At 39.4% G+C, this 72,089-nt stretch overlaps 2 protein-coding genes and 1 non-coding gene across 3 annotated transcripts; all 3 read left to right on the top strand.

The window, feature by feature from the left end:
* Positions 1-13,746: 13,746 nt before the first annotated feature.
* LOC141901124 (Iroquois homeobox protein 6a-like) lies at positions 13,747-30,222 on the top strand (the record flags this gene model as incomplete). The annotated part of the gene is made up of 5 exons (XM_074788212.1): positions 13,747-13,809; positions 21,365-21,592; positions 26,618-26,727; positions 27,805-28,154; positions 29,837-30,222. Coding segments are annotated over exons 1-5 (1,137 nt in total), but the record flags the coding sequence as incomplete, so codon positions are not given.
* A 58-nt stretch (positions 30,223-30,280) lies between these two features.
* On the top strand, positions 30,281-31,493 carry LOC141902848 (uncharacterized). The gene is made up of 2 exons (XM_074790764.1): positions 30,281-30,538; positions 30,920-31,493. Exons 1-2 carry the CDS (start codon positions 30,289-30,291, stop codon positions 31,003-31,005), a joined length of 336 nt encoding a protein of 111 aa, XP_074646865.1. The 5' UTR covers positions 30,281-30,288; the 3' UTR covers positions 31,006-31,493.
* Positions 31,494-36,826: 5,333 nt separating this feature from the next.
* Positions 36,827-36,898, top strand: Trnap-ugg (transfer RNA proline (anticodon UGG)). Its single transcript has one exon. It is a non-coding gene; the product is annotated as a tRNA-Pro (tRNA).
* The last annotated feature ends 35,191 nt before the right edge of the window (positions 36,899-72,089 follow it).

A 72,089-nucleotide genomic window follows, 5' to 3' on the forward strand; every position in this document is an offset into this window, starting at 1 on the left:
TTGTGGGAGCTGATATTATGTATATTTGGACGTGTAGGGATTAGAGTAGGTTCCTGTATACTGCGGTGTGTCATATGCACAAACAGAATTAACTATAGAATCAATTAAACACTAAATAAAGGCATGTTTACAAGGACTCACTGATTATATTGAATCCTGACAAACCTGCCGCGGTCTGCTGAGGCAGCAGCATCTGTTACAAGGCGTCGTGTCGGCCGTGTTCCGCAACTCATGTCGAGATTGAACTGGGAAGTTTATCGTGAATACATCCATACGCTCGGGTTTGGATAAGTCAATCCTCTGTAAACCAATTCCAAGGACGAATAATGGCTATAAATCTGTCAGCTGACCCTCCCGATTATGAGAAACAAGGTATCATTTTTAGCCTAACTTTTCTATAGTCGAACATAAAGCCCTAAACAAAAACTCAGTTTAACTCCGTCGTAAATTTCCCAGAGACAAAAAAAAGAAATAGTTGGTGATACAAAAGTTTGGCACATGTACGAGCAGGAGATGTTTTTAATGTTTGATAGCGACGTGCAGCAGGTTTTACACCACGTGGCATGTGACATCATTCCGACGAGAACGTGCTCAAAAACAAAACATTAAAACGACAATTAACGGACGTTTGAGATAGAAACCGCGAGATCTTATTGTGCGAATCACGAAACTGAGGTATTGATAATTTGACCCGAACTGCGCTAAACAGGATATTAAACCTCCATTCATTGGGGTAATATTACCAACCTTTCAGTCGGCTGGTGAGGACCCTTCTCGAGTTCCACGCAGATTCTCTTCTAATACCGGGCGCGGATTAAAAACGTTTTAAATTTGTTTTCAAGACGGCGAGAAAAGTGTCCGCTTGGCCATTCATCGAATAGACCTCGAGGACACTTTCACTAAAATACGGGCACAATAGACACTCGTTCATCCGTTAACAAAAACCGACGCAATTCACGAGGACTCGATTTTGAATTGTTTTTGAGAATCTTCAAGAAGCCTTTCAACAAAAATACGATATTGTTACCCTGAGAGTGTCGGTGATGTGGCTAGAAGCATAATAAAAACGCGTTGAGATAATGACCGTTATCCATTATCCATACAATATCCGTGTATGATAATGGAGATAAAGTCGTCCTAATCGCTATTCAGGTGCATCATCGACAATCCGGAAATCCGCCATAACAACATTACCAAGCTATGAAACTCGTGGGTAAGAATCGACGAAAGAGAGAAAGGAAGAAATCACTGGAAATTAACGACATCTAATTCGCTCGCATCTTTGATATTACATAATTTTGATGGATGCATCGATTGAAACTGCCGCGCACACACGAAATATCAAATAATAGCGCGATCAATTTACGGGTATAAAGATGGGGTAATTTAACGGATATTATTTGAGAGTTCCGTTTTATTTCATTGCTTCTATTATTACTGGTTATTACATGTGCCTCGTATATAGATGTCTTTGTTGACAAGTTTCGATGCGTCGAATACAAAAGTTTCGTTGAGTATTTTTACGACTACATCGCAATAAAATCTTAGATTATCGTTATTTTGATTTACCAATTAATGATGCCACATCGACGACACGAGAAATTCAATTGATGACGTCACATTGCCATGGCGTCATTAAGATTATGTAGTCTGCCAGCTAACTTTCAAAAACTATCCTAAAATTCGACGATCATAATAAAATATCATGGTATGTTCGTCAACGTTTGAATTAAGATATCAAGAAGTAAAATATTAATTTATTTCATTTGTTTATCTATTTATCTATTTCAGAAATAGATTACAACAATGTGTTAGCTGATACATGTTGTAAGACTGGGGTTTCAGAATAAAGCAAGGCTTGTATAAACTGAAACCCAGAAGAGTAACGTAGAATAAAAAATATTTGATGATAGAATATTTGCTGAACAATTTTCTTGTATCTTATTATTTGAATATTTTTTTTTCATTTTTGATAGCGTCATAAAATGTTATTTGGTCCGGGGAAGATCCATTGGATAATTTTTGATATAAATTTTTCCTAGTAAAGAGTTTTTACGAGGGAAAAATATTTTCATTTTCTATTTGCGACTCGAAAACCTCTGAGAGCGAAAACAACTCGGATATCTCGGGCAAAGCGCCTGTTTTTTCCAATTAAGTCATGTTACCGCGCGCGCACTGCCGAAAGGCCAATATCATATTTTACATTTACAACAAAAACTTAAACTTCACCATCAGCGAACAGCTAATATCCTCTCAAACAGTATCAATATTAGCCCGCAGCCTCGTGGAAAACGATTAATACACAACGAGCTTTCAACGTAGCGCGCGAGGATTCACGGTCGTGAATTTAAATAATAACGGTTATCGTCTAAAACGAGGCTGTCGTCTGGTCATGAAAGAGTCCGCGATGCAATAAACGGTTGTCGCCCTGTGGTCAAAATACCGCCGTATTACCCCAGCAATAACAACTACTCATAAATCAAAAAAGGTTAAATCAGCTTATGTTATTGTGAGGTAATAACTGTAGCAGAGTTCGAGATTTTACGTATGTTCCTGTTACGCGAAGGAAAGTGCTGTCACTGACCCGTGATCACTCGATGATTAATGCTCGAACTAAGAAGCTTTGCGGCGATTTTCGTAGCGAGAAAAAAACGTTGATCTTGGAGTGATTTACGAGTATACGGAGCCCACTGGCAGGCAGACACGCTGTATTTAATAGAAAATGAATTTTTCAGAATTATGTCAAATTGATAAGGTGTAAATCTTCAGAGAGGTTGGTTGATGTATCGTCGACTGATTAATATTTCTGAGCCCCCGAAACAACCGTCGTCGATTCACTTCGCCGGTCGTGTTTTTATAATCTGTACCGAACACGAGAGAGCGCCGTGTCCGAAATTGATAACTTGTTCTTTCTTGTACAAGTGAACCGTCGATCTGACGAACTCACGGATTTCCTCCGTGATGTCAAACGGTGATGTATGACGCCCGTCTAAGACAAGCTGCAAGATACCATTAATCAAATTCCTCTTGACAAATTATACCTTTAGATTGTGCAAGAATATTCTATTAACATAAGATAATAAAAATATCATTCACCAGGGATTTACTCCAAAAACACCAAAAACGCATCTTTTTGAGAATCAAAGTAAAAAAGAGTCAACCATGGGCAAGGCTCGAACCCAGGACCACAGGCACGCCAGGCTACGTCCTATACCACTAGACTAAATGAACGATAAGTATTAACATTTATGATCAGCGTTGTAATGTTCTGTGCTGTGGTGAGACTAGTCAGGTGTCGGGACTGGTCATCATTGGGTAGGGTTTTACTATGAAGCAGCTTTATCGCATTTGGTTTAATTTGTCCACGCTTAATCTTTCCAAATGACAATCATGATAATTTATACGGATATTTTGACCAAAAACCTTTTTCTCGAAAAAGTTTTCTTCGACTTTTTTAAAAACTTTTTTTCAAAGTCATCAAAGGAATTGTTACAAGAGAAACATTGTTGAAGTGGTCGCGACGGTGGTCTCTACGGAAGGTTATTTTGTATATCGTTGGTTGAAACCAGTGCTTTTTTGCTTTCCCTGGAATTTCTACTTAAACAACAACAAAGTAAAAACGATCTCTTGAAGTTTTCGTGCGTGCAATTCGAAGATCCTCTCGGTTACGCTTCTTAATTTACAAAAACCCTACACACTCGACGTGCATCGCGAAGAAAAGAGTTTCCTCTACATTTTCCGTGACCCGAATTGGTCATAATGAGACTTCTATAAAAGGATTTCAAAATCGCGATTTTATCACAAGTTACAAATCGGAGAATACAATATTAAATGGTCACTATATTGCCTTTATCGTACAGTGTCAAACGGCTTTTATTCTTTTCGAAACGTTGGGTACATATTACGACTAGGTAAGTGCGTATTTGGGGAAGAATGCAGATTGGTTTTTAAGGGCCCTTCACCGCGCACAATAAGCACTCCATAGGAATTCGCAATGAGGGTACTTGGCTTTGTTCGGGAACCGGAGTCTACCGGGGGAGAGTTTAGCGCTAAACTAACACGCGAGCGAATGCAGTCGACGTTTTCTAATAGACCGTTCTGGAAGGGGGTAATATGATCGAATCGAAGCGATGTTTGTTGGCAAATTGACATTAGAATGACAGGTGACGTTAAGCCAACATTTTAGAGTCCAATTTTGCAAAATGCAAACAGACGTCGCTGGTGAATCTCCGTTAGTAAACAGTCGCGAACCAGGGGTCGTTTCGCAGACGATTTCAACATCCATTAGTATACGGGTAACCGTCAACGCTACTGTGGCAAGTGAGGATCCACCGACTCGTAACAGTCATAATCCATAAACATATCATATCACCAGTAGTAAACAGTCGCCATCGCCCAACCGTTATGCAAGAGTTTCGCGTTGAAGTTCCATTAGTATGCGGAATCTCCACTGTGGCAAGTGAGGATCCGCCAGGTTCGCCGGTAACCACTCGATCTAATTCCACGTTCAATTTCTTTTACATTTTAGTTGAAATATATTTTATCCAAAATATAGAAAGAGTGAATGCGTTTAAATGGTTTAGTTTTCCTCTTATTTCTCTCTATAGTCAGTTCCCGGTATGCGCTTCTGTTTCGGTGTCATTGCCAAAGACATGTCAACGATGATCATTAATTATACCGTGTCGCGAAAATGATATATTATACGCAGATCAAGAAGTTATTCACGATAAAATGTCACAGATGATTCGACTTGGAAACGAAATGAAAAGTAACTCGGGGAACATCTTGTAGAAAACTGCCGTAACGTGTAATTTATCATCAATATCGTCACCCGTCAAACGGAACCGCCCGTGGCAGCTGAGGTCCAGGCGCGACAGGTTGGCCGCGCGCGTGCGTGTCTGTGTCCTTGCAGACGATGAACTACAGGTCTATACTCTTTCTACGTTGACGAAAAGATTAATGAATGCCATCTCAAGATTCGTGTCAATATCGAGTTTATAGATATTTGATAAAAAATTCAGAATCTAATCAGTGTTTATAATATATAGGCTCAATGTACTTGCTGGGCCGAGTTTCACATGAAGCATTTTTAACTCCTTAATGTATTTAAGATTAACTAAATTGATAAAAACACTCGATCAAGAGTTGTTAGACAACTGAGTGAAACTGGGACCTGGGGATTTTAGTTTTTAAATCATTTTGTAATTCATCTTTTTTGGGCGATACGGGCCTGCTCTCGAATACCACTAGATCTTTCCCCGTCGGGAAAAAGAAACATCGAACCCAGGTTGAGAGTATTAAAAAAGTACAACTTCTTGGTTTGCCATTTTTGTATAAACTTCTGATGTATGTATCAAAACTCGTAACCAATCCTGGGCAATCAAAGGGGATTATTTGAGGATTTGAGTGGATTTTCTACCAATTTTTCGGTGATCGATTGAATTGTTTTTTTTAACTATGAGTTTCCATGAAGAATGATGATGTTGGCTCTTTAGGAGTAGAAGGGTAAGAGGCAAAGAGAGAGAGAGAGAACTCATGGATGATGAATTCCAGATTTCTAACTTGTAACATCTCTGTTAGATTGATTATAGGTCCGTTATTGAGCTAATACCATCAATCCATCTATATCCTACCGTTCAGTAATGAGTTTGATGAAACGACCGACCCCCCGTGAACATCGTAGTCTCATCCCTGCAGCTCAGGTGAATTGTAACTAATGCGTTAAAACCTAACCATATTTCAAGTTTCATCCACGTTTTGAACGCAGATTTTCTTGATGTTTCATCGATTTGATGAGCCATGAATTTCTTCACATATTGGTGCCAGTCTCACGCCATATTCAGTTCTAGAGTTCTAACCCATTCGATCTCCTTGTTTGTAATTTTGTACGAATTAAGATTAAGAAAGTGTAGAATAAACACTCGATGAAAATGAAAATATCATCACGTTAAATTAATTTGCACTCATTTTTAATAATTTGCGTTGAGATCCTAGTTTTATTCATTTCAACTAAATAACAGTGATATTCTGAGGGAGAGGGAGAGGGAGAGGGAGAGGGAGAGGGAGAGGGAGAGGAGAGGGAGAGGGAGAGGGAGAGGGAGAGGGAGAGGGAGAGGGAGAGGGAGAGGGAGAGGGAGAGGGAGAGGGAGAGGGAGAGGGAGAGGGAGAGGGAGAGGGAGAGGGAGAGGGAGAGGGAGAGGGAGAGGGAGAGGGAGAGGGAGAGGGAGAGGGAGAGGGAGAGGGAGAGGGAGAGGGATGATAATGCTTTGTAAATGTTGATTGATGCACTTGTTTGTATTTCGGTATCTTCGTAAAGCTACTTAATAATTTTAGTTGCCAAACTAGCGACTTTAACATGACCGGTGCTTGCAACCACCGCGGAATGCGCTATACCGCTCGACGCGGCTGGAAACTCATAAAACCCGACTTCGCGCACATGTTTTACATTAAGTCAACACGAAACGAAGTAAATAAAATATGCGCCCTTGTCGGTCGGCGAAATACAGTAACAACCAGATGAGAATTATTGCAACCGTTGAAGCGCGGTGGATCTGAGAGGTATCTCAGTTACACGGTACAGCTTGTTGTAACGATCTTGATAGACCCAGTACGCGTGGAAGTTCAAGTGATAAATTTCCACTTTCATCAAGCTCGTCTTCAGCGATAAGAAATGGCTTGTGTAGTTGAAGTCATATTTTGCGCGGAGCCGGGAACAATCTATCATTACCTCGTGACAGATGACTGTTTCAAAAATCAGAAACCCTATCGGTAACTGGAGAATTTACACGCTGTTTTCTTCGTTCGTCTCTCACTGATAGTTCGCTTTCTCGTCTGCGCTATTTGCATATTCTGTTGCCGTTCACGCGGTCGCGCGAGATAAGGCGAGACAACGCGAGAACGATACGAAAATTTCAATCAGTTTCGGGTGAAACTCGCCGAGAAGAGACTCAAATGAATAAATAGATGGATTAATGATACGGTAGCAATTAGAACGGTTCTTTTGAATGTCTTTTGGAGTGACTTCTGACCATAGTACCAACAGGAGGGCACCTTTTCACCGAGATATATATACTCCATTCATTCCCCATTCCCTTAAACTGTCATAGTCTTAGCAGATTTGTGTGGTATAAATCTTACTGACACAGTGTTATAGCCACTTTCTGGCGTTTGACACCTTTACTGACAGTCGTAGCTTCTGAGGTACTTCGAGTTATAATGTAATCTATTCTGGCGATTGCTGTGGACAAAAAGGCCCCCGAGCATGGTATACTTACTAACTACCTAAACCACGGGATAGAGTCGACCATGAAGACGTTTTTTTATTTCTTCATAAGATCTCTGGTTGTTTTTTTTCACCGGAGTAGTGAATCCGCCATTTTCTCCCCTCTGCATGCACAGGAAGTAACAGAACCTGGTAAACATGGATGCTGCATGTAAGTAAACTAGTGTTGTTGTTTGACGACTTTGTTTGATCAAGTAGGATCGCTGTTCCCGCACAGGTTCAACATCGAACAACCTTGCAATTTACTGATTTATCGATGTAAGGCTTTTTCTATACGGTATTGGTTGTAGCGAGGCCTGTTTTAGCAGGTCCCTTACAGAGATTAGCACGAAATCTCCTTGACGATTTCATGTTCTTCGTTGTGTTCGCTAACACGGATTACTGCGTTACTCAAATCTGTGTAAAACTATAGTTATTCGTGTTTTCGCTTCTTCTCATTGCTGCTGCTACTGCTGCTGCTGCTGCTGCTGCTGCTACTGCTGCTGCTGCGCCAGACTAATAGGATCGAGGATCCAGCCTTTAGGTTCCAGGCTATAGGCCCCAGGATCTAGCTGATAAGGCTCACAGGACGTGCTTAGGAATTGTTTCGCGATAGTTGGTAAAATAAGGATATAAACCAGTAAAAAAGTGTTCAAATATCGCATTAATCTTCAATAAATCATCTCTATTCAATCACATGTCAAACGCGCATTATATCTATTCGTATATATGAAAGAAAAGACGACATGGCGAAGGTTTTTTTTTTTGGCAAAAGAAATACGTCGTAAAATAGTGATTAGCAGCGCCTGCACAGTTCGCGCTGGATGTGGAACATATTGTGGACAGAAGGAAGATTTGATTGTTTCCTTGAAATCTGATACACGAACTTGCGTTCGTTTCCACATGCGCGCGATTGTCGCCGAATGAATACACACAGACTATCCCGCGTCACTCTGAAACCGACAATGTGCAATTTATATCAAAAATCTTTCTAACGACCAACTTGTTGTTACTAAAATTAAAAATGACGCAGCTTGTCCCGATGAAAAGCGTGCCGTGCACTATTTGTCCTCAATTTCTGAACTTTAAAAAACGGTCAAGGTCTTTTTTCATCTAATACGAGAAAAACATCAATACAGTAAGAGATTGACATCATAATGTTTGAAAAGACATTCGAACAAGCTGTTTCACCGATCATCGTCAATAGAGCGAAGTTAATGTAGAATTTAGACATGATTTTCGACGTGCAAAAGATCACTTTTGAACAAAGCTATACAATGCATGTATATAAATCTTACTATAGATTTCGGGTCCCTTCAAATCATAAAAACGCGTGCTTTCGATGACAATTCAAATGCACGCGCAGCAGCTTTCCATAGAAAGTCGGCCTTGATCCACAATGCGTTCACCTAATAATTTCTAACTTTAAAAAAACAATGGAATCAAATGGCTTTTCTTTATCGTAGTTTTGTCTTTTTCGAACTGATTGTCAACTGAAAATAAACTTGCTGATAATAAACCAGATTCTTCGTCTTCGTATTTTCACTACTGTTTCCTTGTGGATTGATCTCGGTTGTTTTTTGACATATCGGAATTCAGCTAAGTCTAACAACGTGATGACTGTATCTAACATCCATTCCGGTTAGACGACTAAAATCTACTAAGCTGCGTCCGCACGGCAAAAAAGGAACCCACGAGAACAGATTCGGATGAAAAGTGACGTAAAACTAATAACCGTGAAACAATGAGGTTCAGCCTCTAAAGGTTGATTCGTCAATGCAATAAAAAGATAATAATTTTTAAAGAAATAATGTGGACCTTTTGGAAAATGTGTGGCATAAGAGATATAGGTGTACATGGTGGGCGTGATGAATGAAGGAGAAGGCTTTTGAAATGAATAATAATAATAAATAATAAATTTATTTCCACAATAAAATTACAACATGCCATAAAGAGATATACAAATATGAAATGTTTTAATATAATGTGGAGGAGATTAGATGAAGCCAATGAAGGCTTATAAAATCTCTAATCCCCTAGCATACACCGATTCACTCAACTCATACACACATGCAGTCATACACCTTCACCCAACATGCACCCACACACGTAGTCACTCAGGCGGTCAATCACACTATCTTTCATTCACTCTTACAATCTGGTAATAGATGGCAGATACAGACAGATTAATTACAAATTCATGAAGGAATTCATAAAGGAACCAAAGTAAAATCTGGGTCTAGGATTTTAGAAATTCGTCCATTTTACGAGTGTCGAAAGTTTGATTAGTTTGGTATAATCATACTGATACTTCAGATTCTATCGTGGATATTGTCGGTCAGCGCCACCAGCGGTGAGTCGGGGAGTCTCGGTCGGGTTTTATGGATTATTCCAGTGAGATCGCTATCGATAACCGACGCCTTGGAAATAATGCGACAATACCGTTACATAAACTATCTCGACTACGATCTCCAGACAGGTTTCAATATCGCGTATTGTATCATCGCAAAGGCAGAAATTATCTATTGGAAATTTTGAATCTATACCATAATTTTACCCGTGTTAGAGTACAATGTGAGACACGGTTACCCGCCGTTTACACGACCTGCAGGTGATTGATTCCCTGCCGGCTCTATAGACACAACCAACATATTACTATAGTGCTCCACCATGGCTGCTGCCTTACATAGATTAAGGGACTTGAGGTCTGGGGCGCCCGCAGCCAGGGACTAGAGGTCTGGGGCGCCCGCAGCCAGGGGAGGGGTCTGGCATGTCCGTAGCTAGGGGTGGGTCTTACATTGACTGGGACTCTCGTATAACGAGGGGGTAGGCGTCTGGCATGTCCGTAGATGGGGGGTAGGTGTCTGGCATGTCCGTAGCTGGGGGGTAGAGGTCTTATAACCAAGGGCAGGGGTTTGCATAGACAGACATATTAGAATAGGCTGGAAAACAAACGGGTTAAATCATTTGTTTTTCATTTCTAAGATCACCTCCACACAAGACAACGTCATAGATTCTATTCTCAAGTGAGTAGATTATGGGTCAACTTGCGTCTAAAATGTGTTTAAAACAGTTCGTTATCAACATAAGAAATAAGAATTGATTATCTAGCTATTATATCAAATTGTACAGCATATTTTCAAATAAACCATCTGTCACAGCTTGGCCATAGTGAGATTTCTAATCGGCCAAAACCACTCTATTTTCTATGAAACCTTTCTTAGATTACCAGTTGTTTTTTTATCAGTGGATGAAAACCAGTTTATCAAAAAAGAGAACCGTCTGACAAAAAATAAAAATCAACTCCACCATCACATCGCGGTGACTATTGTGCAGTTCATTGAATTTCAGTATTGACGCAATATGTTTTTCGAGTTTGTAACACAGCACCCCGGCGCGCTGTCACGCTGCGCACAGCTACAATAGGCAGCGACGCGTCAAACAAATCGCGAACTATGCGAAACAAAAATATTACATTTTAACAAAAGACCGAATAGAGCCGTTACTCCTGCGTCAGTCAGTAGCTACACACAGCCTCACTCATTGAAAGCCGATACACTATAAAAGAACTGATCGCAATATCGCGAATTTTATTGTCCCGTCCGTTGTTGTTTCACAGTGTTTTAATTGCCCGAACGATGTTAGCAAAAAATAATAATCACAATTTTATTATTTCGCCGAGTATATCGCCCGTAGCGAAATTACCGTAATGAAGTCACTTCCGGTAAGCCAGGCGCTCAGTTTGGCGTCATGTAGAAATGTAGTTTTATTGTCTTTGATTTTGATCGATTCCGTGGCTACAAATTTAAAGGTTCACTTAATTTTTCGAGTGCGCTATGCCGCGATGTGATTATATTATCGGCGTTGTTAGAAGGTAATTAAGAAGTGATTGTATTGATGCTGGAAGCTGCTCTTGTTATTGTTCGGCGTACTGAATTCATCCGTCAAATCTACGACAATGATGTCATATGTTATTCCTAATACACGGATCAGGACTTGGACTGTTCAAGATGTTTAATGCTTATACAAGTTATCATATCATATTCATTTGTTTCCTGAATAATTTACATCAATATATTATCAATTTCAATAATGATTTTGATAATACGGACATGATGATTTTGATATACGGAGGTAAGATAACAGCAGAGCTGGAGACGGAAAAGATTAATACATTTGGAATTTCTAATATTTGTTTATTTTTTTGCTATTTCGACAGCAGGTTCTAGCCGACAAGAAAATTTTTGGTTTTAAGTAACGACTATGAATTCTACAGCCCGCATAGCTTAGACCAGTCTGACCTCATCTCGGTCCTATAGCTATTTGAGGCACGCAGATCTCAAGACTCCAGAGCATTAAGTCATAAACCGACGTTTTAGTAGTTATTAATGAATTAATAAAGTTAGTCGAGTAAAGATTCATTTCGGGTGAAATCATTATTATTATTTTTGCGTTCACAGTGTGCGGCGATTCTACCAATTTGTACCAAACACGATTATGACAAGCGATCTGGAAACATTTACAAGTGATTTAATGTAGGTGACATTGTTCACGACAAACTTAAACAATTTTAAGCCGTAGAAAATAAGCGCACAACCAGCAGTACTTCATCGGGTAACACCTGCTAATATAATATAAGTCTAACCTTCTATTCTTAAAAGTCATATAGGCCTTTAACATATTAGCCATTGTACGACGACTTAAGTTCACAGTATGTGGCCCAAACTTATCCTTTATGGACATTCCTTGTATTGCATTGATACCTGACTAACCGAGATCCGTAAAGAAACGTGGATCTAATGTGTGGATCTTTTAGATATATTCGGCATAATTAGCCGCTAAAGGGCCCGATACCTCCCGGGTGAAATCGACGAACTCAAACTGCGCGACCCATTCTAGATAGTTCACGTCGATATGTCAGTTCAACTATATCAAACCCCTTGTTTACATGTCTTCCGACTGAAGTTGTGAAAGAACTGACAATAAGGAGTCATACAGTACGACGGACCCCCTGATGCGGACTTCTTTTGACTGCGCGACACGAACCCCCGCGGCCTTGACAATGGTATTTTCGACGGGTTAACCGTAAAATAATTGGCCTCCGATGAGAGACTGTTATACAGTTTTTCTTTTCGGATTCTCGACGTTGTTTGACTATAATGAAAGACTCGTGAATCGCGAGGCGTATTAGCCGAGTTATCTCGTGTCAATCAAATCGATTGTGGGCGGGTTTATTAATGTCAATATCAATAGACGTTCAACGTTCCGTCAGTTCAAACCGTTAGATCGGTCTTAGCTAATCACATTAATGATTACAAACGCCGTTCGCGACGACGTTACAAGCTCGTTGATTGGTCGATACGGGGGAATTTGCGATGGAGATCGCTGAAATATAACTTTGGGCTAATCCTCCTTTGAATTTGGGTGTTGAACTGAGGTAACAAAAGCTGTAGGAAAGTTATTTCAACCATGGATTAATTTGACGAGTTCGTTCTATTCAATGCTTGACACATGACGATGACAGGCGAATGTAAGCATTATTTCAACTAATGACATTTACTTCGATGTCGTCACAATTTCGGACTTTTTACTAAAACTCAATATTTTCAATTGAAGACACATAATTTGCTGGACATCGGCGTCCTTTTGTTTCGTACGCGTTTCGACGAAACTGTATCATCGAAATCATCGCAGTTTTCGCGCGCGAATTTGGCATCGGTTTAATACAGCGAGGGACGAAAAAAGTCGACTATTTTTTCAAACATCTCGGCACGCGAGTGTCAGAGGCTTAGCTTTGACGTTAATTAATATTTCATCGCGCTTTCATAGACACCAACTGTCGTCATATCCTATCTGTCTATATCTTCGTTCAGTCTTTGTATCTCAGTAGTTTTTTTCTTGTTTAGAATATATATAGCTATATATATACTTATATATATACTGACGTATATAGCGACAGATACTGACACAATATTGTCAACCGGCTGACTACAAATTATATAATACCAAAACAGGAAAACACGGACGTGGCTTCAGTCGATTTCAGATTAGATACGATTATACGGATTTGTGTAGAATAAATAAACTGGTACACGCACGCGCGTTTATGTGCTGGATTCGGGAGGATTAATTTCAACACTGTTGTGAATCGTAACTGTGCTCCGCAAATCGCTGCAATCCGAGTGGATTTTCACTTGACCCGTCGTTATAATTCTCGGACGTTCATTCTTACGCAAGAGACACAGGTTTAAGAAAGACAACAACAACAACAACAGCAGACCCGTAGGGATCAAGTCACGATCGCGACGGATTAACGCTTTACTGGACGGGATAATCACCTGATAATCCGGCGTGATAATCCACGTGTTTGTATGCGTGTTGTGCTAACGGTCTTGTCGTTAAATCGCGAAAATAGAAGACGAACAAAAATTCGAGGCTTTTTAAAAACACAGATTCGTGAATTTTTTTAGTCTTATTTATTATCTATGTCGTTGCCGACTGTTGCGAGCGACTTCATGACGACGGCTACCACGATACCGACCACACAGGTTAGTTTTTACAGTTCTTGAAAATTTTGATAAAACGTATATAAGAAGTATAGACCTCAATTCGAAACATTCTGAACCCATGTTACGTAACGATATTTCAAAGATATACACGGAATATATATTTTTCCAAGAGCTTTTGGGTTCATGCTCATATAACTGCAGGGTATTTATATTTGTAAAAGGTAAGGTATTAAAATCACGAGACAAGGAATTAAATCTAGAAGTTATTCAAATTCTACACAGGAGAAGATTCGAAATCTGACGGAAAACCTTCATATTCTGTTTATGAATTCACTGTTAAATCAAAGATAGATTAAGAAACTGAATTTTGTTGAAGCAATAACTAGATTTTTATCTGAACAAATATCAATGAAAATATCAACACATTTTGGGGCTTTTCGAACTATCGTATATCAAATTTTCTAATGTTCATTTTCTAGTTTTTGAGTTGAAATTTGAAACATGTTGAACTTGTTTCGAGTTTATCTATTTCTTATTAGGCACAATGTAGCAGAATTTGGGCCATTTATTCGATGTTTATAAGCTTCGACAATCTTTAAGAGAAAGTTGACACAACGCCGGCAACTATTTCCCGATCAATCTGGTCGGAGTTTGTGAATTTTGGCAGCCGATCCGCTGACGCAGGCAGTAACCGGAGACAATAACCGGATATCTGAGAGATTCGCTGATAATCCCCGACCGTTTGAGCTTCTTTTCTTCCCGCGGCGGCGATGAGAGAGTTCACAATCAACGACATAATCATTATCAAATGAGACTCGATTGAATCACTATTAGTTGTTGGTAGACTCTCTTACAGCGCGACTGAGGACAGTCCGCTTATTCCGCAATCCCCTGAGCGCCGCTGAAATCAAACACTTAACTTATCAGCCATATAAACTAACAGTGGATTCAATAATAATTGTATCAATGTAATTATATCAACGATAAAGTCGTAATTGAGATTAAATGACAAGTGAGATTTTGATATATTGCCCCCAATGACAGGAGTAGATACGAGCGATGAAATGTCGGCGATTAAAACTAGTCTGGCGCCTGTTCTACTGAACAACTTAACATTTCATTAAAGTTTCATCGGTATTGTTTGATACTATGACTAATCAAACTGCGATTCGTCCGGAGTCAGAAAAACTGGCAGTAAGAAATACGGTAAATACGAGTAAATAATGTGTTTTCGCATTCGATCAATCGAAAGATTTCGCGTTCGTAAACAAAGAAAATCTGCTGAAAATATCACAAATTTTTCTGCAATTAAGGAGTTTAGGAAGCAGTAAAAGGTTTCAAACTCGGGCTATTGGTCAATTAGGGAAATAATTCAAACTTAACCGTTTTAAACTTTTTCGTCCAGTTACACGAAAAAGTTTGTGCACCCTGCACAAATAATTCTGAACCTTGAAAAATGATCGTTTGTAAATTCTATCTTCTTTAAGAAATCTGTATAAGATATCGAGTTGTTTCAAAGAGACAATATACATATTAAATTTATTCAATTAACTTGTTCTCCCAAACTCATGCATTTCTCGATTCCTGGCGATGGTCTCTCTAGTGAGAGAGAGAGAGACCAAAACGTTTTATCTGTAAATATTTGATTTTTATTCTTAATCGATATAGTTCGTTATCTATTTCCTTGACTTACAGTGAGTTTTAAACCGAACTACACAGATTATGAAGTTAAGTTTTTCTTCGTCCAAATCCACAAAAGCTTCTCGCAAAATCGTCACCGAACACATGTCCTTATTTGAATTAATTTCAAGTGTTGGCGTTCGCTAGAATTTCTCCTAAAACATGTCACCCGAAATCCGATCGTTTCGCCAGCGAAAGTATGAATTTACCGCCGCAAAAAGTAAATATTATTCCCACCACGCGAGAAGCGAACTCATAAAAATATCTAAACCGACAGGTTTTACTTTCGATTCAATCTCCGAGGACTGTCGAACATATGTGGCGTTTCGTAACAAACCATATGCGCCGGGGGATAAGAAGATGGGTTTATTATTTCCACGGAGAGCGCATTCAAAGCCAATTATTTATATGTCGAATTCGAAGCTCTCGCCGTCCCAATAATCCGCGCGGTGAATCCGACCAGAAACCGACCTCATTAAAACCGAGACGTCCAGCGAATTTCAGGTCGGACTCCCCCGGTGCAAACTGATCCATCATTTAGCGTATTTTACCAACGCGTCATTCAGACAATATTACCGATACTGAAAGAATGAACGGCAATCAAGTCGACGGCGAGTCCGAGATGACGACGGATTTTCAACCTGATTGGACTTGTTCACGGTAAAATAATAGCTACATTGACGGCAAATTGTGACTGGATAATTTGTGCCGAGTCTATCATCGAGTAATTTAGTTATCAAAGTGGCCATATTGTTTTGACAACGGGATCACATGAAATTATCGGTTGCCGAATGACGGTGCCTAGGACGACCTTCACACGAGCGCGATTCTTACGGGATTTTATAACCGTATAATCGCACGAAATCACCACCGCCGAAACCGCGTCTTAATTAGAGAAAAATAACGGCAATTATTTTGATTCGCGGTTCGTTAGTGACGAGCTTCAGGCGTCGGGAGAATTTGTGTCGGAATTGTACGCGGGGTTTTCGATGTTTTTCGAATCTGTTGGCGATTTCACGAAACTCACGACTACTCGCTTAGTTTTGAAAATGGCAAAATCTAAAATCTGACGCTTTCTCTCAATTCTATCAGCCTTTTTCACAACTAGGAGAACAGTGACGTTCCGAATCAAAGATCTGGGAACCAAAGAACTGAATCGAAACGTCACTACCCTCTTAGTTTTCAAGAGGTCTCATAGAAATGAATCGAAACATCACTACTCTCTTAGTTTTTCTTCATAATCGTGTATTTTTTCCTCAAATCTTCATGGCCTTACGAAAAGCCTCCTTAATCATAATCAATCACTACAAAAATGGTTACTTCAGCGTTGAATTTTGCCCTGTGCGCTCAGTGACCGCTGACAGATGGTATAACGGTTTACTAAGGGCGTGTGAACAGCACAGCCTCCATCAGGCCCCGGCCGTCCGTGCCATCTTATCTCTATTTTATACTATAATAGTTCGATTGATTGGCATATCATCAACTATCCCACATGCCGTTTTCGTAGACTTCATCGACATTGATAAATATACATAATATTTAATTCTGTCAACTCATCAACGTGTTCTCTATTCATTCTTGCAGTAGTTTTCGTCAAACGCTCCGTCAAACGAGAGACAAAAATACAAGTTTCATCTATACAAACAGATATATTCCGTCACTGTATACAAAAAGCATCTGTTTTTCAATTTCTCGCTGATTGACATGTCTCTGTTGAATTTGACGAATTCACAACCGCAATAAAAAATCTTAGATATAATAAAAACTTGTCAGATAAAATACGTTCACAGAATTATCTTTTTATCTCATCCACCTTTCAACTTTAAGCTACAAACACTTTGAGATATGAATTTGTTTGTTTTGATTAGAATAAAGAGAATCTATTTTACGTAATCCATAAGTCGTAAATATAATTTCAATTTTGAATACAAGGGACCCGAATACGATTCAAGCCAGCCAGATGTATTATGAAAATTAAGGCACTGTTCAATTAGTTTGTAAAATTTCTTGCTGTTGTCTGCGATTCTTGAAATGCTAATTTTCAAATATATAACATACAAAGCCTGATCACTTGATCCGATAGCATTAATTCTACCAATAGGAATAAACTGTTATATTGATGAAATATAGGATTTTGATCTGCACATAATCCTCTCTACCGACCTTGAAATATTCATTTCATCTCGAATCGAACATAAATTAAGATACGAATGAAATTAGAAAAAAAAAATCAGTGTATTTTTAATTTCGCGCGCGAATTGTCGCAGTAAATTGCGTAATAATTCTTTTTTCATTGTGAAAACGGATTAAAATTGTTCATTATACGTGACTAAGCATTTCACTATATCGAGCGCATTGCCAGATTCAGGAAGTTACGATAATCGCAGATAATCCACTGGATTATCGTTAATGCGTATTATAGAAATGTCAGAAATTATGACACCGATTACAAACAGAAGGCCCGGTTATATTTCAGTGATTTACTATATCGTCAAATTTAAGCTGAGAAACTGTGGAACTGGGCCGAAATCCCAATTGCATAGAATGGATAGAAGTCTAATAGCGTTCTCAGAAACCTTGAGACAAAAACGTTGTTAAATTGGCTATAGAGCCGAGTTGGTGCTAAATCTAATCGCCACGACTGCAACCGGGTCCTGGAGTTTTGATTAGTTAAAGTCAGCTCCCGGATGGAATTATTACTAAGCCTACGAAACCAGCCGAATATTTAGTCTATGAAATCAAGCCCCGGGGTTTGAGTAAGTACGCAATATTTAAAACGGCTCCAGGGATAAAGTATTAATACCGTATTTGGAATTCGGTAAAATTCCCACAGTTTTTCGAAACTAAAATGCAAAACGCGTGACGATAATTCGAGGACTTAATTCCTTGTTTATACGATTAACTCACGATTAAATCGAATCTCTTCAGGGCGGGGGGGTCGGTTGTTGATATTCTCAAGGTATTGATGCACTTGGAAATAAAAAAAAAACCTGCTCAAACGCGAGCTATACGCGTTCGATTTGATCACATATCAATTCACTCAAGTGCCAATTATCTATCGACGATTTTGCAAAGACTCCCGATTCTTTTGTCTATTTGTAACAATAGCATCTCACTAGCGATAAGCTGTCGGGATTGAGTTGAATCAATTGAAGCATTATGAAGTGCCTCTTTACTGACGCAAGGCCTGCAGCAGTATCATCATATCCGAGACCTAGGGCTCAATGTCTGTAAATTCTCACTGAATCGCCACAAATGAAATGTATCCCGAAGCTTCGTGAAATAAAGAGAATGTATTCAAAAAACCGATCTGCTGAAGGGATCCTGAAAACGTGTTTGTATCAATAAACTCTTTTTACTCATTAGAAAATTAGTTTCATAGATGTTCAGTTACCTGGACTCTCTACCTAACGTTCGAAATACAGATTTCTAGATATCGACACTATCAAAGTTGGGTGTAAAATTTGAGTCTAATATCAATATTTTTCATGATGAAAACCTTCTTGAATCTAGTTCAATCTTCAACTCACAACTGCTGATAATCTCGGACGAACGTTGAAAGGAAGATTTGGATTTTTGTGTGTTTGCATTTTGGATATATTCTTGAATAAAGAAAGATTTGACTAGATATAAGCACACAGCTTAGAGTCTTGAAAATATGATACTTGAATCAGCCCTCACCTGATCCTTCCTATTTTCTTCATAAAGGCATGAAAATGTCATGATTATTTTGACTGTAATATCTGAATAGATATTTTTCAATAAAGGAAGATTTGACTACATAAGCACATAGGTTAATAAAGTCTTGAAAACATCATATCAACATATTTGGTTTACGATTAAGTCTGAAGTCCTTGTCAGATTCCTCCAATTTCACCTATTTTCTATTTTTTTGATATGATGAATACCGACAAAGACATAAATGTCATCATATTTCGACTATCTGAATAATATCGAATCGTTGAGAAATGTTGAATATTTGATACGAAACTTTCTAATCTATCATAGTTCCCTGGCAAACATTTCTCCAAACCCTTCGGTGATATTTTGAAACACGAGCCAGAGTTCTCTTGTGATATCTACCGCAGATATATCGAGGGAAAATTTTGAGATTCTCAAATGACGTTTGATAACCTCACTGTCACACAATCAGGTACCCCTGGCAACTGTATATCTGATGTGTGTAGTGGAAGTGGATTCGGGTTTCGCATCTGTGTTTAGAAACAATCTCAAACTAAAGATTTCGTCCACTTTTAAACGAGTTACAATTTTATCTACAGGTAACTCTGCTCGAGTGGAGAATCTTGTAGATTCGATACTCTTTCGAGTATACAGTTTCCAATAGGCACCTGCAGCTGGTTCAATACCACAGTGTTGTGTGGGTTTAAATCTGACTCAAGAGGTGAACTATCAAATTGAAAATTTTAAGATGACCCTGACTCAGAATTGTGCCTAGAGCCGGATGTACCAGTGTCTATGAAGTCCCTTTAAATATTTTCTTTGAAATTTAAATACACATTACTACAATGAGAACTGTCAATTTTGTATATTCCGCAATTTCAAGAAATATTTGAAAAGAAATTATTATCATTTTCTTTAAAAATGGCATGCACCAATTTTTCTCAAATTTTGGATCGTTAATCTGCTCATAGCCAACAGTACCGTATTGTTGGGGTTCGTTGGATTAGCTCAGCCATTTCCTTCACCTTAATTTTTTTGCATTTTATTGAATAGCTTACACATTATTTTTCAAAACTTTCAATTTGTCAATCATGTTCTTGTTTTTTTTTTTTAAATGATTTTAGCAAACCTGCCCCGGCGCAGGTTTGAATGAAGCTTCACCTTTAACGTCTCCGCGAAATTTTTTTTCTGTAATTTTAAGCTCGCCAGATCACTTCGAGTCGGGGTCGCCGGAGCTCTGCTGCAGTCCGACTCGTATCGACACAATCCCGCAGTTCAAAAGACCAACAATCCTTACAGTTGAGTCACTAAACCAATCAATAACATTCATAATTAATCCACTTAATGTTTATCTTAGGGCAAGAAAACATGTAAATCTACTTAGACATCGTTTCCAAGTCGTAGCTCTGTCGACTATTGATCAGTTCGCTAGATACATCTACATCTCTTGACTCTCTCTCTCTCTCTCCAGCATCTCTCTCCTCTCCCCTCTCTCCCTTCCCCTCTCTCTCCGCAGTCTCTTCGCATTCAAACGATTCTCGATGATTGCTATGAAGTCTTATCTTTTTATCTTATTTTCCTGATTATCATTTGTCGTTGAGATTGAGCGTACGTACCAACAGATATAAATAAAAGGGCCTGGTTTGTTTTTGGATGAAAATAAATTCAAGCATTCCTTTGAACTACATTTCGATCGGCTGACTAGTTTTTGATCTAGTTCAGGTTGTTTAAGATTGTTTTTTTTCGCAGTGTTTGTAAACAAATGAGACTTACAACAATTTCTCTTCGATTAAACGAAACGTCGACAGATCTTCACTCAAAAACGGTTTCGATCGACGTTCTTTTAAATCGATATCGTGGGATTGTCTGGTAAAATATTTGTAAACAAACAACGGGTCGCAGGATTCGTCTGGGTAAAAAAAACTAAAAAATATTCTGCTTAATCCATTTTTGTATCTTGTAAAAAGTTTCTTTATAAACATTAGGTGCGGCGGCAGTTCGAAGGATGAATTTTTCCTTTTTTCATATGAAAGACTTTAAATTTTTTGAAACTATGTTTTAAAATTTAAACTTCTTCATTTGACTTTACCCGACAATGGAATTTTTCACAATTTTCTCATTAGTCAAATCCGTTATAACACTGGTTTTTTTTTAAATGTCAATGCTCACTAATTTTCAAAGATTTACTCGTGTGAAATCGATTAGTAAATTGTTTTCCATTTCAATTTTCTAGGCCGTCATGTCGACGCCTCGTACTACATGCTGTGAAGGGGGTCGACCTGTAATGACCGACCCGCACACCGGGCACACCGTGTGCTCGTGTCAGTATAGTTCCAGTTTACTCAGTTATCCGCGAGTTGCCGGTCTAACTCCAGAGACTATAGGCTACAGTTCGGCAGCCTACGCGACCCAGGGATACAGCGCCTTGAGCGTCGATCCATCTGCGTTCTACTCTCCACTGGTAAGTAAGATTTCATCGTTTTTTAATTGTGAATATTTGGTCTCTGAAACTACGGATTCGGTTCCACAAATAGTAAGTTAATAGATAGAAAATCCCACACCAAATAATAATGAGTAAGATTTAAAGTAGATTTATTGATTCTACGTTTCGACAATTACCTAAAGAGTCATATTCAGCTGGGATTCTCTATTCATCATCGTTAGAAAACGGATCAAGTGTTTCATCAATGGTTATCCGCAAATAGTCGCTTGAAGTCGTTTCTGGGCCCAGTTCAACAGCTGGTTTTGGGTTGATATTTGACTCAAATTGAGATATTTACAAATGAATCCAGTTTTTTCGTACAAAAGAATTCAACATTTCGATTTACGTGATACATCACTTTTCCCTAAATACCGAGTCCTGGGACTGGGCTCGACGATCCTGGTGTACGCACGCATCATTCATAAGTCCTTAATGAATCAATTTCTCCGATACCAAATTTAAGGCACGAACCAATTGTCGCCAGTTTTTATGACATCATCATCAGATAGACAATATTTTGCAGACAGATACAGAGAGCGTGAGTTGTGTTGCTATGATTTTTATATTCTGTCTCGTATCTCTCGAACAGCGCTTTCAGTCACTGATTGGTTTCCACTGCGCGAGGAATCCATCTTTTTTGTCTTCTACAAAACGGGGACGATTTCAATTAGTCGCCATGTTTTCGGTATGTTTTCTATTCACAACGAGGTGTATGGGTACTGATTAATATCGCTAGCGATATCAATTTCTGTCATAAATCTGTCATTTTTCATCGGCGCGTCGCGTATCGCGCACCGACTTACCGATAGATTATTCAAACCCTCGTAACTGCCTTGATTAAGTTAATTTGTATTCATTACCTGGGCGTAAATACGATATGAACGCAGTGATTGCCGGCCGTGTTGCGATTATGACATTTTCAACCTATGCTCTCCGCGCGCCTTGCGGGAGAGTCCTCTGCCAAAAATCCAATTTGCGAAATATCCGTCCTACCACTGACGATTCGCGACGTCGACGGTTGGAAAATGTTTTTGATTAATCGGCAAAACTGATTGCTCCGTTTTGGTGTCGCTTGGGAGAATGAATTTAAGAGGAGAAGTTCACGGAGGGGTTTGTGTTATATGATTAATTGGAAGAAGAGGCCCGCCCCGGATTGACGAAGGCTTAGCGAGGACTAAAGTTTCTCATCAAGGATTTCTGATTTATCGTCGATGCAGATTCTGAATAAAAACGGTCATTTCCATCAAACGATTTGATATATTCCATATTATTATATTCTCTATACTAAAGATATGATTTACTGAAATCATTGATCAACAAAGTGAATTCATTAATTTGATAATTCTCCCTAAAACTAGCGTTGTAGATTGTGGAATTCTGAACGGCAGGATCATAAGCACCTGGACCCCAGGGGCTGCAGTTGCTCAAAGGTTAGTTAAAGATAAATGCCGTATAGTATCAATGGACTTTTGATTGTCCGTCACTATGTCAACTTTCCGCTGGTGAACTCTAGACAACTTTTAGGTAACTGCAGTCTCTGACTTGAACTTAAAGATTGTTCAACTTTTTCTACATATCGCTATAGATAAAAGATGATCAAAAAGAGTTTAAAGTCGAGACGTTGTGCAGTATCTGACGGAGAGAGTTAATGTGCGCGCACGTATATCAAAAGAAAAAACTGATGAAAAAGTGCGGATTGGTTTACGATGCGAAAAAGACAAACCCGATAAACAGATAAATAGGGGAAGATAAACAACGAGGAAAGTTCGAATCCCGCATATTTCTAGCAGACCGTGTCTGCAGTATAGTAGTGTAGCCGCTCTACATCTGGGTTTTTACGGCCTCCGTGAACATGTGCAACCATCGCGTTCGGTTGTAACAAGATTACAATCTGTAACAGCAGGTAAATAGCTCTTGGATGGGCAGCTTTAGAAACTCACAGGTGGAATTCAAACCTCGACGCAGCAGCAAGTGCAACAATCAGTAAGCGTGAAGAGTCCCGGCGTCGCCCCGCAAGTGCAACAGTCGTGGGCGCGAGGAGTCTCGGCGTCGCTCCGCTCTACAGAGAAGTTAATTAGCCGGAATGTAATAATAAAGTTGTAAGCGACGGGACTCGAATTGCATTTAATTAGAATGTCGTCATCGTGATTTCAATTAGATGTGGCTGGTATCGATTATAAATCAGCCGTACGCTGCTTTCCCTCAGTACCAATGTTCAATCACTGTACTGATGTCTAAAGGCTGTATTTCGATTATTTTTACGCCATAACGATAATGTTTATATACACACCGATACGTACTATGCGTTCTGTCGATGTGCACTACGTCATCAATACTGGTGTTTCAAAATAACAATTACATTTCGTGAATTTTGTTTTTTATGTTGTAATTGAAATACTATATTTGATAACTCTTATTTTATTATCGATAAATTTCAGTAGTTATTGTGCACCATGTCATCAATAAACCGAGGCTGGTGTTATCTTTTAAGGCGTCAATTAACTTTTAAGTTTAGTTTTCTTGTTCTATCTGCAGTTGATCTTATATGACTGCCTTACATTTAGCGCTCACGATAAAATTATGCTAATACCAATTAAACCCGTCGTTACAAATCGTTTTATAGCGGATATTCCAAATCAACTCTATCCAAAAAGTCGAACCGATATTCAGCTATTTGAGTTCTTGTCATCAAGATTTGAATTTTTGAATATCACGCGTATTTTGCCTATAATGGAAATCAGTCGTTACAATTTGTATCTTATAACGGATAAACCTAACTTCGATAAGTGATCTAAATCAAGATTTGAATTTTTGAATTTTTTAACGGCTATGCTTAACTGTAATTTGAGACACTTCGGTTGTATCGTGGTCGCTGATGAATGGCTGTTATTAGAGACTGGTTTTTCGCCACATAAGGACCTTCGAAGTCTGTATTTACCCGATTGGTTGCTAAGGGTATCTTGTCTCTCATCAACACATTGATCACATACAAAGATAGAATCTCAAGCGTCAGACAGACAGAGAGAGAGAGAGAGAGCTTTCTATAAAAGCTTTTGAGATCTGTTTGATTTTTCTTTTCATGGTCGTGCCTAGCGATCAGAGAGCATCGTTGGGCGCGCGTATCCGTACGTGCTTCAGTCCTGACAATGATACAATTCAATTTAAAGAACAGATTCCCATTTAAGGACAGTCGGCGGCGGCAGTCCGAGGAAGGGTGAAAATTATTTCGATAGTTGACTGGGTATTTTTTGCGCGCGGGCGCGGCGATAATAGACCTGGTACTCTATCGAGTCCGTGTGGACGCGTGGCGCGGACGTGCGCCAGAGATGCTAGAGAAATTAGACACCCATTCTGATGTGGGTGGTCTATAAACCAGTCATATTGTCAGTTGATGAGGATGCTCTGTTATTGTATTTATACCTACCTGGTCGATGGGAATTAAGACAAATCAAAAATGAATTGAGACATCACGAAATAATTGTCTAATAGAATTGGACAATGAATCGTTATTACGGGAATTGGTTGTCACGTTCAACTGATGTGAAATGCTATTATGGGAAGGTTCCGGAGGGACTTGAAAATTTGTCATAAAACCAGGCTGAATTAGTTTTGGATCAAATTTCCGTGATAAGTAGCTGATTGTGATGGGATTCCCTGTCGGAGGGTTCCCTGTAACAATCCCAAATCGGAGGATTCCCTTTAACAGTCCCTGATTGCGGAGGATTCCCTGTAACAGCCTGGGAGGATTTCATTCTATTTCAATCTACCTCTTTTTACATGCCATTCCATTCGTTCAAGTGTCGTTAAAGAGACTCAATAAACCACATCAGCTCCACACACACACAGCGCGCGCATTACCGAGACCTGATCAGTTATTCAAGACAGAAGTTCACACCGTTATGAGCTTCCCTTTTAACCGCGATCAAGTCCCCTTTAATTTAGAAATCACTGCCACTTTCCACCAGCAGTAATGCAATAAAAGTTAATTAACTGTCAGCGCTTCGCACAGACCTATTATCTCCTTCATTTCAGACCATCGTCTTCCTATTGAGCGCCAAATGGAGCCCAATCTTCTGCGGCAAATATGCTCAATTCTACATTTCCTCCGCCTTGGCGACATGAGCGGAAAGTAGATATCTGTTAGTCACGCCGGAGAAATTCTTGATAACTCTGTCGTCGTCGTCTTAATATCTCCGCGTCTCTCTCGCATTCGCTCTTCCCACGCTCTCTCTCTCTCCTCTCTCTCTTTCTCCCGTCTCTGTCGCTGTCGTTTGATAGGCTTTTTTAATTAACGACCGATTAGTTTTTCCAGGTGCTGCTTACCAGGAAATTTCTCTCTCGATTTCTCTTTTTCAAGTTACACAAATTCTCCCCGACCCTTTCTCCTCTCTCCCCCTCTTTCTAGTTGGTCTTTCTCTCTATCACTCTTCATCTCTCTCTTTTCTGCCCTTCTCTCTCAAAGATTCTTGAAATAACTTGCTTGAAATATGTGAAATTGTTGTGTGACTAAATCAACGATTTCCAACGCGTCCAATTTGTGCGCCATAAAAAATAATTGCCTCTCTGTACAAGGACTAAAGCAAAATGTGAATGAAAATAAATTGCCCAAAATAAAAAAAGGCAATCTAAGGCATTTTCCTTTACTCAAAAGGGCACTATTCCAAAAGAGACTTATTGTTGCTCTATAAATCTAATCGAAAAAGGGCAAATTTCGCCAAAAATCTAAAAAAGGCACAAGCAAATTGAATGTTAAGGCAAATTAAGTGGCATGATACCAATAAATGAAACTCAAACTCGCTCGCTGGGCATCAATACTGGCCCTTTTCAAGTTGGTGCCCTTTTTTTCACTGTGCTGTAGTCACCGAATGGCCTGGATCCGCACCTGACATTGCTCCCTGTTCCTCTGCCCCCCTTAACGAAAAATTTCCAAAACTTCTTAATGCAATATCTAGTAGGCAACTCTATAATTTTGGTTCGATGATTATTGTTTTCTTGCTATTACAGAGCTCAGCGTACGGATACAAGGAAAGTTCCGATGCATGGAGAGGACTTACTCAACCGACAGCGTATTATCCGTACGATCCGACAATGTCGGCTTATCCTTACGGGAACAGGTATGTAAAACACATTCCGTTTCAAGAACAACCCGTGCGAGAAGTGGGCGGGGCTCGCGTTTCAGAAATCCCACTCTATATCAGCCCCCCCCCCCCAAAAAAAAATAAATAAATAACCTTAGAACATTTAATGGTACCTTAGATACATTTTTCACATTCTAAACGCTCTGAAAACCTTTCTCATTGTATCTATATTTCAACATTTTCCGAGGGGTGCCATCAACCTCCCAACATCCAGCATTCTACTATCGCGTTGTGTGTCGATGTAACAGGTTGTATAGTTACACTTTCTCCAAAAATAATGATATGAAAATGAACTAGTTCTAACAGTGGAGACAAACTGAACCTCGCAATCAGCGGATCCTATACGGTGTTTGTCACCACACAGCACCGGACCGCTCGAGTATTACCACTACTACTGGGATTTAATCTGATAAATTCTCCACACAGCGCGATTGGATTCAGTGAATCCAATATGGCAGATTAGATGATTATTCATTCATTCAGTTGTTCGCGTATAGTATTTTTTCGTGTGTGGTTAGTTACCGCGACGATTCGGGCGACAAGTGATCGCAGTCGCCAGATTACGAAAATCGAACCACACCGAGAATCGTTTTCTAATATAAGCGATATACACAAGCAGCATCTCGGAGTGAGTAAGGCCATATTTGAGATGAGAGCGGTGTTAATGTTGTGTTGTGTTACCCTTCGGTGAAAAACAGCAATAGCGACTTGTTTCAGACGGTATTAAACTAATACGGTCCGTGTTCGTAAACGTAGCCTCCGGCGCGAGGAAGCGGGGCGGGAGGGAACATGGTACCGAGATTTCTAATCAAAGACCGGTCGTTCTGCGCTCGCTAGGTAGGCCACGGAAAGACAGACTTAAGATCAAAATCAACGCTGTCATAATTGGCTCACAGCGTTTATTCATGTCTAGCACCGACATATGAAACATTTCACGCCGAACGCCTGTTTTTTTTTCCATACCATATCGATCAAACGAATGGAGAAATTAATTAAAATAGGCTTTCGTTAGAACCTGGTATCATGATTTCCGTCACTTTTCTATCTCGATAGTTATGGCGGTATGGACCTGAATGGAGCCCGACGAAAGAACGCAACTCGCGAAAGTACAAACACGCTGAAAGCCTGGCTCAACGAACATCGTAAAAATCCCTATCCGACGAAGGGAGAAAAAATAATGTTGGCCATCATCACAAAAATGACGCTAACTCAAGTCTCAACGTGGTTCGCGAACGCCCGGCGCCGGTTAAAAAAAGAAAATAAAATGACTTGGTCTCCGAGAAATCGTTGCGATGACGACGGTGACAATAAAGGCGATAGCGACGGCGAAGATAACAACAATGATGAAGATGATAAACCCGGAAGTCTATCACCAGGTGACGATACGACATCTAGCGACACAGGTACGTACTATAACAGCCACGGGTTGTAGGTCACACTTTCCAAAAAAAAAGATGACGCCTATGTTGCAGTTCTCCTTATGATATATCATTATGGCGCGAACTGATTCTGAAAAGAGTCTGTATAACTTAACATACATCAGGTTCACTTGAAAATATAAATCCAGTGAATTATCTTGTTCCAAATTATTGGTTTCAATTTGGCTATTTGCATAATTTGAATTGTTCGTGGGTCACATTATTTCTTTATACCTAACGCCACATTCTCATTATCAATGACAATAGGAATTAATTCATTGATGGTTTTGCTTTTTTTTACCAATTCGAAACATTTGCAAACACGATCAAACACCACTGAAAAATGCATAATACTTTCTAACGTGCTTTATTATAATCGCGGCTCATATTGGAACGCGTGCTGTCGCTGTTTATTTTCCGTTTATTACCCGCAGTTACGGGGCCTATGTTTACCTGAAATAGAAACGAATATACGGAAAAATTGACCCCTCACCGCCCATTGTATTAAACACGCATTTACCGCAACAGCGCGTAATACGACTCGGATAGGTTCGCGACGACGGTTCCATCAACGCGCGATCAGTCGACCGTGATCGAGACGGCATTCAGCCGCTGCAATCAATTCCAGCTAGTCTTAAATGAATTGATAACATAAAGGTGGTCATAAGAAAACAATGCGTAAGCGACATTGTTCTTAGGTAAATTATGGCGAACGAAAGCTCGTAGTGACGATAATGAAAACAGTGCGAGTCGACTGTTTATGACGTTTTGGCGTGCGCGCACCGCTCATGTACACCGGCACCGGAAGACAGTGCACGACGCAAGGATGGAAAACTAATGCAGTTTTATGTTTTTACAGCTTCTTAAATAATTTTACATTATTGCCTGTCATACGCTGTGAATACTTAAGAAACTGTTGTTATTAATTGAAACAAACGCGTTGGTTGTAAAAACGTGAGCGCGAAGCACGTTACAGAGTTCATAGCCGCGTGACAACCCTTCTTACTGTGTACTGCCACCCGATACCGGTTACATTGACTGGTCCCCGCTATACCTGAAACATTGACTGGTCCCCGCTATACCAGTTATATTGACTGGTCCCCGCGAAACCGGTAACATTGACTGGTTCCAGATATACCAGCTACATTGACTGGTTCTCGATATACCGGCTACATTGACTGGTTCCCGATATACCGGTTACATTGACTGGTCCCCGCTATACCGGTAACATTGACTGGTTCTCGATATACCGGCTTCATTGACTGGTCCCCGATATACCGGCTACATTGACTGGTCCCCGCTATACCAGTAACATTGACTGGTGCCCGCTATACCGGTAACATTGACTGGTCCCCGATATACCGGCTACATTGACTGGTCCCCGATATACCGGCTACATTGACTGGTTCCCGCTATACCGGTAACATGGGCTGGTTCCCGCTACTGGTTCACTCTATGTTATTGAGTTTCTTATGAAATGAATATTGAATTGAATTGAACACCTCGACTGGTGTCCGCTTCATGGCTCGGAAGAAGATTGACTCAAAATGTGGTATTTGAATTACCATTACTGACACAAGGCTAAAAATTGATCTATTTTTGCAACGGACTATCTTTCTGAAATATTCATAACCTTACACTGATGTCGTTTTTTAATCATTTTCTAGGACGATCAATGAATGATAATGATTTATCGAGCGCATTGGGGCCGAGTTGTATGGAACAAAAACCGAACCTTACCAAACTCGACGACACGATGACCACCGCACAAATCAAACAAGATAACAGTCCTATGTCGGATTTAAACGCCCGTAACGACTCTGTATTCGGTGCCGATAGCCCGCACAAGCCCAGAATTTGGTCACTGGCCCATACGGCTACCTCGACTAGCCCACCACCGCCCGGGATGATCGGGGAACCCCGATCCCCTAACGACGAATTGGATGAAAGTGGTATGGGTATGTTAGGTCAAACAATGGACTCGTACCATCGCTCAGCATCTCTCGTGGGTCTCAGACCCACCGCTCATGCCGGATATACAAACATGTCTCCTTCTCAAAATCAGCAACAGCAACAGCAGTACGCTTCAGCGGGATACCCGATGCCTCCCCACAGGACTATGTCTCAATCCGGTGGCCAGGTGGCTATTCAACCGCAGTCTCTATCTCCCACTCTGTTGAACAATGGACGTATGACGTCATCGTCGCAATACATGACGAATTTAGGCAACTCGATGAATCGCGGTTTTATGACGTCATCGCCGGGATCGTCTGCGGTTCACGCAATGAATCACGGGTATTCGTCGTACGTTCCGTCCCATCAAAATATGGCACCGGGAAGAATACAGAATGGCTTATCAGAAATCAAAGGTAATCATAGACTTCAATTATCTAATTAAAGTCTTCACATTTTGTAGCTGAAAGGACCAAGTTTCGCTGTCCTCGGTAATAAGTTTACCCTGTAACACTGAAAATGAACTAATTTCACATCTCAGAAGTCGAACGTCAGAACTGTGAAACTGAGTCCAGTTTGCGACATCTTGCCTAAAACCTCTAAGCAATGTTATATGATATTCATATGAATTGCTAAAATAACAAGATGTTCAAAACTGTGCATACAACAAATAACATATAGTTTCAAAATGTTACAAACGTTCATATTTTGAATAAATTCTCGCTAAGCAAACATCGATAACATGTTTATGCAAATTAGATCTAATTATATATTCATGTTTTCGTTGTCGATTTCAGGCGAGCCGAAGGATAATATGCTAATGAGCGAAAACAATATCTTAGCAAATGATTGTACGGCATTTAAACCAGTTATGAAACTATGATACAATTCGATCACGTGACCGATACACCGGAAGTGAAGCGTTACGCAAAATGTCAAGGTTGTCGTTTTGATAAAAATAAGGTGCTCTACGTATAGATGGCGACACAGTAGGGATTCAGGATTTCGAAATATAGAGGGCGTTGTGTGCTATTCAGACGGCCCTATAAAGAAGACATTTTGAAAGTTTCCACCCGTGGAAGTGGATTTTCATTCTGTGTGGCGTTACTACAGTATAAACATGCATTTTACATTAATTACCTATTAATGAGGACGAGTTAATTAATTAATCAACGGTCAGGATTTAACGTATGGTATTGTTGGATATTTAATTTTTGATTTTAAAAGTGTAAATAGTGATTCTACTTATACAATATAGAGAAAACGACGCATATGCTCACAACACGACTAAACAGATTCACTTAGAATTATGGATTGATTTCGATTATATTGAGTTTAGTATGATTATTACTATCGAGATTATTATTATTACTATGAAAGTGTACCGTGTATTTTGGGTTTGATAACGTGGAAGTCGATATTATTGTGTTATTTGTATAATTATTCGTTTGCGAAGTGAAATATTTTGTGTGGAAAAGAATCCGAATTAATTTAAATCGTCATTTATAATATATATACTGATATACATATATGAATACTAATTCACATATTTCGGGCTTAGTCTTTTCGTGTATATGACCTTTTGTGGGCTGCACCACGCATTTATATTCCAGGGGCCAGTTGCTCAAAGGTTGGTTAAAGATAACCGGTCGTTAAATACCATAGTAACAATGAAATTTCAATTTTCACCATATCAACTATCCACTGGTTAATTCTAACCAACCTTTGAGCAACTGGCCCCAGCAATTAGGTTCGAATCCCATAATTTGGACTGGTGGAGGATCCAGCTTCGGTGAGTTAGATTTAAGATAGTTAATCAACTTTTGGCCATCCATTATAAGGAAGATACGTACACATCGACGGACCAGGAGGTCAAGGTCTCAACGAGATAAAAACGAACGTTTTTTTATTTGTTGTCGGCTGTTTCATATCGACCTGTGTGCTGTCTCGGGAAAAATTCGTCTAATTCAAAATCAATTGTCTCTTAACCGTCGTCGCCTGTGCTACACTTTACCGCGCACCTGTCAAGCTTTCTCTGTGTAAGCTGTTTGCTTAGTAATGATCGGATTAAGATGCAGCCGGGTGCTACAGTACCCCCCCCCCCCCACCTCACCACCATCATCCAGTTGACCACATTGTATCAGATGCCGCACTTGGATTAGTAACGAAGGATAAACCAGATTCCTTGTCAGACATATGATGACATATGTCTGACAAGTATTTACTTAAAAACGATCCGTGGATTATCAGTAAACGATTATATATAGGAATATTTATCTATTGAGCAAGGCTGGTGGTTTTCACGAGCGGTTTCCAGCTAGAATTTCCTGCTACCAGGAAAAAGTTGGCATTACCAGGCAGCTTTTCCTGATACCAGGAAAAAGGCAGGAAACCACTCGTGAAAACTTAGCCTTTAAATACTCTTTCGATGATTATTACTATTGGTTCATTTGTTCAGATTTCAAAAACTAATTTTTCCGAATTCTTAAATGTTGGTTTTTTGACGTTACAGAGTCAAGTGATGCATACGTAATATAAGCTACTTAAGTCCCACCTCTGTGATTATCACTCAAAGAACTGATAGGTAAATGTGTATATTGTTTTGAAACTGACCCAGGCAAGTGGGAGTCGGGTCGTTCTGAGAAGAAAACCGTTAATTTGAATCATCAATTCAGCAGAGTCGTTTGCAATATGATTATTGTAAGCCACGGGGTTCACTTCCGGCTGTTTCGACCAGACCGGAAGTGATGTCAAATTCGTCAAGGATTTATTGTGAACAGGAAGTTGAGAAACGCTGGCATTCTTCGCACGCAAAAAGCATCGGGGAAACTCGAAGAGAATGGCGCTCACGAAAAAAAAACACAACTCAGATCGTAATTATTCCGAATTGTGCTCGCTCATAGATCGCACTATAAATATAATAAAAGATACATTAAAGCTTTTATTTCGTCCATAAATTTCTTGACAATACGCGTGCGTACTGCGCCCGCGGCTCTAGAGACCCGCAATCCAGGTGTAAATCGCAATCGATAATTGTAGCGATTTCGATCGATATCGGCCGCCAATTAATAGACATTAACCCGGAGTGTTTAACGTATAATAATGGCGTCGTTTTAGACAATCAGTGACTGAACAGCATAGGTCGCGCTGAAGGGATTAGTTATTGCCAGCGATTCTGCAGGCTCCGCGATAAATCTCATCAATTGATTAGCGACAAATGTTCGAAAACTTGATGATACGACGACGACAGAATTGAAACTATTCACGAAATAAAGGTCGTGTCAATAGCTGATATATTTTTCGACATGAAAACGTTCGCACTAAGATAAGACCACCGCCGGCTACAGCTGCCCGAGTTAAGAGGATTTTCATTGCTAATTCCTATAACAGTTTCGTTTTGTCTGCGAGAGGTTTGTTCTCAGTCGCTGTCATTATGGATTCTGAACTACAGTGCGGCTTACGATGCTCTGGTCACGCCGATAACACAAGGGTTACCGAGATACAAGCAACAGAAACTTCGTGATCGATTGAAAGCGAATTTATAAACGCAAATCGTCGCTTAAACATCGAAATGAATTCACTTGACATTTTAGACTCACGTCTCCTCATGAATATCAGAGAAGAAAAAACATTCTTTTTCTATGTTTTTTTCTATGTTGTCGAAAATTAACGAGACGATCTTTGAAATCGAATACGCAAATGGATGAAAGTTCGAAGATCAATTTTGCTTTTAAAAAAGAATGATATCATTTTCACAAAAAAACTGGTTTTATAGGCCGGCATTACCTTTAACTCGGGCCGGGTTAAAGGTAATGCCGGCCTATAAAACCAGTTTTTTTGTGAAAATGATATCATTAATTCTAAAACCTTATTTTTAAAAATGTTTCAATTGTGTTATGGAATAAATGCATAATATTGACAAGAAAATAGTTTACATGAAGACAAACAGATGCAAATCACAAGACTCAGTTCTATTAGTTAATTCTGAAATTGAGAATAAGTTAAATTCATTTTTCATTTCATTCGATCAACCCCTGATTTTTATTCTTAGTTCGTATGGATTTCATATTATTATCCAATAACATCGTAATATAAACAGCGCTGATAAAATGTATACAGTTTGACACGTTAGGTTGAGGCTTATGATACAGTCAAGAAACGCCGTGTATGACACGTAGAAGTGGATCTACCGTCTATCGTCTTACACCAGTCACACTCACTCTCTCCGTCAGAGTTTGAGAGTTGAGATACGATACGCACTAGAACGAATTTTTGCCGTAGATAAAACCGTTAGAATTTGTCAAATACGCCGCTGCAATGTAAGAGCGTATCGCGAGAAAACACTTGTGAAAATAACAAATTGTAGCTATAGTCAAGTGGCATCAGTCTAATCTCTAAAGGTACATACTTCAAAATAGTGTTTACTTCAAGAATTCTTATCCCTGTTATTCAAAACGGGGGGCTTTAGGTGCGACCGGTTGCTAAACAGCATTTTTCCTCTGACAAAGAAGAAAACAAAAATAATTTTTTGTTTTGAAAATTTGAATTATTTGGATTCGAACCCATATACCGTGCAGAAGGTAATGTACCTAAGTTACTGCTCCACCATTGGAATGTAGCAGGTCACTCTTAAATTTCATCTCTCTCCCTCTTTTCTGCTTTTTCTCACAGTCGCCTGATACTCTTGAAATTATTTACTTGAAATATGTATAAAATTGTTGTCTGACTAAATCAACGATTTATTCACTTTGCTGCCTGTTCCTCTCCCTCCCTTCACAAAATGTCCAAAATTTCAAATGTAATTTTGCAGCTTAAGAAAAAGTATTAGTTGTTTGGTTGGTTATACAGGTCTTGGACTGGTCTTAAGTGTTAGCCATGGTCCTGTGCAATTACTGTCCCCTGGCCTGGAGTGTTCAGTTTTTCAAATCGTAGAAGTTCGATAAGTTTTTTTTTCTTCACAGCAGTTTTTCCTTCACAAATGAAATCAGACGATTTGACTATTAACAGCAGGATGAAACTAACATTGTGTTGGCTGGCGGCAGTAATCAGTAATCACAGTACTGCGTGTGACAGCTCGTCCTCTCTCGGCTATCTTGTCTTATCAATACATTGACATATGTCTTTCGTGAAACGAACTAAAGAAATTTCATTCAGTACTCTGTCTTTTCTCGTGTCACATCTGTGTGATGGTGCGACGAACTTCTCCATTTTTGTTTTTTGTCTTTGTTTTGTGGGATAGCGATGCGTTATCTGTTGCGGAGTGTAAAAGGGACGGCGCTACACGTGCGCCTGGGCAGGTTTTAAAGACACACGAGTAACGCATACTTACAACTTACTGTTTCGAATCTGTCGTCGAAAGACCATTTCAATTTTCTATTTCATTTCTCAATAAATATTTAATCGTGTACATGATTACAATACATAACCTTGACAAAATATAATTTATTGAGAGGACACCCCCAAGTCTAAAGAATGTGCCAAATGATGGGGAGGAGGTGGGGGTGCCCGAAGAGATAAATAGTTAACCCTTTATCTTTATAGTACTTAAGTCATATAATCAATGATTTTTCAATGGCCAAGTTATCATTTATTCTGAATATAACGTCAAAAACGGTCAATTTTTTGAATGGTTTTAAACTCAATTAACTCAACTTATTGGTTTTAAAATCCTGCTGTTATACGTTTCGCGCTCAGGTCTACAAGTTACCTCAAAACTCAGCTGCAAACTGTGCACGTTTATTCAGTGGTAACGGGGTGTTTTCATTCACCGAGGTTCTACAGTGGTTTTGCTATGATACATCATGCAGCCAAAACTTTAACGACGATATATCTCGTGATGTATGAGGCCTAGCCTGGTGTAATGCTGTATAGCGTGTTGGACGATTTTAATTAGCTTTTGATTGAAACGAGATGGATTCATCCATTGAATGTTGGGCACTAATTTCCAATGGAACGGTTATAACGGACTCTGAAAGCGCCTATTGTCTCGTGAGTTCCGCTACGGTAGAGACAACCCGTGCCGAATGCTGACGGAAATTGCCGATATAGTTACACGACTACCCGAACATTGTCGAATAGCTAAATCAAAGACCTTCTGATAATATACATGGTAAAAGCAAATGATTTGATTCTTAGGCAACGAACCGGTTACATAAACAAAATGCCATTAGCTCAAACAGTGATTGTACAAGCACTTATTATGTATCCAATATTGTGTTGATTTTACGTCGCAGAATCGTTGCTCTAAACATTAATCTACTGTTCCTCTCAATTCACCTCGGAACAATTCACGAGAAAACATATTTTAAGAGCATCTTTACATTTTTTTGGGATTTTTCTACTAACATTTTACGAACTATAACAATACTAATTCCCTGGGCCCAGTCAGTGGTCATAAATCTTAGAGGACCGGTCTCAAGTTGTTTTCGTATTAGCTAAAGAACTAAGATGGTCTTGATCTAGGTCATTACTGTGCAATTTGTCCACTGGGTATCGCTATTACTGATGTCGGGGTCGGAAAGGAGAGGGTTAAAACTGAGGTGTTCCTATAATAACTGTAAAAGCGACCGAATCTACTAGATTTTAGTTACATTACAAACACAGCAGTTTTATCAATTCCTACTCATATATCTATCGATTATGGTAACAGATTTCTTTCGTCTAATAAACACAGTAACTCGATTATGCCAAACAGGAAGATCGTCGGCCTGTTGGTCTAGCGGTATGATTCTCGCTTTGGGTGCGAGAGGCCCCGGGTTCGAATCCCGGACAGGCCCCGTGATATTTTTTCCAGTTAAATGTTTTGCCAATTCTCTTACAATCCCATCTCCCCAGGCGCGGATCCCAGAGAGGTGGTTTCAGGGGTCGTGACCCCCCCCCCCCCCCGCTCAGCTACAAAAACAATTTTTTAATCGTTTTCTTGAAGGAATGTACTCAAGACAAAGCGGGCGAACAGTATTACATAAGCGGTAACATATCATCTTATGTTTGGCCAAACAATACGCCGTGTAGGCCCCCTATCAGAGATTTTAGTCGATGGTTTAACATCAACATTCTTTATGGACCCCCTCCTGAAAAAAATCCTGGATCCACGCCTGTTCCCTCTCCCCATCTCCCTCTCTCGCCCTTTCTCTTTCTCCCGCTCTCCGATGTTGCATTATGCTGCTTGGTTTAATGTATCGTTACGATATTTTTTCGGCAATTCAAAACTGTAAATTATATGTTAAAATACGCAAAATAAAGGGATTTAAATAAATCAGGACAATCTTTTAGTATTGGACAATTTTTCCGTTACTATTAATAATTCATCAGTTTTCTTCATGGTATTATTTGCGACTGAAAACAGAAAAGTCGAAATAAAAAAAATAGCCGATCAAGGCCGTCCCGTCGTGAGGTTAAATCAATAATCCAATAGGGTTAGTCTTGGGAAACCAAGATCTGAACGACGTAAAGCCAAATTTGTTATTTGTTGTAGACCAGAAATGTACGCGTTAAACCATTTGGTCTGGATCCAGTTCGACAGTTTGTGAGTTACGATTTGACTCGGAAGTAATAGATATATTGAAATTGAAAAATCAACTAATTGTAAGTTAGAGTAACTCTATTTGTCTCACAGCTGTAAAACTGGATACTGAATTTATTGTTCATTTCGCTCGGTGCTGTGATTTCTGCTATTCTCTTACGATGCCCCGACCTCATGCGAAATGTCGGTGAACTAACTGGCAAATCCAAACGGAGTGCTTCAACGGTGGAAGTCGGACATTCGTTTCTTCGTTGCAGCCTCGATACGGTAATTAACTAGAAATATAGCTGCAAAGCAGCGATAACGGGTTTTCTGCACAGTTTTAGAATCCCTAAATAGATGATGAACAGGGGTGTCCCGGGTTCGAACCCAGAAATTACTGATGCTGATTCGGAGTGGTCCTGATGCTGAATAGAGGATGAACAGGGGTGTCCCAGGTTTGAATCCAGATACTGATACTGATTCAGAGTGTCCTGATGCTGAATAGAGGATGTACAGAGGTGTTCCGGGTTCGAACCCAGTAATTACTGACAATTTCTTGATTAAATAATCATTAATAATCTTTTATCTCTTAATAACCATTCGAATTAAAAAAACATGACTTAGAACTGGTCATGCATGCGTAATAATTCTCCGAGCTCCAGCAACGCACACGAATCATCCAACTTCCAGCAACGCACACGCATTCTCCAACTTCCAGCAACGCACACGCATTCTCCAACTTCCAGCAACGCACACGCATTCTCCAACTTCCAGCAACGGATCAAGTTGCATAGACCAATAAGGGGTTTTCGGCCAGAGACTGAAGTGGTATGAGCTACGGCGAGCGACAATCAGATCATGGCAAGCGAGGGTGTTAAATTGTAATTGTAAGTGAGTCGGAGTACTCCTCGCGCAGAGCATAGACTGGTCGCCCGTCGGAACAATCTGCCTAGACAGATTAGATTAGATTAAACTTTTATTCTCCTGACTATGATGGAGGTTCGTACAATATACATGTATATATAACAAAATATCAAAACATACAACAAGAAGTAAATAGATATAAATAGAATGGCAGTTATTCAGAAGGAATCAATAATTATGTGTTTTTCATTTACAATAAATAGGCTGTAAAGAGAATCAATTAATATATACATGTATTTACAATGATTAGTCTAGCTAAAACAAATAAATAATATCAACAATTTTCTAGTTACAATGCAAACTTTAAATCAATGATATGTACAGATATATGTAACCAAGTAGCCTAGCCAGGTTTAAATGACTTGGACGTTAAAGGACAAGTATCATCAATGGAGGTTCATACAAAATATTTTCCAAATTATCAGTGAGGATATTACAGTCACACTAGTTTCAAAATTTAATCAATTTATATATCACACTTGGACAAGAATCGTATAAGGCCGATGTTTTAAATCACCATCAGTGGTATTTACCAAAGCCTTGTATTTCAGAACATTTGGCGGACGCCAGAAAAAAGAGGGGATGTGTAACTTGCGTTTTGTTCGTAATGAATTGCATTCGAGTAAAATATGGAATTCATCACCTATTTCTGCTTTACCACATGATCCAATCAGCTTTCAGTATAGATTCAGATTTCATCACGTGAACAATGTAACATGGCCGCCTCCAGAGCCAAATTCGGTTTTTGTATCTAGCCGACTAGTGGTCGTAACTAATAAACGAATGCGCTTGATTTCCGGAATATAGTTCCGACTAACAAACATTCGGTTTCGTTTAGTTCGACTATAGTCGACTAACTCAGATAACGGAAGGTGGTCCAGAGTGTCTCGATTTACATTCCATGCACAGGGGTTTGGCGATGGGTTTGGATTGTATTTCCGGGTTGTTGATAATCTCGCGAGAATGGCGCTAAATATGAACTGCGAATAAATTCAAAATATCACGGAAATACCTTGTGTTAATATTGTTTATTTATCCGCTATAAAGTTCTGATAAACAATTGAGGCGTTTTTACGAGCATCCGATTTTTGCGATCGATCGTCGTAGGAACGCATTTACGAGCACCGATTTTTGCGATCGATTTCACGATCGGCGTTTTTACGAACACGATTTTCCGATCGATTTTTGAAATCGACCAACTCGCTCGGCGAGCGATTTGGCGATTTGATTTCCAGGATGGCAGCACCGGGTAGTTCAAAACCATACATTTTTTTCCTCAACGTCGCCATATTTATGTCATGTGATTAGCCAAATCCATCGTCATTTTTACGAACGTTCGATTCGATCGTACGAACGGAGCAAATCGTTCACGAAATCGATCGCAAAAATCGGATGCTCGTAAAAACGCCTCGGTTGGTCCCATCCTCCATTTTCGATGCATGTCAAACATGTCAGTATCGAGTTAGTTCCGGGTTAAAATGGCGTCTCATCGAATAAGCGAAACTAAGAGTAATATCAAAATCGCACTAGAATGATTGATTACAGTAAATCAGCTGATAATCTATGAATCATAAATGTAATCAGCAAACAAACGGAAATTTAGAGACCGAAGAAAAGGCATTAATTGCTGTGAGTATCGAATTAATCCGCTGATATTACTCGGAATTCAAATAGCCACTAATGAATTGATACTTATTAATTTTGTAGGTAAGAAAAAGGGATCAGCTGTGATAGTCATTCTGAGGGAACTTGGCTGAAGGGCGACATGGTTTCTTTGTCAACCATATGTAAAATATATTCACTCAATTGTTGTGTTTCTGATGATGTGAAAATGACTAAAGTCTGAATAAAGTTTACAGTAGTTGAACTCCTTGTCAGTTTTTTTGATATCGATTATTTGGATCCAACGCTGCATCTCTACATATATTCCTTATGATACAGACAGCAAGTTGGGATAGACCAGTTATTCAGATCAACTGGATATTTGCAATATTTTCCTCTCCTCATGGACCATACATGATTTTTGCTAGAAATTGAGTATTAAATCCATCACGACAAACTCTTTTTTACTGGCAATTCTATATTTATTGTCCACTTTCTAGTACAAAATCTTATTCAATATACAGACAGCCTGACAAGACGGTGATATACGTATTTTGTGACAGCAAATTGTGTGTGACAACAGAATGATACTGATATCTCTAACTTAACTAGAATCACAAAGACCAAGTCTTGACCAGAAAGTAGGCCTAAATCCAATCTAAATTCCAATTGCATGCTCGCTCGTGTAGTAATCTCTTTGATTTGTGATTGAGGTTACTTTCTGAAATTAAACCGATATACATATACTAACAATTAAACGTGGATTGAGTTTTCAATTCATGTATCATCCGTTTTTCAAACTTACCATGATACAACAACAATTCATTCTGTGCATGTTGAGCTCATTCAATTTAATACGTATAACTTCTCATTCTTAAGAAAACCTCAGTTGTATCTCAGAAAATCAACATCAGAACACACACAGTGACCTACAATAGACAATCAACAGAATATTTGTAAATAAGTATTCATTTACTGTTCACAAGTTTTAATAAAAGACATTGAAGTGAAGTAAGTGAAGTTACCTGGCGTAGGCTAATATTTTCACCATACTGATAGACTCCTAATATCTAGTGTCACATTCAGCATAATCAATCAGTCATCTTAAGTGAACAAACAAATTGCCGGTGTCGTGGCCTCTGCTGCATGGCTAGGTTCAGTTCAGTAATTCAGTCAGTAGAAATTGGTTATTCCATCTCAAGTTCGTCGGTTGTTGTCGATTGACGACCGTTCCTTTGAGCAAGGTAGATTTTGATGGTGCTGTAACGGAGACATACTGCCTTGTATGTCGATATCTTCGAGGCCACACGCAGTACAGGTTCTCGCAGAAGCGTTACCTGATAGTTTTGGTCGAGTTTCTTTCTTCCATCGATGTAAAAACCGACTTTTAAGAGGTCCATGGAACGTAAATCGAAACCCTTTTTTGGAGGCGGCCATGTTACATTGTTCACGTGATGAAATACTGAAATCTGATTGGATCCGTATATTCCGCGGAAGATGGCGTTAAACCTGTCCTATTCTGACTGCGAATGCAGGTGGCGCAGAATTGGACAGGCGAACAGTCTACTTTGAAAAACCATTACTGAAATATGGTTGACGGAAATATTCATTTTATATCAGATTCTGAAATATTTTCTCATATTGACTACACAATTTTCATTATCTTAATAAGATAAATCTGCCAAAGCTCAACAATTTGAATTAGTGAAAACCAACCAAGTGCGAAGTCGTCAATTCAGTAGCCTCATAGAGCCCGGTAACCAGTCTAACTGTCAATGTTCTTAGCGCGGGAATGAACGGGCAACCAGTCTACGATGAAAAGTCATTTCTGAAAAATTATGAACGGAGATATTCATTTTACTTTGAATTTTGATTTATCTTATAAAACTGACAGCCATATTAACCAAAGTATTAATAGTTAATCTGACAAAATCTAATTCTGGTTTTAGAATAGGTGAAAACTGATTTATGTGATGCCGTCGGTTCAGAAGACTGATCCGTAGAATCGTTCGCCACTTTCTTCCGGTCCACTTACTTCCGCGTTTGTGATTTGCATACAAGTAGTTTGAATGTTAAATGTATGAAGCCGCGTGTTGATTGGTTGAGGTCAGTGCGGTTTACTGAACGATGACCAGCTGTCAGCTGATCGAATCATTCGTTTCACAGACATTACGACGTAAGTATATCTTACATCTTTGATCAAAAATTGTAGTGTAAAAAAACTCAAAACTAAGGCCTCTATAAATGATCGATTGACTTTAAATGATTACTTTTGCACAGCTCTTGTAGACAATGATTAGGTGTCATAGTAGTTTAGCTCGAAAGTGCACATATAAGGTTAATTTTCATCCCTTATTTAGAGACCGAGGTATTGAGCGTCCATTTCAGCCCTTAAAACATCATCAACCTACCTCAAACTGACTGTTTTTAAATCCAGCAATAGTTAACTATTGACTCGGCATGCATTCGATTCAAAAACAATTTTTGATGATCGTAGTGATTCGAAACATTTGAATTTTTGAAAAACACGAATGCTAAACCACGGATCCGGACTTCGATTGCGGCCCAATGGCAGAGTTGATTTTCTTATTTGGAATTTGAAGATATAAATCACTGAAATCAATTGGTTTTCTCAACCAAAATTAGAATTAAGAAGAATTTAGGATGGAGATGTTTGATTTTCATTTTGTCTAAAATGCCGACTTAGAAATTAATTCAATTGAATCAAATTAATGAATTCATCATTTCACGATATTATAGATAATCAAAATGTGAATATGAAATCACCTTTTCAATCGCTGTTTTTGGGTAAGATCACAGTTTTTAGGTTAGATCGCAGTTTTTGTGTTAGATCGCTGTTTTAGGTTATATCGCAGTTTTTAGGTTACATTGCAGTTTTTGGGTTAGACCGCAGTTTTTTTTTTAGATCGCAGTTTTTAAGTTAGATTGCTGTTTTGGTTTAGATCACAGTTTTTGTGTTAGATCGCTGTTTTGGTTTAGATCACAGTTTTTGTGTTAGATCGCTGTTTTAGGTTAGATTGCAGTTTTTAGGTTACATAGCAGTTTTTAGGTTTGACCGCAGTTTTTTTTTTAGATCGCAGTTTTTAAGTTAGATCGCTGTTTTGGGTTAGATCACAGTTTTTGTGTTAGATCGCTGTTTTGTATTAGATCGCTGTTTTAGGTTAGATCACAGTTTTTAGGTTACATTGCAGTATTTAGGTTAGATCACAGTTTTTGTGTTAGATCGCTGTTTTTGGGTTAGATCACTGTTTTTGTGTTAGATTGGTGTTTTTGGGTTAGATCGCTGTTTTGGGTTAGATCACAGTTTTTGGGTTAGATCGCTGTTTTGGGTTAGATCACAGTTTTTGTGTTAGATCGCAGTTTTTGTGTTAGATCGCAGTTTTTAGGTTAGATCGCAGTTTTTGTGTTAGATCGCAATATTTAGGTTAGATCGCAGTTTTTAGGTTAGATCGCAATTTTTTGTGTAAGATCGCAGTTTTTTGTTAGGTCGCTGTTTTTGGGTTAGAAAGCTGTTTTTATGTTAGATTGGTGTTTTTAGGTTAGATCGCTATTTTTGTGTTAGATCGCTGTTTTTGTGTTAGATCGCTGTTTTTGGGTTAGATCGCTGTTATTGGGTTAGATCGCTGTTATTGGGTTAGATCGCTGTTATTGGGTTAGATCGCTGTTATTGGGTTAGATCGCTATTTTTGTGTTAGATCGCTGTTATTGGGTTAGATCGCTGTTTTTGGGTTAGATCGCTGTTTTTATGTTAGATCGCTGTTATTGGGTAAGATCGCTGATTTTGGGTTAGATCGCTGTTTTTGTGTTAGATCGCTGTTTTTGTGTTTGATCGCTGTTATTGGGTTAGATCGATGTTTTTGGGTTAGATCGCTGTTTTGTGTTAGATCGCTGTTTTTAGGTTAGATCGCAGTTTTTGTGTTAGATCGCTGTTTTTGGGTTTGATCTCTGTTTTTTTTTGTTTTTGTCAATCATCATATCAAGATTTGCAATCCCAGTTGCCTTCAAGTTTCATATAGAGAATTAGTGGATGTGGTGTCCCTGGACCCCTACATGCACCATATAGAGAATTAGTGGATGTGGTGTCCCTGGACCCCTACATGCACCATATAGAGAATTAGTGGATGTGGTGTCCCTGGACCCCTACATGCACCATATAGAGAATTAGTGGATGTGGTGTCCCTGGACCCCTACATGCACCATATAGAGAATTAGTGGATGTGGTGTCCCTGGACCCCTACATGCACCATATAGAGAATTAGTGGATGTGGTGTCCCTGGACCCCTACATGCACCATATAGAGAATTAGTGGATGTGGTGTCCCTGGACCCCTACATGCACCATATAGAGAATTAGTGGATGTGGTGTCCCTGGACCCCTACATGCACCATATAGAGAATTAGTGGATGTGGTGTCCCTGGACCCCTACATGCACCATATAGAGAATTAGTGGATGTGGTGTCCCTGGACCCCTACATGCACCATATAGAGAATTAGTGGATGTGGTGTCCCTGGACCCCTACATGCACCATATAGAGAATTAGTGGATGTGGTGTTCCTGGACCCCTACATGCATCATATAGAGAATTAGTGGATGTGGTGTCCCTGGACCCCTACATGCACCATATAGAGAATTAGTGGATGTGGTGTCCCTGGACCCCTACATGCACCATATAGAGAATTAGTGGATGTGGTGTCCCTGGACCCCTACATGCACCATATAGAGAATTAGTGGATGTGGTGTCCCTGGACCCCTACATGCACCATATAGAGAATTAGTGGATGTGGTGTCCCTGGACCCCTACATGCACCATATAGAGAATTAGTGGATGTGGTGTCCCTGGACCCCTACATGCACCATATAGAGAATTAGTGGATGTGGTGTCCCTGGACCCCTACATGCACCATATAGAGAATTAGTGGATGTGGTGTCCCTGGACCCCTACATGCACCATATAGAGAATTAGTGGATGTGGTGTCCCTGGACCCCTACATGCACCATATAGAGAATTAGTGGATGTGGTGTTCCTGGACCCCTACATGCACCATATAGAGAATTAGTGGATGTGGTGTCCCTGGACCCCTACATGCACCATATAGAGAATTAGTGGATGTGGTGTCCCTGGACCCCTACATGCACCATATAGAGAATTAGTGGATGTGGTGTCCCTGGACCCCTACATGCACCATATAGAGAATTAGTGGATGTGGTGTTCCTGGACCCCTACATGCACCATATAGAGAATTAGTGGATGTGGTGTCCCTGGACCCCTACATGCACCATATAGAGAATTAGTGGATGTGGTGTCCCTGGACCCCTACATGCACCATATAGAGAATTAGTGGATGTGGTGTTCCTGGACCCCTACATGCACCATATAGAGAATTAGTGGATGTGGTGTTCCTGGACCCCTACATGCACCATATAGAGAATTAGTGGATGTGGTGTTCCTGGACCCCTACATGCACCATATAGAGAATTAGTTCACTGAACCAGAATAAGACTGACTGATATATTTTCAAATGATTTAATATTTTTACTTGTTTTTCTAGATTATGCCAAAAGCACAGAGAAAAACCCGGGGTGCGGGCCCCTCAACTTCGAGTCCATACGAAATAGTAAGTACAAATTTACTGCTTCCATGCTTATTTATTCATCCCATACTTAGTATTTTGTACCCCTGGGTCCAGTTTCACAAAAAGGATTAACGCCTAAATCGATTTAAGATAAACTGAATTAATGAAGAAATCAAATCGATTTAAGAGTTAAACCTGTTTGTGAAACTGGGCCCTAAATTGCATCTAGAATGAAAAAAAAGAAAAAAAAAATATTGAAAATAACGTTGGTGAAATATTTCTGTATCTTTCTGGATTTCTGCTCAATGCATCGTTTAGTAAAATATCGATATTCTTTAAAAGTAAAGATATAAGAATGAAAATACTGTTTGCGCTGCTAGTTGTTGCCCAACCCATAGCCTCATTTCTCTCCATTCTAAATTTGCATTGTTTAACATTGCCTGGTTGCTATGGAAACTATTTAAGTTTCGTTGTGGTATCCATGGCAACAGTAACGTTTAGGTAGTGGCACCAATTATGGGTCCCAACGTTCCCATGGCGATACATGAGAACATTTATCCTATTTTTGACCTTCATGACGTAAGATGGTAGTGAGTCGATGACGTCATTTTCGTCTCACCACTAATGAAAAAAAAAATGAAATGAAAAAAAAGGAAAAAATGGTTAGAATTACGTTTATAAAATTTTTCTGGATCGGCTAAATGTATTGTTCCATTAAATATCGACATTCTCTAAAATCATAGGCATCAATATCAAAATGATGATACAGCAGACTCCGCTTAACTCTGTTCTATTTGGACCATTAATTAACCGAATACCGACTTTTTAAATTTTAGGATTTTAACTTTAAGGATCAGAAAATGTGTATGCAATATCAACCGGGTACCGAGTAGGGTGGCCGAGTCTACTGTAGTCTGCTGCCCCCTCGAATCCATTACCTTATTATCTCTCAATTTGCATTGTTTGACCTCGTCTGGTTGCTATGGAAACTATTTAGTTATATCAGGAACGGTTTTTTCGTGGTAACCAGTGGCAACATTTAACAGGCGTGTCCGTCCTAGAGATAAACTGATTTCAAGTCTTATTTCACATTCACATCCGTCCTGGAGATAAACTGTTAGATAAACTCTGATTTCGCATCCGTCCTATTTCTTGTCATTGTATGAATATGTTTTCTCTTTTATAGAGAACTCAACAACAACAACAACAACAACAACAACAACAACAACAACAGCAGCAACAGCAACAACGTTTTAACATATCCATGTCTGGGATTGACGTAAGTTATCATAAACGCCTGTTTGAAGTCATCATTCTTGAGCTTGAAACCGAAATTTATATATATAGAATATTAAACCCTGCTTCTGCTACTGACAGGTAATGTCTGTCATACATTACTGCATCGTCAAATCTATACCAGGGTGCACCCAGCCTGATCGTTCGCATCATCACATGCAAAGGGCTGATTATTTTGGAACCCAGTTTTTATCAGCTGGAACATTCTGCACATTCGACCATATTGATTGATAGCCCGTTATAGACGAGTGGAGAAAAACTGAAAAACCAGTTCAATGTTACCTCATGGTAAACAAAAGGGAATTTCAATGAGTTTAACTCACATTTACAGAGTTTTAACGAGGTTAGACTGATTAACCATTATTCCATCAATGGTGTGTTCTGTCCATCAAGGCTCCTCAGACGCACCGAGCAGTCAAATGCAGCAGTAGCACGAGGGTCGGGTGTTCTCGTGTGGGCAGACGGTCCGAACCCCAAAACCATTTACTTACACTATACAAATCAGATCAGGTTTTTAACATTGTCTTTGATTGTATTTTCAGTTTCTGCCGACAACGCCGACAACGCCGCCAAGCGGTACTTCTACGCCGGTAAGTGATAACTATTTTCTAATAAATCACGCTTATTTCAATTTGTAATTTGAAAATAGAGGGTAGTAGCTGTTTTGCATAAATTATGCTATTTAGGAATAAAATCAAATTCGATTAAGTCTCATCATCGTAGAAGTCATATATTAATGATGCTATCTACAGTTGTCATTTAGATTAAGTGTTATATTTACTACTTAATTTGCTTCATGACCCAAAAACCTCTACTATATAACTACTGGTTTTGTTCTAATCTTGGAGAATTTGCTGCAAAATTTACTTATCATTTGTTAATCAGTTTTTATTGAAAACCCGAATCAGTGATACATGCATTCATGAATATCCATCTAATATTTTGTTTTATTTTATCTTTACAGAACATATCACCGATACAGCACGTGGATGTAAGACATTAAACATTGATCTTGAATTTTAAGTTCAATCTAATTTATTTTTTATCTCACTCGGGACTATAGTTATTGCGTTCACTTTGCGTCCAGTTGTCTCGGCTAGTTTTTGATTTATCGTGTTGATAATTGGTTTATATACTCAAACTACTCAAACTCAAAATATTGGCGCAATTGGAATTAAGATGGCGGACTTGTATGACCATTTTTTACCGGCAAAATCAGCACTTTAGGATCAATTCTGTTGTTGTTATATTACATTTAAATCAGAGTTTAATATATATCAGTATAGAGCAGGTTTTTGCTCTAGTTATAAATAAAGTTATAAATAATCTCATGACATGTTCTGTATATGTGTAGTGAGTTTCAATGTCTTTGGTTCCTTTTAAACCAGGGGGAGTTAGATTTGAAAATGTCAGATCGTCGAGCATTTCAGACCACTTCTAAAGTGGGTCCCTGCACCCCTAGTTATACCGTTAATATTTTAATAATACATTAATATTTTTATTTGATAGAATATATTGATATACCATACATTGATATCGGTCTTGTAATTGGATCAACAACCATGAGATCAAAACACAGCAAATATGAACCTGCTGTGAATCAATAGATTTGTGATAAATGTAATGAAATTGTTATTTTTCATATTGACTTTTGGAGTTAAGGGTCTGTTGTATAAGAGTCTTTGGTCTCGCGTCTCAATGTATGATATCAATCTGTTGTGTTTCCTCGTTCCAATGTTTAAAAGGTGTTCGTCACCTTATATTAATATCCTCCGTGTTTAAAAACCTGTGCGTATTACTTTTACCGTTAGATGGCGCCATAAGTGTGGTATTTGATTTATGGGATACCCGCATAACCAGCTATTCCACCAGATGGCGCAACGAGTAGTAGGTCGTTCGTTGTCAAAATTAGTTCATTTTCGATGAACTTTGAACTGGTTTGAAGAAGAAATACTTTCATTCTTCTACTCTGATATCGGTTTAGTTCTCATTAATAATTGATTCATTTAAGAGAACAATTCATTCAGATTTAATTGAAATGTACAAGAAAATCGAACGCATACGACCAACTATTTACTAGCGACACCTGGTGGATCCTCGCCTGCCATAAGTGGAATCCTCGATTGCCACAGTAAGACTGCGGGTATCCCATTGTTTGGCGTGTGATAAAGTAAAGTTAGAAAACGAATGTTTAACTTTGTTGTGAAATGAAAGCGTTTTGGAGATTTTTAAACCGATCAAATCAATATTTTGATATTACGCTTGAAACCCTTCCCACTCATATTCTGCTTACTAAGTATATATTCTTGTTTCCGTGGAAATCATGGTGAGTGGCGCCATCTATACAGTGGAGTTAGCTTTATAAATCGAGTATGATTTGACAAGTGGCTCCATCTATTCCCTAATACTGAAGCGAGGTAACCAGCAGCGCCCTCATATACAGGAAATGAACGCCTATCAAGTTTAACAATGCACGGTGTATTGTCCACAGTGACCGGTGATAATTATATCAATGTTGATTAGCTATTGCCATAGACAGGTCCGTAGCGTTTGGCTGGAACAGAACGGGGCCCGCTAACCAAAACAAATTTTGAAAACGTGCCCAGATAAATTGCCTCTGGGAGATTGATTTAACGAGGTTTTGATTAAATGAACAAATTTTAATATTTGTAAGTTTAACATTTCTGTTTTTAATTTTTCTTTGTAAGGAACTGAATTTTCGAACCCCCCTGAACCGCTTCAAGCTACGTCCCTGATATAGTGCTAGCTATACCGGAATACTTTTCTCTTATTGAAATTGTTTAAAAAACCAGCACCTTGAACTAATGAACGTCATAATGAAAAATGTTGAAAAGTTCACCGTTTATGAATTTGACTAATATATTTATATTATTTTCATTTCTAGGGTCATATCGGTCGCCTTGCACCGTCTCCGTCTCTTAATGTAAGTATCAGTGACGCCCTCAATCTCACATGCCTCACTTTCCTCCTAGTGTACTGGTTCTTATGAAATTCCTCAAGAAAATATACTGATAATCTTAGAATACACGTTTTTGTACCCAGACCCCTTCATTCTACTGTGAACTATTGTGTAATTAGTGCCTGATGTGTAAATTTTCTATTGCATTGATTTTTATATTATTTCTATTTACAGTCTGACCTAAACAACAGTAGCAGCAGCAGCAGCAGCAGCGCACCCCTCCCGCCGGAGACGCCTCCCGACTTGCAAGCACGAAGTAAGTTCAGTCTTCAAATACAATTTCAATGCATTCAATTTTTTAACAAGAGAAATCCCACAATAAGTTCAGCCAAAACGAGAAACTTGAATAGAAGAGTTATATATATTTGCGCAACGTTTCGGCTAAAGACTATTAGCCATCATCAGGCGTGAACTTATTGTGGGATTTCTCTTGTTATCTTCTTACACGGATATTGTGTATCTTCTCGTCTCATTCAATTTTTTGTATGGTGTTAAAACAGTTAAAGTTGTGACCAGTTTTCATAACTCTGTGACGTCAGGTTCGGTGTAGGACAAAAAACAATATCATATTTCCTTCGAGTACCGGCCCCTTTCCTACGGTTTTTGCCAATATTTCTAAATTTGGATTGAATGATCGCCAGCGGTTTTTCTATACGACCTGGCTCTGCTGTATTGCATTTAGCCATCCTTTTTCTTGGCGTTTTTGATAAGAAGGTGTTTGATTTTGTGTCTAAGGGATTTAGGAATTCAAGAGAGACTTGCACTCTCTATACAGTGAGTACTTGTACTCTCTATACAGTGAGTTTGTCCTGTTTTTGTTCCCTCGTGAATTTTACGTTTGTTTGGTCTAATTTAATTTATTATAATCAAATCAAATCAGTGCATCTTTCTTGAATTGCGTGTATGTTATCAAATATCTGTTATATTTAAACCGAATATTTAATTGTTGTATTTTGAATGCGATAATGCCGCTCCCTGCTCAAGTCCAGCGTCGTCGTCGTCGTGAGGGATGCGGTCATCTGTTCGGGCCCTGATTGCGTTCTGTGTTCGTGGTGTTGGGCTAAATCGGGCGTTCAGAGTTAATCCTTCCTGGACTTGCGGTTTGTGGTCGGAAGATCCATGGTTCACCGGTCAATCAACGGTTCATCTGGTTCAGTTTCTGACTAGTATTACCTGCACATGACCAGTCCGGTCCGGGCTATTCCTAGCACCGGTCAAGGCATCACCGGGTACTGAACATCCGGTCAGCTCCGTGCACCGGGCCGGTCCAGGCATCACCGGGTACTGAACATCCAGTCAGCTCCATGCACTGGTCCGGTCCAGGCATCACCGGGTACTAAACATCCGGTCAGCTCCGTGCACCGGTCCGGTCCAGGCATCACCGGGTACTGAACATCCAGTCAGCTCCATGCACCGGTCCGGTCCAGGCATCACCGGGTACTGAACATCCGGTCAGCTCCGTGCACTGGTCCGGTCCAGGCATCACCGGGTACTGAACATCCGGTCAGCTCCGTGCACCGGGCCGGTCCAGGCATCACCGGGTACTGAACATCCAGTCAGCTCCGTGCACCGGGCCGGTCCAGGCATCACCGGGTACTGAACATCCGGTCAGCTCCGTGCACCGGGCCGGTCCAGGCATCACCGAGTACTGAACATCCGATCAGCTCCATGCATCGGTCCGGTCCAGGCATCACCGGGTACTGAACATCCGGTCAGCTCCGTGCACTGGTCTGGTCCAGGCATCACCGGGTACTGAACATCTGGTCAGCTCCGTGCACCGGGCCGGTCCAGGCATCACCGGGTACTGAACATCCAGTCAGCTCCGTGCACCGGGCCGGTCCAGGCATCACCGGGTACTGAACCTCCGGTCAGCTCCGTGCACCGGGCCGGTCCAGGCATCACCGAGTACTGAACATCCGATCAGCTCCATGCATCGGTCCGGTCCAGGCATCACCGGGTACTGAACATCCAGTCAGCTCCATGCACTGGTCTGGTCCAGGCATCACCGGGTACTAAACATCGGTTTTGTGTGACTCATTTGATTCTGATGTTTCAAATTTGAAACATAGTTATCATGGCTCCAGTTTTGGTAAAGGGCGCTCTCCTACCAGATGCAGGAGTAAGGTCACCTTCACTGAGATCGAGACCGTTTAGGAAGTTCAAGTCGAGGGACCGTTTAGGAAGTTCATGTCTTTCACGTCGAGGGACCGTTTAGGAAGTTCATGTCTTTCACGTCGAGAGACCGTTTAGGAAGTTCATGTCTTTCACGTCGAGGGACCGTTTAGGAAGTTCATGTCTTTCACGTCGAGGGACCGTTTAGGAAGTTCACGTCGAGGGACCGTTTAGGAAGTTCACGTCTTTCACGTCGAAGGACCGTTTAGGAAGTTCACGTCGAGGGACCGTTTAGGAAGTTCATGTCTTTCACGTCGAGGGACCGTTTAGGAAGTTCACGTCTTTCACGTCGAGGGACCGTTTAGGAAGTTCACGTCTTTCACGTCGAAGGACCGTTTAGGAAGTTCACGTCGAGGGACCGTTTAGGAAGTTCATGTCTTTCACGTCGAGGGACCCTTTAGGAAGTTCACGTCTTTCACGTCGAGGGACCGTATAGGAAGTCCTCACAAGAATCGGGATTTCCGCAATTTCGAAAGTAAAGTAAGACTTAAACTTGTTATTTTCATCTAAGCTACCGCAGTCACAGGTAGGCCTATTCCTAATTGCCCGGTTAGAAGTTCACCAACCCACTCATCAGTTATTCAGAATTCTGGCTGAATTTCTGATTTCAACGAGGATCTTGTTCCTGCCGCAATAAGCTTTTTACCCCTCAGCCGTAGGACGCAAGGGGTATTGTTGTCACGTGTGTCCGTACGGGCGTGGGCAGACGGGCGTGCAGCTATTGTTCCCACTCTGCAGGCTTCAGTTTTTCGTTGATTTTCTTGTGACTTGGTATGTTTATTTTAGGTGTGAGGAAGATGAGCCCTATTGTTTTTGACAAATATACGTCATCCAAGATGGCCTCCACAGTCGTTGTGATGTGTGAAATAGCTATTTTGAAGCTTATTCCCGCTCTACAGACTTAAGTTTTTGTTTGATTTTCTTGTGACTCGAGCAAAAGGAGGATGAACTCTACTGTGTTCGATGTGTGTAGGTCATCAAAGATGGCCACCACAGTTATATCAGTGTCTTAAATAGCCGATTTGGAGCTTGTTACATCTCTAAGGTGTACAGGTTTAGACTATATAATTTTATTCATAGTTGTACTGTGGTTTATTTATGGTGGTCGGAGGATGAGCCCTACATGATTCACTGGTCAAGGGTCAATGTCTAGTTTGTTAAACGTGGAGGAACTCGTGCTATGCCCTCAGGCGGTCCCCGGTGAATCCCCCCCCCCCCCCGGTTTCAGCGGTTTCAAGAGAACGAGAGACTCGATTAGATACGCAATATTCAGGCAGTACGGTGGAATTAGAAGTTCTGCGATGATGTCATGTCATTATAGCAACTGATTATGACTGCCATGTTGGACGTTATACAACGGCAACAATGGAAATTTGACAACAAAAGATTGATTTTATTGATCAACACGTTCCATATAGCGTCCAGTCCAAAATGTCGACATGTTATTTTGTAGAACCTCTGTAGGGGCCTTGCTGTGGATGCTGACTATACTCGGACATCGATTGCAGAACCTCTGTAGGGGCCTTGCTGTGGATGCTGACTATACTCAGACATCGATTGTAGAACCTCTGCAGGGGCCTTGCTGTGGATGCTGACTATACTCAGACATCAATTGTAGAACCTCTGTAGGGGCCTTGCTGTGGATGCTGACTATACTCAGACATCGATTGTAGAACCTCTGTAGGGGCCTTGCTGTGGATACTGACTATACTCAGACATCGATTGTAGAACCTCTGTAGGGGCCTTGCTGTGGATGCTGACTATACTCGGACATCGATTGTAGAACCTCTGTAGGGGCCTTGTTGTGGATGCTGACTATACTCGGACATCGATTGTAGAACCTCTGTAGGGGCCTTGCTGTGGATGCTGACTACACTCGGACATCGATTGTAGAACCTCTGTAGGGGCCTTGCTGTGGATGCTGACTACACTCAGACATCGATTGTAGAACCTCTGTAGGGGCCTTGCTGTGGATGCTGACTATACTCAGACATCAATTGTAGAACCTCTGTAGGGGCCTTGCTGTGGATGCTGACTATACTCAGACATCGATTGTAGAACCTCTGTAGGGGCCTTGTTGTGGATGCTGACTATACTCAGACATCGATTGTAGAACCTCTGTAGGGGCCTTGCTGTGGATGCTGACTATACTCAGACATCGATTGTAGAACCTCTGTAGGGGCCTTGCGCTCGTATTATTGTGTAACTCCGTGTGCTGTGGACTAGAGTCTCATCTGCCCACATTGCGGTTCAGTCTGGTATTCCTCTGCCTAAGTCTGGTCTGGTGGTAGTAACATCAATCCTGGATAACCTTACCAGGGTTTATAGTTCGTTCCAGGATATAGCTGTATTAACAGGTGAGCTACGTGAGACTCGCAGCCGTCCGTGGGTGGCTCCGAGCCTGAGATGGGTGGCTCCGAGCCTGAGTCAGTTACCCAGGTTATTCAATCCTTGGCTCCGTCTGTCCATTATCATTTCGGGGTCAGGTTAATCTTATTTTAGCTTCCCGCCAATCAGACTTGGACGGCGGGTCTAAGGTCTGTCTGCTAGATATGGACTCAATTAGGACTCTCTGTACCACCAGTTATCCCACTAGATGGCGTGTGTGTGATCAGTGCGACAACCTTGTCAAAATCTAGTTCATTTTCAATGAACTGTCATCTAGATTTTTAGCCTCCCTTATCAGAAATTAGGCAAATTACTCCTCAGATGATCTTTAGGTTCATATTTAAGGTGGTTTTTACTGATCACTGTTCAAAGAATTTGAGAAATTATGGAAAGATTTGAATTGAATCTGAGAAGAAATGCGGGAGTTGTCTGAATGCACACTAGCGACACCTGGTGGATCCACGATTGCCACAAGTGGAATCCTCGATTGCCACAGTCGAACGTAGAGTATTAAGAGCTCAATTAGGTTCTTCTTCATGTCTATTCTCTGGTTGGAGTGCTCCAGTTTTGACCGAACGGAGGAATATTTGAGAGGTGCAGATTCAAGTCCACCACGCGTAGATGCGTTCTGGCGGCTCGACTCAAACAATGCCAGCTCAAGCATCCATACTTTCTCAAGCGGCTACTAATGCTGGTTGGAGAACAAGCGGACAGCTCCAACATTCTCGTGCCCTGGTCAGAATAATTCTAGTTCATATCGGTGAAAGAGGAATGCTCCTAAAAGGAGCTCTTCCTCACGGAGAACCTCAAAATGAATTCTCGGGGCCAGTGGGACGATGTCTACAACGAGCAGCCACCTACTGATCCGGCGTTCCCGGGTTGTATCACGGCGGCTACTGTCTTCAATTCTGAACACCTCCCGACACGCGCCCGAAAGCAGGTCACGAGACGCTCATCTCGTCGGCTCTCGAAGATCTGGCCAAACAGAGAGCAATAAAACCGGTACGGGACGAAGCCACACCCGGATGGTTTTCCCGAATATTTATGCTCCCGTAGGCCACAGGGCGTCAATGGACTTTAATAATAGACCTATCATTCCTCAATCGGCACATCATATCCCGAGGTTTCCAATTACCAAACCCAGATGGTAATTCTCCGCCCAGGTCGATGGGCAGCTTCATTGGACCGGGAAGTTCCTATTCACCGGAGAACTCGTCAATTTCACGGAATAAAGCGGAAAGGCCGCTAGTTCCAATTCCGGTCTCTTCCAGTCGGCCTCAGTACAGCCCTGGGTATTTACCAGCTTGGGTCAAGTCCAGACTACAGTCATAGGTTTCATAGATATGGAAGAAAAATAATTCCAGGGAACATTTTGAAATTTGTCAGTTATAACCATGGTTTCTCATTGTTGCTATCGTGGTTGTCACCCAGATTGGCGATTATAACCAAGTATTTGTCTGTTGGTTTACCTCGACGACTGGTTACTAGTACCAAACTCGACTATAGAATGTCAGGAGGCGGTGACCACTGTCGTAGACTTAGTTCACCAGTTAGGGTCCCGGGTAAACTAAGTAAAATCTCACTTGATGCCGTCCCAACAGTTCACATATCTAGACATGGACTTCGATCTCCGGATTAGCACGGTCTTTCCGTCCATGGCTCGAGTAGCCAATCTTCAAGAAGCTGTATAGCGGTATTTACAACAACTGCGAAGACGGCTAGTTATCGGTCAAGCCTGTGGCTAAATGCAATCTCTGGCAATCTCCAAATTCTCGGAGAATATTACCTAAAACCATAGGAAAGGGTAAAGCACTACTCGGAAATACAAATTTTATTTCCAAAAATTATGATATAATATGGATTGCAGCTGTGTGGAAGAAGTTTTTAAAATTATTTAGGAGCTTATAATTTGAATACATGAATTGAGAACAATTTGAAATGTGTTGATATCCAAAAGTGTCTCCATTGACTTCACTCATTCACCTGATGAAGCTTCTATACATTAGTACCCAAAGCTTGTGTGTCAAATAAACTAGTTACACGTCCTATAAAGTACTACTTGTCTCGTTATATATTCTAAACCCCAGTTAACAATTCCAGTAAGTCAGGTTTAGGGAATAGATATTTAAACCTTGAGATGAAACCGATGTGATACAATCCCAGTAAGTCAGGTTTAGGGAATAGATATTTAAACCTTGAGATGATACCGATGTGATACAATTCCAGTAGGTCAGGTTTAGGGAATAGATATTTAAACCTTGAGATGATACCGATGTGATACAATTCCAGTAAGTCAGGTTTAGGGAATAGATATTTAAACCTTGAGATGAAACCGATGTGATACAATTCCAGTAAGTCAGGTTTAGGGAATAGATATTTAAACCTTGAGATGAAACCGATGTGATACAATCCCAGTAAGTCAGGTTTAGGGAATAGATATTTAAACGTTGAGATGATACCGATGTGATAGAATTCCAGTAAGTCAGGTTTAGGGAATAGATATTTAAACCTTGAGATGAAACCGATGTGATACAATTCCAGTAAGTCAGGTTTAGGGAATAGATATTTAAACCTTGAGATGAAACCGATGTGATACAATCCCAGTAAGTCAGGTTTAGGGAATAGATATTTAAACCTTGAGATGATACCGATGTGATAGAATTCCAGTAAGTCAGGTTTAGGGAATAGATATTTAAACCTTGAGATGAAACCGATGTGATACAATTCCAGTAAGTCAGGTTTAGGGAATAGATATTTAAACCTTGAGATGAAACCGATGTGATACAATCCCAGTAAGTCAGGTTTAGGGAATAGATATTTAAACCTTGAGATGATACCGATGTGATAGAATTCCAGTAAGTCAGGTTTAGGGAATAGATATTTAAACCTTCAGATGAAACCGATGTGATACAATTCCAGTAAGTCAGGTTTAGGGAATAGATATTTAAACCTTGAGATGATACCGATGTGATACAATTCCAGTAAGTCAGGTTTAGGGAATAGATATTTAAACCTTCAGATGAAACCGATGTGATACAATTCCAGTAAGTCAGTTTTAGGGAATAGATATTTAAACCTTGAGATGATACCAATGTAATACAATTCCTGTAAGTCAGGTTTAGGGAATAGATATTTAAACCTTGAGATGATACCGATGTGATACAATTCCAGTAAGTCAGGTTTAGGAAATAGATATTTAAACCTTCAGATGATACCGATGTAATACAATCCCAGTAAGTCAGGTTTAGGGAATAGATATTCTAACCTTGAGATGATACCGATGTGATACAATTCCAGTAAGTCAGGTTTAGGGAATAGATATTTAAACCTTCAGATGATACCGATGAATTTAGCAATTTTGAATGAATTAAACCAATAGATTTCGATCCTAAGAATATTGGAAGCTTGTGTTTAACGTTACTAAATAGTAATATTATATAAAGCTAGAAGGACACGAGGGTATCCATTTTTTTGCCCGATCGCGACGATTAAATTCGCCGGTGAATTTATACGCCCGATACGAGCGGGTACCGATCTATTTATAAACCGGCCATCACGGTGATTTCGTCGCCCACCGACATTAAACATTTTCGATATTTATGCCGGTGTTCGCTCGTCATGTCGGCAAGCTTAAAAAGATTTAGAAAAAAATACAAATTCTCATTCGTGAATGAACTGGATTCATCTGGGTTCAGTTTCATGAGACACAGTTCAAACTGCTCTAGAATTTGAGTTTGTAATTAATGTATGTGATTATAATGAATTGTATTTTTTGTTTTACAGCTTTGGCATTTCGGTTAAGTCGTGCGTTCCGGAGGGAGGAGTTTGTACGTTTGTTTCTCCCGGAGTGTAAGTAGTTTTACTATTTTCATACTATATCATTCAGTGTGACGTGTGTCGCTGAATCAGGCGCGGATCCAGGAATTTTTCCAAGAGGGGGTTCATAAAAATCCTGACTAAAATCTCTAATGATAGCCGGGGCCTATACGGCATATTGTTTGGCCAAACATAAGATCATATGGTACCGGTTTTTTGGCTTTTCTCGAGTAAGCATTTACATTCCTTCAAGAAAACAAATTTTTAGAATTTTTGGTAGCTGATCAGCGGGGTCACGACCCCTGAAACCCTCCCTGGATCCGCGCCTATGATATCTCCTCAAAATCTAATAAAAACATTCAACAAATTAATGCTATAATGACGATATGTAGCCTGTTATATCTGTCTATTTGAATGCATTTGCATAAAGAAATAGTTGCGGAATTATCAACCGCAAGTAAAAGTGTAACCCTAGTGGGTCTTAAGAGACGGCCAGAGCCTTTTTATAGGTTGTTATGGCTCACAACCTGACTTGAGTTAGCTGTACGGACCTGTCAGATTAGTTACTTCTAGAAGTTATGTTAGTCACATTTTCTGACTATATTCTGGAAAACAGTGGAAGCTTGTATCCACCCTAGATTAGAACCAATCAGAATAGAACCAATCAGAATAAAACCAATCAGAATAGAACCAATCAGAGGAAAGTGTTATCTCTGATCGGGTTAACTCGAGATATAAGCAGCTGTTGATGTGAAACCTGCGGCCGCGGTATCAACGTCTTACTATAATACGCTATTTTACAGATAATTGATTTATGACAGGGTTTGGTTAATTAGCATTTTTTCTCGAGTAGTTGCCGAAAAAGCATAAAATTCGATTCAATTTCATTCAGATTTAAACAAACAAATCAAATTTAATTTAAATAAACTTCAAATCTAATTAAAATTTTGTTCAGTATGAATAAGTTGCAAATCATTGAGAGGAAAAAATAATTAATTGTGTTACTTAAAAAAATCACAATTGTACTGTGTTTATCAAAACAGGAGACCACAGGACCTTTGGTCCTCTAGTATTCTTTTCCTGGCAATTCCAAAAACACTAAAACAGTCCAATCAATGATCGCTGCCAGACCAACACGATTACATTGAAATCAAACTTAAGTAGCATCAGGCGCCCCCTGTTGGAATAATATTCATAGCCGTAGCATCGAAACCATTCGACTTGTTGTTTAATGTATTTCTCTCTATTTTTATTTTACAGTGGTGAACATTTTAGAAGAATGTCCGTTTGGGGACTTGGTGGGGGAATTCAAAAGAAACTTGGTTCCCGATAGGATACCACCACCGGTTAATCCTATGTCGCCCGCTGCTGCCCCTCCCCCACGTCCATTAAATTCGCCTCAGCAGCGGCCTGTCAGACAGCCGCCCCCGGCCGCCACTCGTTCGTCAGACAGAGTCCGGGGACGGCTGTTTGAAGGAGATCTGACGGAGGTAAGAATGTTTATTTGTTTTCATATTTTATTCAGGATATCAGTTGAAGTTCAGCAAATAAATTACCCTATATGTCTACAGTTAGCCACTAATTCAACAAAAACCTGTTAACGGAAAAGAAGTTATAAATTTCCGTTTGCGGGTAAAACCCCATAGTCGAAAACCTTCGGGTTATTGATCTATATCTGCATAAGACCAATGGTTGTACACACGATTGCGAAAACTTATCCGTGGTAACGCGTAGAGTACACTATGCGTGACTTACCGTTTCCTATCACTGGAAAACAATACTGTTTTTGACCATGAGCGCCATCTGCGGCGGTCATACGGACTGACTGGTCATTGGCTGAAATGCTCGTCTACCGTGGTGACGATTATTCGGTGTTACACGTGCAGCAGACACGTCTCTGAATATCTAACATATCACATATTTCCCGACAACATTTGATTTTGTTGTAACTCATCGGAAAAATGTGTTTATGAGTTGATTTTTCGTCGAAATTTTGTTCCGCAAATAATTGGCTGTGTACGTCAAGAAGGCAGCTGATATTTGTATCGTGTGACCTCTCGGCCCGGTAATATGCCGACACACATACACCAGATGCTTATTCCGTTGTATTGGATATAAACGCTGGCGTGCTCGTGACTTCCAGCAATGTTCTTATTCACCAAAAATATCATGTTTTGTCCGAGTCTGGATTGAACGGATGACACGTTCAAACAGAACTACGAAATCAATTCCAGAAGTCGTTTTATATTGAAACGGTCCCAGAAGTCCCTGTTATAATGGGTACTTTTTCAAAAAAAGTAACGAGAACTCCGATGGCTTTACGTATCAGATTTCTATAAGCGTCACTCGTAGCTATACCTAAGCGCCACCTTGTGGCACGATATCCTACCGGTAACTACATATAGGTGTTTTATTTGCTGAATCGCTGGTTTTCTCATTCTGATTTTTTATACTCGTGTTTGATTTTATACTAAACAAATTTTTCATTTTTTCTCTTTACAGACACGACCACCGCCAAAAAAAACAAGATCAAAACGAAAAAGAAAAGTTGCGGTCGTCGTGGCTCCGCAGGGAGGAGGAGCAAGAGTGGTCCCGGCGGATGGTGCGGCTGACGAAGGTAATCGGGAGGAAGGGGAGGGGATAAATAGGAAGCGGCCGAGGAGGGATGGTGGTGGGGCTGGGGATGGTGCGGGTCCTGCTCCTCCTGCTCCTCCATCCGTATCTCGGGCGGTCACTCGTTCACTCGCCAAAAAGCTGGCGAGTGAACGAGTGGCCCGAGAGGTAGAGGTGGTGGCCCGACATACGGATGGAATGTGGGAGGAGCGGCTTCGTTCGGGGACAATTCCGGATTTGTTAAACGATTTAAAAAATATTCTTTCAGTGAAGGGATATTAGGTGCCTTGAACGCATGAGTCGTTCATGTGCGCCTAATATGCCTTCACTGAAAAAAAATCAACTATAACATGTACCACATATTTTTTGATTTAATTTTAGTCCAATTCCACAATTATTTCGGCTTACAATAGTGTCTTCAATTCTTTAAAGCCCAAAGCACCTTTTTGACTCAACATCCAGTATGAAGGTGGCCGGGAATTGGGCCTTTTTTCTTCCTTTTTTGTATCCCGCCCAGCATACTGGTTGTTGACTCGAAAAGGTGCTCGCTCTGGGAGCTTATCAAAGGCAGGTGATGGGAAAGGTGCCATCACACACTCTCCTTTGATAAGTTTCCTAGAGTGTCACGGGCTTTAACGGGTTGAATTCACTATAATACCAATTTTCCAAAATCAATTTAATTTCTTTCAGGCCATTCTTTTTCCATGTTTTTCTGGTACATGTTATGGTTGATTTCCATTTTCGAAAATCCGGAATTGAAGCCGTTCGAAGTCGGGGGGATGGTGGTGGGGTTGGGTTAGTTTAGGGTTCCTCTCTGATTACCTTCTTTAGCTCATCATCCGTGCAGGTGGCGCTTGCTCTTCTAGCCGGTGTTCCCTGGGGTAAACATTTTAAATTAAAAAGATCAAAAATTTAAAAAAAATTATAAAATCTTTAAAAATCTCATCTCATTTCATCCAATTTATTTATTTGCGGGTGCGATCCCTATCGCACCCATTCATGTCATTCATCCAAAAAATTTAAAAAATCAAAAATAAAAAAAAATTATAAAATCTTAAAAAATCTCATCTCATTTCATCCAATTTATTTGCGGGTGCGATCCCTATCGCACCCATTCATGTCATTCATCCAAAAAAAATTAAAAACTAAAAAAGAAAAAAAATATAAAAATTCAAAAAATCTCATCTCATTTCATCCAATTTATTTATTTGCGGGTGCGATTCCTATCGCACCCATTCATGTCATCCATCCAAAAAAAATTAAAAAATTAAAAACAAAATAGAAAATTATAAAATCTTAAAAAATCTCATCTCATTTCATCCAATTTATTTATTTGCGGGTGCGATTCCTATCGCACCCATTCATGTCATCCATCCAAAAAAAATTAAAAAATTAAAAACAAAATAGAAAATTATAAAATCTTAAAAAATCTCATCTCATTTCATCCAATTTATTTGCGGGTGCGATTCCTATCGCACCCATTCATGTCATTCATCCAAAAAAAATTTAAAAATTAAAAACAAAATAGAAAATTATAAAATCTTAAAAAATCTCATCTCATTTCATCCAATTTATTTGCGGGTGCGATTCCTATCGCACCCATTCATGTCATTCATCCAAAAAAAATTTAAAAACTAGAAATTAAAGTTCTAAGTTTGTTGTTAGATTCTATTCAAAGAACGTTGTAAAGTTCTTAATTTGTCGTAAAAAACGTTTGAAAAAAAGAACTTCTTAAAGTTCTCAATCTGCCGTAAAATGCAATTGAAAAGATTATAACTCACATGAAAATTAAAACGATAAAATAATTGATAAATAATCATTAATAAAAATTGAACTTTGGTCTCGCAATGTTTCCCCGTTATGCATTTTTTACTCGTCGTCAAACATCGGCAGCTCATCGTCGATACTAGCAGCTCGATACACACCAGCAGTTCGATACCAGCAGTTCGTCGTCGATACACACCAGCAGTTTGTCGTCGATACACACCAGCAGTTCGTCGTCGATACACACCAGCAGTTCGTCGTCGATACACACCAGCAGTTCGTCGTCGATACACACCAGCAGTTCGATACACGCCAGCAGCTCGGTACTCACCAGCAGTTCGTCGTCGATACACACCAGCAGTTCGATACTCACCAACAGCTCGATACACGCCAGCAGTTCGTCGTCGATACACACCAGCAGTTCGTCGTCGATACACACCAGCAGTTCGTCGTCGATACACACCGGCAGTTCAATACTCACCAACAGCTCGATACACGCCAGCAGTTCGTCGTCGATACACACCAGCAGTTCGATACACACCAGCAGCTTGTCGATACTCACCAGCAGCTCGTTGTTGATACACACCAGCAGCTCGTTGTTGATACACACCAGCAGCTCGATACACACCAGCAGCTCGTCGACACTCACCAGCAGCTCGATACTCACCAGCAGCTCGTCGTCGATACACACCAGCAGTTCGATACACACCAGCAGCTTGATACCAAAACAGCTTTTAGCTGGTGAAAACCTACCCCCCATCGGGGTTAAACATGATCAAGCTATTATTCTAGGAATATAGCTGTTGCAAGGGAAGTTAAGATTCATTAACCTAAACTTGATACAAAGAGATTATTGCTAATTATGAATTTCAAGGGTTTAAAAACTGATTTAAAAATCTTGAAAGACGCTCGGTCTCACTAGAGATTTTCATCTTAAAGATTTATTGTCCTCTTACTATTGTTTAGGTGATCTATAATTTGGTAAATGCTGCTGTTGGAAAGATGCCAGAAGAAAGTTGATTCATGCACATCTTCACTTCACGTATTTATTGCACAAGGCGCCGACTTGCACCTGCACTACACCATTCACACTTCATCACTTCTGCATCTTTATCAATTAATTCTGGCATCTATTTGAAAATTACTTTAAACATCAGATCTCAAACTGAAACATTGAGGTATTGAATTTCAAACTGAAATATCGAGCTATCGAATCTCGATCTCAAATGTTTACTGGAAGCCATATTTGATGTTGTATTATTCATCATAGATTGTTTAGTGTTTTCTGGCATATGCGGGCCATTTAAGATGGTCAGATAAATTCCCCGGTGGAAAATATATCTCGTGGAAGAGTCATGGAAATGAAAAATATCTTATGTAGATGTGAAGTTAGGAACCTTGCAACAGTTATTCCACCTGAGGATAATTTGATATAAGATGAATCAGTTATTGGATCATTTAACTGAAGCCAAATATAGTGAAAAATCTTAGTACAAATTTGTCTCAAACTACAATTGAAAGGACTTATCACAGTTCTAATTCGACTCTAGGTGCGTTCAGAAGAACTTCTTAACAGTGAAAAAACTTGACTAAAAATCAGGAATCGACCCTGTTCATTGATAAGATTTGATCTTTATTTGAAGATTAAGAATCAAACTCGCTAATTCACAATTTTTGGAAGTAAATACTGTTGATCCATCATATTCGCAGCCCCCGTGGGCTTACCAATCCATCATACGTGCAGCCCCCTTGGGTTTACCAGTCTATCATACTCGCAGCCCCAGTGGGCTTATCAATCCATCATACGTGCAGCCCCCTTGGGCTTACCAGTCTATCATACTCGCAGCCCCAGTGGGCTTACCAGTCCATCATACGTGCAGCCCCCTTGGGCTGAATTTGAATATTTGATACGCGACACGCGTGATTGAAGCTTTGTTTATGTTCGTGCTTGCCGCGATGAATTGTCATAAATATATCCTCCGTACTGGAGGACCATGAAAAGGTTTGAAGGGATCCCTAGTTAGCGCCTGTCCAGGTTTGGCTCTGGACCCGCTTGTTCGACTAGGCATCTTGTTGGAAATTTTGTCGACTGAAACTTTCGTAACTTTCGTTTTAGACCTCGCTTAGAAACCGCCTTGTTCTTCTGCCGTAGATGTTGACTGTGTCGTACCCACAGTAGTATCATTTGAGATCTTCAAAGTCTCATTGCTTGAAAGTAGCCATCTTAAATTCAAATAGTTTCGGACATTTGAGGTCCTCATCAACTCCGAGTCTTCATTCAACTGCAGTTACTGCCATTTGCCAGTGTCTGATGTAGAAGTGTCTGACTTGACATTTTGATTTTCAGAATTAAAACCTTTTTCTATTAAAGAAATTAGATATTGGTTAAAAAAAACGAGTGAATAATTGTTTGTAAGAAAAAAGAAAATCTTGTTAGAAAAAAATATAGATGTAAAAAAATATAGATGTAAGAAAAAAAAGTATATTGTAAATCGACAGACAACAGAACCAGCATCAGCAACAACAACATCAGAGGAAGCAGTAACCAGTTATTTATCAGCTCCATAAATTACTGAAACGAAATCCACAACTTGGAAACCAGACACACTCGACTCTAGAATTGTTTATACAACTGTCAACATGGAGTTCATCTCACAAGCAAATTAGGTAATTATCTTATGATTTTGTATGAAATGCTAATTTACATTTTTGCATTTAAGTTTAAATGAGTTAAAAATCACGTTTCATTTGTTGTTTATTTTGTCTTTTCAGTTTTCAATTTGCCGAGATCAGTCACAAAACTGTTACAACGGAAACTAAGATATCAAAGACTTGATTCGGCAAAGATTGAAGAAATCTTGCGAAGAGATTGTTCATAGAACTGTCAACATGGAGTTCATCTCACAAGCAAATTAGGTAATTATCTTATGAAATTGGATGAATTGCCAATTTTACATTTTTGCATTTCAAGTAGGTGTAATTGAATGTTTGTCAACCTAACTCTTATAAAACTGTGTTAACCGTTGAACAGGATTCTAGAACTGTGCAGAAAACCCGTTATCGCTGCTTTGCAGCTATATTTATCTTATGATTTTGTATGAAATGCTAATTTTTGCATTTACGTTTAAATGAGTTTAAAATCATGTTTCATTTGTTGTTTATTTTGTCTTTTCAGTTTTCAATTTGCCGAGATCAGTCGTCAGAAAACTGTTACAACGGAAACTAAGATATCAAAGACTTGATTTCGGCAAAGATTGAAGAAATCTTGCGAAGAGATTGTTCATAGAACTGTCAACATGGAGTTCATCTCACAAGCAAATTAGGTAATTATCTTATGAAATTGGATGAATTGCCAATTTTACATTTTTGCATTTCAAGTAGGTGTAATTGAATGTTTGTAAACCTAACTCTTATAAAACTGTGTTAACCGTTGAACAGGATTCTAGAACTGTGCAGAAAACCCGTTATCGCTGCTTTGCAGCTATATTTATCTCATGATTTTGTATGAAATGCTAATTTTTGCATTTACGTTTAAATGAGTTAAAAATCATGTTTCATTTGTTGTTTATTTTGTCTTTTCAGTTTTCAATTTGCCGAGATTAGTCGTCAGAAAACTGTTACAATGGAAACTAAGATAACAAAAACTTGATGCGGCAAAGATTGAAGAAATCTTGCGAAGAGATTGTTCATAGAACTGTCAACATGGAGTTCATCTCAGAAGCAAATTAGGTAATTATCTTATGAAATTGGATGAATTGCCAATTTTACATTTTTGCATTTCAAGTAGGTGTAATTGAATTTTTGTCAACCTAACTCTTATAAAACTGTGTTAACCGTTGAACAGGATTCTAGAACTGTGCAGAAAACCCGTTATCGCTGCTTTGCAGCTATATTTATCTTATGATTTTGTATGAAATGCTAATTTTTGCATTTACGTTTATATGAGTTTAATCATGTTTCATTTGTTGTTTATTTTGTCTTTTCAGTTTTCAATTTGCCGAGATCAGTCGTCAGAAAACTGTTACAACGGAAACTAAGATATCAAAGACTTGATTTGGCAAAGATTGAAGAAATCCTGCGAAAAGATTATTCATGAATTGTTCATACAACTGTCAACATGGAGTTCATCTCACAAGCAAATTAGGTAATTATCTCATGATTTTGTATGAAATGCTAATTTTTACATTTTTACATTTAAGTTTAAATGAGTTTAAAATCACGTTTCATTTGTTGTTTATTTTGTCTTTTCAGTTTTCAATTTGCCGAGATCAGTCGTCAGAAAACTGTTACAACGGAAACTAAGATATCAAAGACTTGATTTGGCAAAGATTGAAGAAATCCTGCGAAAAGATTATTCATGAATTGTTCATACAACTGTCAACATGGAGTTCATCTCACAAGCAAATTAGGTAATTATCTCATGATTTTGTATGAAATGCTAATTTTTACATTTTTACATTTAAGTTTAAATGAGTTTAAAATCACGTTTCATTTGTTGTTTATTTTGTCTTTTCAGTTTTCAATTTGCCGAGATCAGTGGTCAGAAAACTGTTACAACGGAAACTAAGATAACAAAGACTTGATTTGGCAAAGATTGAAGAAATCCTGCGAAAAGATTATTCATGAATTGTTCATACAACTGTCAACATGGAGTTCATCTCACAAGCAAATTAGGTAATTATCTTATGATTTTGTATGAAATGCTAAATTTTACTCGTTATTTTTTTACTAATAAGTTGACTTTGAAATCTTTATTTATTTCTTGTTTATTTTGTCTTTTCAGTTTTGAATTTGCCAAGATTCACATGTAGCAGATATAATGGAATTAAGTATTGAGAACCGCAACTTAACAATAAACCGGATCAACTTAATATAGTGCTGAGGACCAAAAATAAACAATAAACTGACCAGTGTAATTCAGTGTCGAGAACCGCAGTTAAACGATGAACCCGACCAGCGTAATTCAGTGTTGAGAACCACAATTAAACGATGAACCAGACCAGTGTAATTCAGTGTCGAGAACCACAATTAAACGATGAACCTGACCAGTGTAATTCAGTGTCGAGACCAACAATTAAACGATAAACCGGACCAGTGTAATTCAGTGTCGAGAACCTCAATTAAACGATGAACCCGACCAGTGTAATTCAGTGTCGAGAACCGCAATTAAAGGATGAACCGGACCAGTGTAATTCAGTGTTGAGACCAACAATTAAACGATAAACCCGACCAGTGTAATTCAGTGTCGAGAACCGCAATTAAACGATGAACCCGACCAGTGTAATTCAGTGTCGAGAACCGCAATTAAAGGATGAACCGGACCAGTGTAATTCAGTGTCGAGACCAACAATTAAACGATAAACCCGACCAGTGTAATTCAGTGTCGAGAACCGCAATTAAACGATGAACCCGACCAGTGTAATTCAGTGTCGAGAACCGCAATTAAAGGATGAACCGGACCAGTGTAATTCAGTGTCGAGACCAACAATTAAACGATAAACCCGACCAGTGTAATTTAGTGTCGAGGACCACAATTAAACGATGAACCGGACCAGTGTAATTCAGTGCCGAGAACCACAATTAAATGATGAACCGGACCAGTGTAATTCAGTGTCCAGAGCCGCAGTTAAACAATGAACCGGACCAGTGTAATTCAGTGTCGAGAACCGCGATTAAAAGATGAACCGGACCAGTGTAATTCAGTTTCGCAATAACCGCAATAAAACGATTATCTGGAGTTGTAATAGTGTTGTGTATTTGCGTAGTGGATCAAGTGGAAGGATTTTAAGTGTATTTGGTGACTTTAATTCGTTCGCATCCAACAGAATCAACAAAGACATTACAAAAAACGACAAAAAATGATTGAATGTAAATGCATTGAATTTAGGTTTGATGATCAAGATAATCACTGATCAAGATTGACAGTTATAATTCATAATTGTTGAACTTGATCAGAGATTTTCAAGATCGATTTTAAGGTGATTCAGAAGTTTAAATCTGATGTTTTAATCTCTGGGACTCAGATATTAAATCAATAGATTTTTACTGCTGAATGATCTTCATGTACAGATGAGCTACAATTGTTCCTAGTGTGTTCTGTTAAGACTGATTAAAGGGTGGAAAAACTTGACTCAAATTCAAATTGAGTCAAGTTTTTCTAAGATAATCTCTGATCAAGATCGGCAGTTACCGGTATAATCCATAATTGTTGAACTTGATTGGTGATTTTCAAGATCTGTTTTAAGGTGATTCACAAGTTTAAATCTAATGTTTTAATCTCTGGGTTCCAGATATTAAATCAATAGATTTTTACTGCTGAATGACCTTCGTGTTCAGATAAGCTACAATTGTTCCTAGTGTGTTCTGTTAAGAAAGGGTGGAAAAACTTGACCCAAATTCAAATTGAGTCGAGTTTTTCCAAGATAATCTCTGATCAAGATCGGCAGTTATAATCCATAATTGTTGAACTTGATTGGAGATTTTCGAGAACTGTTTTTAAGGTGATTCAGAAGTGTGAATCTGATGTTTTAATCTCTGGGTTTCAGAGATTAAATAAATAGGTTTTTACTTCTGAATCACTTCGGGTTTAGGTAAGTTAAAGTGGTTTCTATTGTAATCTGTTAAACTGATTAAAGGGTGGAAAAACTTGATTCAAATTAATAATCTGAATCAAGTTTTCCAATGATAATCCGCGATCAAGTTCAGCAGTTATAATTCATAACTGTTGAACTCAATTCACAATTAAATGAACTGCTTTAAGGTTATTCAGAAGTATAAATCTGATGTTCTAATCTCTGGGTTTCAGAGATTAAATCAATAGGCTTTACTTCTGGATCACTGTTGGGTTTTGATAAGTTGTAAGTTGTTCCTATTGTTTAAATGAATTGGTAGAAATTCTATTTTTAGGTGACAGGTCAAATAGATTAGAGCAATAATTTATGCAGAGGTTGAATTAATTTAATGTTTAATATACCAAAGAATGGTTTATTGTGAAGATTTAATTAAAATCTTAAATAAAGAGTTGTTCAATTTCATAAATGTTTTGTTTTCGATGAAGTTTTTTCATTTTCTGGATTTGAGGAATTTGACTTTAAACACATCAGTGGATTCAGCACAGTTCTGTGGACACAGTTTTGGGACCAAGACCTGGAGACACAGCTCAAGACCCAGTTACAAGTTCAACTGGACTCCATCCCAAAAAACCCTGGGCCCTTCAAACCTTTAAGTAAGATGCTCACTTATAGATTCATAAAATTGACCCTTATTATCATGTCATCTGCAGCACCATCTCAGAGGCTTAAACCAAGAATTTCTTGTAATGTTCAACAAATGTGAATTACATTAAGTAATTTTTGAGATCGACTTACACCTGAGTTTTTTCTAAATCACAGTCTACTTATTTCATAGTCATCCACGATTTCATAGCTCTCTAACTATTCAACCCTTTCCCTGATGGGCCCTGGCCCCAATTGCTGAACCCAGTTCTCCAAGTCTAATTTCTGGGTTTAGTGGTTTATCAGGAAATTATTGGATTAATTGGAAATATATCTAACAGTCATAATAAAGTTTAAAATTAATCATTTGACATATCGTAATTGATTTTGTTCGCCACAACGCCTTTCTCAGCAGGATTATAGCATTTTACTTTCTATGGGTTTTTTAAAGGTAAGTTTTCAAAGGACAGAATGTCCGAATATACGTCCGGATCCGCCTTTATATGCCTCATTCCGATTCTGCTCATTTGCATATATTTTCAGCAAGTGGAAATCCCCGAATTCCAAGATGGCGGCGACCATGATATATCAAATAACAACTATTTTGGGCCAAATCAACGCTTTCTCAAGCTCAATATGAGTTTTCCCGAGTGCAAATGTAACTTAAAGAGAAAATAATCCTGTTGGTTAGTTATATTTTTGATAATCGAATTTATTTGCAATGTTAAAGTGAAGTTCCAATGACAGATAGAAACGTTGAAAGACTGGGGTAGATTGAAACATGCCCTAGCCACTGGCCACTATCATATGAACAGTCCTAAACGTTTTGATCCAACTGCACCAGTTGAGGTCACTAACTGTGTGGCCCTTATTTAACAATAATGTGTACATATAAGCACAACGGCCCCCAAACTGCAGTTGCTCTGTTGGTTTTAAACCTGTATATAGTCTTAGTCATTTTTGATCTTATCATCTGTTCTCCACCTTTTTGAGTGTGAGAGTTTTATGAACTGTTGTGTAGATTGAGGAAGTCGATAGAAAGAGATGAAAATTGTTAAAGTTGTTATCATGAAAATGACTGAGCTTACTATGTACAGTATATACGACCCAGAGGGACATGGCTTATTATGAGAAACATTGAGGTTTTCATGAAAGTTCATGAATTTTGCATGAAAGTACAATGTTGGAAAATATATCCCCTGTCACACTCCCTGATTCTTTTTCATTGCCCTCATTTCTCTGAAAGGCCCTTCAACTGAATCAGTCTCCAGTCGAAAAGGTTCCTCTTATAAGTTCAATTGTCTATAACTGATGATGTGATGTGAAGAGTCTACAATTGAACAAATACCGCATTGAAATCAAATCTTCTCTATTTCAGGCATTACTTCTGGCATAAAACACTATTCAAGCAATGTAGGAGCATTTATAGGCGCAGCAGGAAGGAGGAGTTCAGGAGCAGCATCATATAGGAGTTGCACAGGAGCAGCATCATAGGAGTAGTGCAGGAGCAGTGAGAGCTTCATAGGAGCAGCAAGACCAGCATCATAGATAGGAACAGTAGCTGAAGGAATGAAACAAGATAAGTAGCATTTGAAATATAGAAAATAGAAAAGCTGTAGAATGTTTTCTATTGTAAAAATATTTTCAAATTCAGTCTGATTTGTGCCAGATTGTAACTGTAGAAGTTTCACTCATTGTTTCAGTCTAATTGAGATGTGGCTGGTGTACATGTAACATTGACTGTGTAACACTGCAGTCATTTCTTCAATTATTCCTCCTCAGTTGGAAGAATGTTTGTTCTCTTATCTTCATTAGCGATAAGAATCAATCCCATCCGTCTAACAACAGCATCGTAACATTTCCACTTATCTTATCCTAGAGGGAATGAGCAGTATGAGGTTTGGGTATGGAGTGGGGCAGGGTAAGGTGTAGTTGACAGTTAGGGTAGGATAGGGTAATGTGATGAGGTAAGGTCGGTTTGATGATGCAGGGTTATTTGATGTGGTTGGATTCGATGATGAGTTTGATATGGAACTGGTCGAGGTGGGTGTTTGTGGTAGTGTACGGTGTGTATGTTCGGAGGGTGTATGATAACTGAT

This window comes from Tubulanus polymorphus, chromosome 3 (genome assembly GCF_964204645.1).
Source record: "Tubulanus polymorphus chromosome 3, tnTubPoly1.2, whole genome shotgun sequence".
Classification (NCBI taxonomy): Eukaryota; Metazoa; Nemertea; class Palaeonemertea; order Tubulaniformes; family Tubulanidae; genus Tubulanus; species Tubulanus polymorphus.

What these genes read in the sequence shown, in the direction of transcription:
- LOC141902848 (XM_074790764.1), top strand. Translation starts at nt 30,289, where the DNA reads ATGTCTCAATCCGGTGGCCAGGTGGCTATTCAACCGCAGTCTCTATCT. An exon ending in TGGCTTATCAGAAATCAAAG is followed by an intron (nt 30,539 to 30,919) that starts GTAATCATAGAC and finishes TGTCGATTTCAG; the next exon opens with GCGAGCCGAAGGATAATATG.